General features: G+C 43.9%; 1 protein-coding gene across 1 annotated transcript; it reads left to right on the top strand.

The window, feature by feature from the left end:
- The first annotated feature begins 33,216 nt into the window (after window positions 1-33,216).
- LOC121270872 (stromal cell-derived factor 1-like) lies at window positions 33,217-59,006 on the top strand. Its single transcript, XM_041176428.1, has 4 exons — window positions 33,217-33,377; window positions 40,085-40,202; window positions 51,903-51,980; window positions 56,611-59,006. The coding sequence occupies exons 1-4, from the start codon at window positions 33,311-33,313 to the stop codon at window positions 56,624-56,626; spliced, it is 279 nt and encodes a 92-aa protein (XP_041032362.1). The 5' UTR covers window positions 33,217-33,310; the 3' UTR covers window positions 56,627-59,006.
- The last annotated feature ends 13,083 nt before the right edge of the window (window positions 59,007-72,089 follow it).

Genomic DNA, 72,089 nt, shown 5'->3' with positions numbered 1-72,089 from the left:
CGGTGGGTTTGTAATGGATATTGGTGGACAGTCTGTCGCCAGAGATTGAGACAGTCAGGTCAAGGAAGGGAAGGGAAGTGTCAGAGATGGACCACGTGAAAATGATGGAGGGGTGGAGATTGGAAGCAAAATTAATAAATTTTTCCAAGTCCCGACGAGAGCATGAAGTGGCACCGAAGTAATGATCGATGTAGCGGAGAAAGAGTTGTGGAAGGGGGCCGGAGTAGGACTGCAACAAGGAATGTTCCACATACCCCATAAAGAGACAGGCATAGCTGGGGCCCATGCGGGTACCCATAGCCACACCTTTTATTTGGAGGAAGTGAGAGGAGTTGAAGGAGAAATTGTTCAGCGTGAGAACAAGTTCAGCCAGACGGAGGAGAGTAGTGGTGGATGGGGATTGTTCGGACCTCTGTTCGAGGAAGAAGCTAAAGGCCCTCAGACCATCCTGGTGGGGGATGGAGGTGTAGAGGGATTGGACGTCCATGGTGAAGAGGAAGCGGTTGGGGCCAGGGAACTGGCAATTGTTGATGTGACGTAAGGTGTCAGAGGAATCACGGATGTAGGTGGGTAGGGACTGGACAAGGGGAGAGAGAAGGGAGTCAAGATAACGAGAAATGAGTTCTGTGGGGCAGGAGCAAGCTGAGACGATCGGTCTACCGGGGCAGTTCTGTTTGTGGATTTTGGATAGGAGATAGAAGCGGGCCGTCCGAGGTTGGGTGACTATCAGGTTGGAAGCTGTGGGAGGAAGATCCCCAGAGGAGATGAGGTCAGTGACAGTCCTAGAAACAATGGCTTGATATTCAGTGGTGGGGTCATGATCCAAAGAGAGGTAGGAGGAAGTGTCTGCGAGTTGACGCTCAGCCTCCGTGAGGTAGAGGTCAGTGCACCAGACAACAACAGCACCACCCTTGTCAGCGGGTTTGATGACAATGTCGATGCTGCCAGACCTGCTGAGTTTTTCCAGGTAATTCTGTTTTTGTTTTGGATTTCCAGCATCCGCAGTTTTTTTGTTTTTATTAGTACACACAGTCCTATTTACTTTCACTCAGCACTTGAAATTAACCTGTGCCAGTATTATTGTACATTTGAATAATGTGGCATGAATTTTTAAAATGCTTTTCTTGCCAGGTGGCATGCTGCCACATTAGATGGTGTGGTGCCCCATTCATACCCTGGAGAGCTGAGGAATAGATTTAGAGCTCTGTTCCACCACAGACACACACCCTCCAAAACCACTGTGTTCCAATCTCAGTGCTACAATTGTGAAAGTGACAACCCAGAGCCATTTGAATCATAGAAAGTTTATGCACCGAAAGAGGCCACTCGGCCCATCGTATCTGCACCAGCCAAAAAACGAGACACCCCCCAGCCTCATCCCGCTTTCCAGCATTTGGTCTGTAGCCCTGCAGGTTCCGGCAATTCAGGTGCATATCCAGACACCTTTTAAATGAACTGAGGTTTTCTGTCTCTACTACCCTTTCAGGCAGTGAGTTCCAGGCCCTCACAACCCTCTGGGTGGAAAACATTTTCCTCATCTCCCCTCTAATCTTTCTACCAATCACTTTAAATCTATGCTGCCTAGTCACTGACCTCTCTACTAGAGTGAACAGGCCCTTCCCATCCACTCTATCCAGGCCCCCACAATTTTGTACATTTCAATCACATCTCCCCTCAGCCTCCTCTGTTCCAAGGAGAACAACCCCAGCCCATTCAATCTTTCCTCATAGCTACAACTTTCCGGTCCTGGCAACATCCTCATCAATCTCCTCTCTACCCTCTCGGTTGCAATTACATCCTTTCTGTAATGAGGTGACCAGAATTGCACACATCTCCCCACAGAGAGTGAGAGTTAATGTAGACACGAATCACCAATCAATTGCTCGTGCACAAACCTCACAGGCACTGGCCAAAGAATATTTCCTAGGCAGTTTTCCATGGTATTGCACAGAGTAGGAAAGGGTGCAGCACTTCTAGCTTCACTGCCTTGGTAATAACCTGGCAGACCTGATCACCCCTCTGTCGTTCAACCCCCCTAAATTTCATCCCATTGATTTCAGTAGGTAAGGGATCGATGTCCCAGGTGACTGTATAAATGGTGCCATTGAAAATTAACCCCCTCCGATATCCACCTTGTGGGATCTTCACGTTAATGGGGTGGGGTAGCTGGTAAGGGATAATTGGACCAGATTTGTCGACATAATTCAGCACCCATTTCAAAGTCACGTATTCATAGAAACCTGCAGCACTGAAGGAGGCCATTTAACCCATCGTGCCTGTGCTGACTCTTTGAAAGAGCTATCCAATTAATCTCACTCCCCTGCCCTTTCCTCATTAACCTGCAGGGATTTACCTTTCATATATGTCCCCAATTCCAAATTGAGATCTACTCTTGAGTCTGCTTCCAGTGTCCGTTTAATCAGCGAATTCCAGGTCATTACAACTCTATAGGTTTAACCATTCCAATACTCCCCTGGCCAATCCCCTCCCTCATCTTCTGCTCATTCTGCTGACACAGAACCTTGCTGCCTATATGTCCTGTCATCACCCGTTGTGCTCACTGACTTACATTGGCACCCAGTCCAGCAAAACCTCGATTTCAAAATTCTCATCCTTGTTTTCAAATGCCTCCATGGCCTTGCTGTTCCCTATCTCTGTAACCCCCTCCAGCCCCACAGCTCCGGCCTTTTGCACACCCTTGATTTTAGTCACTCCATCGCTGTGCCTAACCTGTGGAATTCCCTCCCTAAGCCCCTCTGGTCCTCGAGCTCTGTCTCTACCCTTTAAGGTGTTCCTTAAAAGCCAACACTTTGACCAATCTGCTTTCGTATCTGCTTCTGTGGCTCAGTGTCAAATTTCCTTTCATAACGCTCACTGTGATGTACCTTGGGATGTTCAAGGCGCTATGCGAATGCAAGTTAAGAAGAAACTGTCATCCCCCCTCTGGTTATTTTTCCAATGACATTAAATCTGGGCCCTTGGTTACCAACTCGGTTTGTTTCAGTAACTTCGGTGGTTTAAGTTTATCAACCAGCTTGACTTCCCTGCAGTGCAATTAGCTAAAAACATTCACTGACAGAAGGGCAGCTGAAATCTCCTACATCTTCATCCATCACATCTGAATGTATGGTAAACCGAAGGCAGCACAGCCGAGGGTCCTGTTCCACTCCTCATGCACTGCTCAAGCCTCAGGAAGGTTGTTATTTATCAAATGCCCTTTAATTCGAGCTCAGTTAATTAAGACTGAATGTAAAAGGAAAACTGCTAGGAACCAAGTTAAAGTTTCCCGTGTCAACGGCATCCAGCCGCTTCATGCTGACTGAATTTGAATTAAAACATTGAAGTTGTCGACAGCTCTGGCACTCCTTTAACAATGGGAAATCTTTAAATTCTGTTTGTGAAGTGACTGATTTTTCTCTGCAACTTGCAGTTCAGAATCCACATTAATTTAAACAATGTTTCTTAGCAAAACAATTACTCCACCACTGTGAAAATCAACTTTAAAAACATTCAAATTAACAAGCAATTGTCTTTGGCTTAGTGGTCAATTAACTATCCCCCTCTGGACTTAACTAACGTGACTATTGTTGAATACAAGTGGAATTCCATCCCAACTTGGTCATACATCGTCATGCTTCATTGATGAGACTCTCTACCGAACTGAACAGCATCTTCACCACATGGACTGCAGCGGTTCAAGGAGGCAGCTCACCACTACCTTCTTGGGGCAATTAGAGATGAGCAATAAATGCCGTCTCTGGGCCCACTTCCTGTGAATGCATTAATAAACACGGGGCATCAAGACCATGTGTAGCCTTCAGGTGCCCTGGGGGTAATGAGTAAGTTGTTATGGAGTTGGGGGTGGACTAGCCCTGCCCACTACCCCACATGGGTGGAACAACTCCAGCGCATGGGACACGTGGGCAGCACTGCTGGGTCAGAAAGGTCATGAGTTCAAGACCCCTCCACAGACCTTGAGCACAAAATCTAGGCTGGCGCTCCCAAAGCAACACTGAGAGAGTGCTGCACTTCCGGAAGTGCCATCTTTCAGGTGAGACGTTAAACTGAGACCTAACGGTCAACCATGTAGGCCAAACCAAGGGTAGCAGATTTCCTTCCCTAAAGGGCATTCATGAACCAGAAGGCTTTTTACAACAATGGATAATAGGTTCGTAGTCACCATTACTGAGACTAGCTTCATATTCCAGATTTTTAATTAAATTGAAATTCTACCAGCTACTATGGGTCCTGGATCTATTATTCTGCAGGCTGAAGCAAATGCGCCATCTGGTGAGCAGTTGCTGTTAATGCCAGTTGCTAATGGCCAAACTCCACTCCCCATTGCAGGATCCCATAATCCATTGTAAAATAGGGATTTAAGGAGGACTGCTGCAGTGGATTTAAAACAATTCATGAAAATTTTCAGCGCATCCTCTTTCTCTTTCAATTCAGTAAAGAGGTGACAGTTAAAATAAAAAATGTCAGTGTTCCAAAGGAAATTGACATGGATATGCTGTAAATTTGGAGCACTATGTACACAAGAGTACAGTTAATACATGTGTCACAGATGCTAGTGAATAAACAGCCAGGTTTCCAAGTGTGGATGTGGTGCATTTTGGCAGCTGATGTTTTTCTTGGCATCTTGGTGGAAGGTTGTTCAGCTCCCCTTGGCTCTGAAGGTGTCGAATTATTTGGGAATGGGTTATTTTCTCTGTGTGTGTGTTCTTCTCTCCTGCAGCCCCTGTGACAGGTTGCTTTGGAAACGTGTCCAGGTCGGGACAAAAAAGCCAATGCTGGGAATGGTGTGACCGAGCTGCTGGGCAGTGAACCCATGGATGATGAGTTAAGGTTTAGTGTCCAGTGCAGGCTGGAGGTCAAACCTGTGACCACCCCCCCCTAGTTTGTGTGGCTTTACACAATGGTGCTAGGACATCCAAGCAAGACAGCAGCCCTGCAAACAGAAGCAAGCTTTCACCTACAACACAAGGTACCACACCTGACACTTGCCGCAACCACAGAAGGGTGACAAGGTCTAGATTAGGGAGCTCAAGAGAGCAGGTACCGAAGGTTCATTAGAAAGGACGAGGACCAACCTCGGTCCCACCTGGTTGGCACCGCAGAGGGCACAGTCAGGAGAAACAGGAGGAGTCTCCTCCTTATCCCTAGATTGCCCATTCCCACTGTGCAGTGGAGGGATGTTGAAGAAGATACCCGGATGCCTGAACAACCTCCAAACCAACAGAAAGAACCAGCAGAGACTACCGCTCCGCCAAGTCATGCAAATGAGATATAGAAGGGTGATAGAGCCTTTGGACTGACTGAAGCTTTGAATTCAAGGATTTGAGGGGGGGAGATGGGATAGTGATAATGTAGCAATGACAATGTATACTCACTTACCCATCTGAACGAGTCTGAGGTGGTGCCAACTACTATATGGGGCCCAAACCTTTCTGGAGTAGGGAATCCCATGGTAAGTCAGATTTTTACCTCACGCTTTAGCTCGAAATAGTCTTTAACTTGTTAATAGTGAGAACTGATACTATGGATGATTAATAGCAAGGGCTACAGGGAACCTGGGAACTCAGGGAACAGTAAGACCAACAGCCTGACTCCTTAACCTACCAGGTTTAAAGACCAAGAAAGAAACAGAAGTGATGGCAGAGAGAGAGAAATAGGGTGAATTAGAGTCATATCAGATATTGAGAGAGAAATAAAGAGAGGGAAAGGAAGAATGGATGAAAAGAGAAAAAATGAGACTGAAAGAAAAGGTAGGAAAAAATGCTAAAACAGGTGAGGATTTAACTGGGTGTGACTTTGTCAGCAAATTCTGGCCTGTGGGAGAGGATGGACTAATTCCAAGCTGTGAGCTGCTGTCATGGTCACAGTTGCTGCTCACACTCGCACTGCTGTCACACTTTGATCTGTGCATCCACCTCCAAGCACAAGAGGACCTTGTGGAATTTGCATGGAGATGATTGCAAATTTGAGGCTGCAAAGGTCTGAGGGGTCTGAGTACCCCCCTCTCTCTCCCCACCCCACCCCCCCCCCCCCCCCCCCCACCCACCCACCCCCCACCCCTTCTCTTCCTGGCTGGGGTCCCTGGAGCATAGGGTCAGACAAATTATCACTGTCAGCTCCCATGCTGAGGCTGGAGAGGGGAAAGTTTGCTGAGGAAGTTCACCAGGGTGTCGGGGCGAGGGGGGTGGGGGGATCGGGATAATCTCTCTGTGCCGACATTGCAGAGTGGAATGAGTCTGAAAGCCATGTGGTGGGTCAGGGTGACCGGTTTTCAGTGGGCCATGAAGGGAGGTGTGATTGACGCCTTCTGCAATAAATTTATTACCCGTGCAGTTCTGAGGACTGGACATGCTCAGGATGTTCAGGAACACGGGGCCCCCTTTTCATTTAGATCTTTCTACTCAGTTTGAGGCAACTGTGTACTCAGGTGGGTTGAATCTATTTCATTCTCTTCGGCATATTCATGCACTAAGCAGAGAGAATGAACTGATACGCATGCTTTCTCACTAATTTCTGTTTTGCTTGTGCTAATGAAAATGAAGTGTGTGATTGCTGAGCCCAGAGGTAGCACGTGGCCTATCCTTCAGACTTACATTTATATAGCCCCTGTCACAACCACAAGGTGTTCCAAAGCGTTTCACGGCCAATGAAGCAGTCACTGTTGTATTGTAGGAAACACAGCAGCCAATTTGTGCACAGCAATCTCCCATAAATGACAATATGATTGGCTTTGGTGATATTGCCCAGAACACCATAGAGGGGTCCCCCCTCTGCTCTTCTTTGAAATAGTCCTGTTCTGTTAGGGTTTTGAAATGCAACAGTACTAGACATCCTATCTGGCTTGCTGTAGTCATGTGACCTCGGCCATGCAGAAAGCTCTGTGAACTGCCACTTACAGATGGGAGTTTCCAAAGTCACCAAAGGTGTTAATAAAAACAGAAAATGCTGGAAAAATTCAACAGATTTGGCAGCAACTGTGGAAAGAGAAACAGAATTAACGTTTTGAGTCCGTATGACTCTTCTCTCAAGATGGGTCGTATGGACTCGAAATGTTAATTCTGTTTCTCTCTCTAAAGACACTGCCAGACCTGCTGAGCTTTTCCAGCATTTTCTGCTTTTATTTTAGATTTCCAGCATCTGCAGTATTTTGCTTTTATCACAACAGGTGATTTTTTTTCTATATATAGTGTGACCCGGTTACTTAATTCTTTATTGTGACTTCAGGATTTGAGAACATTCTTTCATGTGACCAATGCTGATGAGGTTTGGTATTTTGGAAAATTGGTATTATCCAATTATGTCTAAGTTAAGAACTGGTCTGTCCCCCGTGCTGCTTGGGCCCAGGACCAGGCAAATCAACGGGTGGAATCGTCCCAGGTTTGCACTAAGTGCGGTAGCGGGCGGGTAAAATGACATTTCACCCTTTCAGCTGCAATGGCAGCTTTTCACGCCATAACATCCCAAACCTGCCATATTATTATGCACTCCTGGGAAACACGTCGTTTCCATGACTGGTGGGCTCTCATTCGCCCTCTGCGCCATCACCTCACTGTTACATCAAGCTGGGCACCGTATTTAAAGTTCAGACGCGTGCACACATCTCAGCGCTTCCAGCCCATGACTGTCCACAAAAGGCAAAAAGACTGTAGTCCCCAGGTTTAGTGATGCGCCACTAGAACACCTTTTGGATGCTGTGGAGGCCCACCATGATGTTCTCTACCCCCACTCTGGCTCCAGCACGGGCAGCAACATTACCATTCCGGCTTGGTAGGCAATGGCAGTGGTGATCAGCGCCAATGCTGCACAGAAGAGGTTGGCCATCCAATGCAGATAGAGGATGAATGATCTCATCTGCGCAGCCAGGATCTGGCAACCATCTCATCACTCTAAACTCACCCACTCAAACCCATCACACATTCACTGGCATCTCACTCACTGCCAGCTCAAGGGACATCACCACTCACTCTCTCACACACAAACCCTCACATACATCCCCACCTGGCCTCATCTCCTCTGGAGGCTGCCTCCTCATCTCTCACCACCTTGAGGCTACTTGCACAGAACAACACACACCCTGGGATACCCTCCTTCCCAGTACAGCTCTCATCCTGCAGCCTCTTCCCTTGCCTGAGGCCACTTCTCCCCATTCCCCAAGCAAGCCCTTGCTCTGCAGCCATTCAAAAGCCACCCACATATGGCTGGTCTGGTAGGTAGAGATCTGCCCGTGAGCATCCTCTACAAGTGATGGTGGTGCTGTCTGTGAAGCCTGGCGCTGATGACTGTGAGTACTGCCTGAAGCAAGTTAGGCAAACAAACCTCAAAGTCCCAAGCGAAGTGCAGCTCACTAGAGGGGGAGGATAATTCTGGTGGGCTGGCCTAATAATGATATACAGATGTATTCCAGTAAGGTTCCTGATGTCTGATGGCAGGAAATGCGACCTGCCTTTGGTGGGCTAAGCAGGCAATTGCAAACTGGTTTCACACCGTTGTGAAACCGATCATGTCATATTGTCCGCTCATGCCACCGAACACGCCCGGCACTGGCGGGCACCAGAAAATCCCAGCCAACATCTGTGGGCTTCCTTCAGCTGAAACACAAAGGGCCAGAAAAGCACAGCGACCCAGCAGCATTTGTGTGTGTGACAGAGAGAGACAGAAAGAGGAGAAATCGTAACGCATTGGACCCAAACCCTGTGTCGTATCTGAAAAAGATGATTGAACATTGAACTAGGATCTGTACAAAAGGAGAGAGGGTGGGAGAGTGGAATTCATAACAGGAATAGCAGCGATGGAAGTGTTATGTATCCTTGTTGTCTTTTGGGTCCCTGGTGTTGTTAATAATCAAACTTTAACCTTGGAAAGATCAGAACTTTTTATCTTTAATTTGTCATGCTGCCTTCAATAGAAGGACCAGTTTGAACTGGTTCTGTTATACATCACATCAGTCTCTAGTGCAGCTGTGCAATGTGACCCCCTGGAACACTTATACATAACAATTTGTTCCCAACTATTTACAAATATTTACAGATAATACAACAATATATAACAGGAATGATCCGTGAAGAGCAATGGATCACATTACTGAGCTATCAGGCACTCAGAAAAAGTGGAAAGGACATTAAAGAGTGTAAGAGAACCCTCAGGAGAGTGACAGAGTGAAATTGAGACAGTTGGTGGCAAAGCAGGTTTGAGGCCGACAGCCTGAAGAGAGCAATATCAGGAACATAGACTCCTCCACTATGAAGAAGATCCACTCCAAACACTGATCCAATTTGCCTGCTACCCCTCCCCAACAGTACAGGTCCATCCCACATCACCAGCTTCTCCTGTAGTAAAGACAGCTGGGTCTGTTTCAGGCTGTGTGCATGGCTTGCTCTGTCACCATGGTTGGGCTTGTAACCCTTTGCTTGTGTTGGCTTCTGGCTCAATGAGATTTCATTTAATCTATGAGTGACTTGAAGATACCCTGTATTTAGGTTTTCTTGAAACTATATATTTAGAACTATTTATGTCCAAGGACTCATGGCAAGTACATTGTTCTCTGGGCACAGACTGTTCAGTATCTTGTTCCCTTGGTACCTCTTGGTCAACTGACCCTGACATTGTGCTTACTTCATCATTAACATCATTGTCTAATCAGCATAACCATTAACCCTTTACTCTACATATTGAAGTCTGCTGTGATTAAAGGTAGCGTTAATGCCAGAGGGAGTGCTGTTCTTTGCACTTGTGTTAAGTTTCATGGGAACTGTGTGGAAGGCCAAAGATGGAGACGGAATGAAATGAGGAATTAAAGTGGCAGGTAACAGGTTGCGCTTGTGGGTAGAAAGGAAATGTTAAACAAAGCGCCTAATTTATTTCGAGTGGAAAGAATGTTACACCACAGATACTGAACCACACTTTAGTTGTACGATTCAGGACAACAGAGGCACCAGGACAGAACCTTTGTACTGTGCCAAACCTTTCCTGTGAGAAATGGTGCTGCAATGAACCGAATCATCGATAACATTTCACACTTTTATTTTGTTCATTTTGTTTTAATGGCTCATTAATGGCGTGCAGTAAATGTCAGGCCTGGTGTAAGTTCAACAGTGCTGATTCTTTGACAATATGTGAATACTTTTGGCTGGGATTCTTTGTTGTCAACTGGATGTAACACATTTCATTCATCTTACTTCAAAAGAAATGTTAGCAGCATGTTCCAAAGTGTTTGCCACAGAAGGAGTGTGAAGGACAAAGCCTGTACCCTCTGACAAAGGGTGGATAACTATATTTTCTTCTGTACTACGACATCGCAGTTTATTTGGATGATTTAGAGCTTTCTCTCTGTATCCTCATGGCTGAGATAGGGGTCACAATCGAGCAAACACAGCCCCCTCTCCAATAGATTTTCTCCTGGGCAATAGCCAACTGCATGGAACCAAAGTTCAGCTGCAGTCAGCACTTCAAAGGAAGACAGAAGATGTAAGATGATTCAATTACCTCTCCTTTCTCCAAAGCTCCGGTCCTTTGGCTCTCCCAGATTGGGACGTTTGCAACTTTCCCTTGCCTGGCCCCCTGGTGATTAACAGCCAGTTTCCACTTCTCCCCCATCGCACTTGGTGCCCTAACATGCCTGAAGACTTGGCTTATCCCTCCTCATGCAAATACCAGGCATGGAATGGAGTTTGGTTACTCAGCCACCCAGTTATATAAAGGTGCGAGCTGTGGCTCAGTTGGCAACACCCTCACTGGTGACTTAGAAGGCTCTTGGTTTGAATACCACTTTGGAGACTTGAGCATAAAATCCAGGCTGGTGCTCCAGTGCAGTACTTAGGGAGCGCTGGCGATGTCTTTCAAGTGAGACCTTAAGCCACTGCCCTCTATGGTGGATGTAGAGGACCTCGTGGCACTATTTGAAGCAGAGAAAGGAAACTATTTTCCCTGTTAGTTTTCAATACACAACCAAGATGACTAAAACAGGTTAACTGGTCATTATCTCACTGCTGTTTGTGGGAGCTTGCTGTGTGCAACTTTGGAATATCCTGGGGTTGGGAAAGGCGCTATATAAATGCAAGATCTTTCATTCTGTAATAATGTTACATGAAGACTTGAGGATAATGGTCTGGACAAGGCTAATCCCTCAAGTCATCTGATTGAAAAATAAAGGTCAATGTTCAAGTTAAGCAGAATTCCCAGCTCACCAGAGAAGTGCGGATCGAACGGCTGGCAAAATCAGTCCTCTCCAGTAATTACAGACAACACCACAAGCTTTCTACCAAAAAAAAAATAACTGACAAATAATAGGCCTTTTGAACAAAACAGAATAAAGAATATTTTTGGGCATTAATCAACAAGGTTGTGACATCAAATGAACTTAAAATCAAATGGGGAATGAACTCAACTGGGATTGGTTTGAACGTGCTCTTTAAGAATTTGACGTGCTCCTTTAAGGGGCATTTATTGCCAGGGGATTGTTTTTTTAAAATCTTTCCCTCCTATTCCCATATACCCAGCACAAGCTCTATTTTAACAAATGTTCTTCCACATTATGACTTTCTAGCCTGGTTCCCACAGTTCACAATTGGCCCAACCATTCCATTGCCAACTGGATAAAAGATTACTGAGGCTATTTTTGTGTGGCTGTTTGAATTATATATTTATTATTTGCGAGGTTATAGGATCCACTTGACTGTTCCTGAAAAGTAAGAATTCAAAATGTTCACAGAAAATGAAAATGATGTACAATCTTTGTCGATGTCTCTCTAATCTTTGTTGTGGGTTGATCGCAGCAATGGCCTGGGGACTAATGTTTAATTCCTTAATACTTCAGGCCATTCATGGAAGGTTGAGAACCTTAAGATGCCTCAATCTTGTTGGACAGAAATGTTCCCTTTTCCTTCAACCAATTTCTGACCAGGAGTTGACTGGAATGATACCCTCTCTAGGGAAGAACACCTGCCTCATCGGTATTACCAATGAGACAGTTTTTGTGAATGAAATTTATAATTTGTGTCTGAAACCTGGCGTTGGGAAAGTTAAGATTTAACGATAGCGCTTAGACAAGCTAGTAATGAGAGGGAGGGCAGGGTGAAGCGATGAGCCCAGTAATTAGAAGGGAAGTGTAATGGGCCAGGTAACAAGAGGGAAGAGGATACTAGGACTCAATAATGAGGGAGGGATAAGTATTGAGACCTTTAGCAAAGGGATGGATAGAGGGGTCAAGTAGACTAGGGAAGGGATAATGGGCTCCAGAAACTAGGAGAAGAAATCAACTGAGGGATAATCTTGATAACAGGACCCAGTTACTGTGTGGAGTCAGTACCAGGGCCCAGAAATTAGCAGAGTGTGAGAAATGGGTCATCCAGAAATAGGGGACGCTGGGATCCAGTAAACACAACACAGAGGGGTAACTGGCTTAGCAACTGCAAATGGAGGGGAAATATGGTCTGGGAACCAGGGAAGGGCAACTTAACATCGAATCGGTATAACTTCAGTCCAATGCTAAGGGTTAAAAATGCCCTGAAAGGGCTGTTGGAATTTATGCAATATCGGGACTATTCTGAAATAGGTTTTGATGCTCCCTAAACAACCGCCTTTTTGGGTAAATTGGTTTAGGTGGACTCAGCCGTAGACCTAATACTCATAGGGCCATTCCTGGGCCAATGACCCAACGACCTGCCCCTCTTTAGTGGTCAGCTGTCCCTGCAGAGACAGGCTTCTGTGACTGGTCCGCAGCCAGCAGGGTGGGGACAGTGAAATGGAGTGTTGGACTGGACTGGAATGTTATTTTAATTTGATTAAAGTTATCTTACTGATTAACTCTTTTAATTGATAAACACCCGCAATTGGTTGAATATAAAAGCGGTAGAACTGACGCACTAAAGCTCTGTGGTGCTCGTAGAGCTGCCTGTGCATCAGTCTTTGACTCCGTGGAGGAAATGCCCTCTGGTGGCCAGCATCTCAATTTAAAGCTCACACCTGACAAGGGTGGTGCTGTTGTTGTCTGGCGCACTGACCTCTACCTCGTGGAGACTGAGCGTCAACTCGCAGATATTTCTTCCTACCTCTTCCTGGACCATGACCCCACCACTGAACATCAAGCCATTGTTTCCAGGACTGTCACTGACCTCATCTCCTCTGGGGATCTTCCTCCCACAGCTTCCAACCTGATGGTTGACCAACCTCGGACGGCCCGATTCCACCTCCTACCCAAAATCCACAAACAGGACTGTCCCGGTAGAGCGATCATGTCAGCCTGTTCCAGCCCCACGGAACGCATTTCTTGCTATCTTGACTCCCTTCTCTCTCCCCTTGTCCAGTCCCTTCCCACCTACACCCGTGATTCCTCTGACACCTTACGTCACATCAAAAATTTCCAGTTCCCTGGCCCCAACTACCTCCTCTTCACCATGGACGTCCAATCCCTCTACACCTCCATCCCCCACCGGGATGGTCTGAGGGCTCTCTGCTTCTTACTCGAACAGAGGTCCGAACAATCCCCATCCACCACTACTCTCCTCTGTCTGGCTGAACTTGTTCTCACACTGAACAATTTCTCCTTTAACTCCTCTCACTTCCTCCAAGTAAAAGGTGTGGCTATGGGTACCCGCATGGGCCCCAGCTATGCCTGTCTCTTTATGGGGTATGTGGAACATTCCTTGTTGCAGTCCTACTCCGGCCCCCTCCCACAACTCTTTCTCCGGTACATCGATGATTACTTCGCTGCTGCTTCATGCTCGCGTTGGGACCTGGAAAAATTTACTAATTTTGCTTCCAATCTCCACCCGTCCATCATTTTCACATGGTCCATCTCTGACACTCCCCTTCCCTTCCTTGACCTCTCTGTCTCAATCTCTGGTGACAGACTGTCCACCAATATCCATTACAAACCTACCGACTCCCACAGCTACCTTGACTACAGCTCTTCACACCCTGCTTCCTGTAAGGACTCCATCCCATTCTCTCAGTTCCTTTGCCTCCGTCGCATCTGTTCTGATGATGCTACCTTCAAAAACAGTTCCTCTGACATGTCCTCCTTCTTCCTTAACCGAGGTTTTCCGCACACGCTCGTTGACAGGGCCCTCAACCGTGTCCGGCCCATCTCCCGCGCATCCACCCTCACGCCTTCTCCTCCCTCCCAGAAACATGATAGGGTCCCCCTTGTCTCACTTATCACCCCACCAGCCTCCGCATTCAAAGGATCATCCTCCGCCATTTCCGCCAACTCCAGCATGATGCCACCACCAAACACATCTTCCCTTCACCCCCGCCGGTGGCATTCCGTAGGGATCATTCCCTCCGGGACACCCTGGTCCACTCCTCCATCATGCCCTATACCTCAACCCCCTCCCACGGCACCTCTCCATGCAAATGCAGAAGATGCAACACCTGCCCCTTTACTTCCTCTCCCCTCACCGTCCAAGGGCCCAAACACACCTTTCAAGTGAAGTAGCATTTCACCTGCACTTTCCTCAACCTAGTCTACTGCATTCGTTGCTCCCAATGCGGTTTCCTCTACATTGGAGAGACCAAACGCAGACTGGGTGACTGCTTTGCAGAACACTTTCGGTCTGTCTGCAAGCATTAACCAGACTCCCTGTTGCTTGCCATTTCAACACTCTAGCCTGCTCTCTTGCCCACATGTCTGTCCTTGGCCTGCTGCAATGTTCCAGTGAAGCTTAACGCAAACTGGAGGAACAGCACCTCATCTTCTGACTTTACAGCCTTCCGGACTGAATATTGAGTTCAACAATTTTAGATCTTGAACTCCCTCCTCCATCCCCACTCCCTTCCCATTTCTTCCCCCTCCTTTTTGTTTTCTCCAATAATTTATATAGATTTTTCTTTCCCCGCCTATTTCCATTATTTTTAAATGTATTTCCATCTATTGTTTATTTATACCCTTTAGTATTCCCCCACCCCCACTAGAGCTATCTGTACCTTCTCTGTCCTGTCTTCTACAGTTAATTAGCACATTCCTTTAGATAATATCACCATCTTCAACACCTCTTTGTTCTTTCGTCTGTGACAGATTTTGGTTATCTCCCCCTATTACTGGCTGCTTGTCCCAACAACACCACCACCACCGCCCCCCCCAACCACCCCCCTGCAGCGCCCCCCCCCCCCCCCCCCCCCCCCCCCCCCTCCCCCACTTAAACCAGCTTATATTTCACCCCTTTCCTATTTTGACTTAGTTCTGTTGGGGCATGAGGACTCAAAACATCAACTGTACTCTTCTCCGCTGATGCTGCCAGACCTGCTGAGTTTTTCCAGGTATTTCTGCTTCTGTTTTGTTTTGGATTTCCAGCATCCACAGTTTTTTGTTTTTATATTATTAAAGCTCACACCAGTTGGGTTTGAAAAGCCCCATTTGAAACATTTGATCATGAATTATTTCAAATGGTTCCTATTCTGGCAAACACAAATATTTACAGAGCAAGAGTAAATTGTTGATTTTAATACTGAAGCTCATGGTTGAGTAAGCAGAATAACTGAGTCAAAAGTAAATTACTGAGAACACTGGAAATCTGAAACATAAACAAAAATAGCTGGAAAAACTCAGCAGGTCTGACAACATCTGTGGAGAGAAATACAGTGGGTGGGGAGGGAGGACAGAGTTCATGATCTAAAGTTGTTGAACTCAATATTAAGTCCGGAAGGCTGTAAAGTGCCTCGTCGGAAGATGAGGTGCTGTTCATCCAGTTTGCGTTGAGCTTCACTGGAACAATGCAGCAGGCCAAGGATGGACATGTGGGCATGAGGACAGGGTGGTGTGTTGAAATGACAAGCGACAGGGAGGTCTGGGTCATGCTTGTGGCCAGACCGAAGGTGTTCTGCAAAGCGGTCACCCAGTCTGCGTTTGGTCTCTCCAATGTAGAGGAGACTGCAACTGAGTCACCTGATTGTGCTACTTTTTAGCCTTTGGCATATTTCACTCGCCAATTGGTTTATTTGTGATTATCTTATTTCTTGAATGACCTGTTTTCAGGTTTATCTGATTTAATCTGATACCTTGGATAGCCCTGAGGTGCATTTGGTGATCGGTTTACCTGAGTCTTTGGAATTTTTCCAGCTATCCCAATTGAGAGGTTGGGAAAGGGGAGCCATTGCGTCGTGTCCAAGTGGAGAATCGTGCAATTGGAAAGATTGGAAAACTATATGGTCCTGTGCTTAGAATGGACGATAGATGTCAAACATTGATCTGGCAATTCCAGGAAAGGATAGACCACAAATTATGTCATGTAGACATGTCATGGAGACAAAAACTATCATAATCTCAAGGCTGGTGAAGAAAGGTCCAGGACTGATGCAGATGGTGTCACTTCATTATATACCCTGTGGACCATCTGAAGACCAGAGAAGATTAAGGTAATTCAATTTTGAATAACGTGTAAATGATGGTATTGGAAATTAGAAGACTGGCAATGGTGTCTCTACCAGTGCTGTAATAATGTTAATAACCATGTGAGCGAAGGAAACATCTTGTTCAAATTGGAGGGTCAGGTTGACCTGTCGATTCATAAACTACTTACAAGCACACTTGGAACCATCTCATTAGGAAGTCTGCTCCATGTAGGTGTCCTACAATGCTAGATCATAATCAGGCCCTCTGTTTTATATGTCTCTATGTGAATTTCTCCCTGTAGCCCAGTAGTTGTAGTGTGGGTGTTCTCAGTAATGTTAGGTAAGGAAATTTGTGCTTGAATTATGTCTACTTTCCATCAATGGCCAATGCTGTCATGTGGTGGGATTCTCCATTCACAATGGTGGGCCAGCAGCAGTGAGCATTTTTTATTGCAAATTTGTTAAAGTTGCCGAGCGGGTACTTCAGGATGGAGGCACCGTCTCTCTCCCTAACCATTGACTGCAGGCTGGAGCTCCTTCCATTGCTGGAAGTCCTCCTATTGGCCCTGTAGCTTCAAAAGCCTGTCTGCCACCCTTAATTGGACAGCGAGTCACTAATTGGCCAATTCAAGCAAAATCCCTGTTGGATGACTGCTCCTGGCACAGTGTGGGATCAGGACCCCTGTTGGATCCTGAGTACTCCAAGTTTTCCTAACACCTAGCACTAAACTCCTGATGATTGGAGAGTAACATTGACAGGGGCCTGGTCTCTTGTCTGCCATCTTGGCTGAGAAATGTACAAATAAGAGGAAAACATTAACTTGAAAATTACTCGGAGAACTGAACATGCTTGAGACAGCAAAGGATGGATATAAATTGGAATTTAAATGCTCCTGTAGGTAAATTAATAGCCTGGATAGAGTTCCTATATAAAGACAGGCATTGTCAAAGCACTGTTAGACATTCTCCTATGTCTTTCTTCTCACTCCTGCTATTGTAATGAAATTATTGACTCAATTCAGCTTGGGTAATGTACAGAAAGGCAAGTAAATCTATTGGGATAGCTCAATAGTTCCCAGTTACAATGCAACACCATGTAAATGCCCTGAGGTTTGGGGATGTTTAACATTGGGGTACATAGAGAGAGGCTGTAAGGATAGGTGGTAACAGGGTATTAAAGACTTGGGAAAGCACATCCTTGAATTGGGGTTGTATTTTTATCAGAATAATGCAGGAAAGCACTGAATCCAACCTCTCTTCCTCAGTTCCATCACCATCCCACAAATTAACAAACTGAAAAATAAATAAAACATGCTTCAATCACATTCCTTCAGTTAAAAAAAGGACCCTTACTACAGTAAGAGTGAGGAGAGAGAGATGAAGAGAAATATCTTCTCAGAGAGATGTTGGAATATTTTATGAAGAGGAATAGTTGAGGCAAAGTGTATTGTAACCTTTTACAGGAAGTGTATGCAAACATTTCAAACAGGGAAACACAAGCCTGTGGGGAGTGACCAGATTTCGTTTTGGACCACTTCACTAATGGGCTGAATGGCCTTCTGTTTGTTGTAAATAAAACTGTTTTATTTTTACTGGGGATTTCCAGAACTATATCGAACAGAATGGAAAGTACATCTTTTCAGGTGTTATTTTGGAAAGTCATAGGCCTGGATTTTCACAATCTCCGTCGTTGTGAATATAGTGGGAGAGTGTAGCTGAAACCCCTCATTCTTGGAACCTGCATCCTTTCAGGGACCCTCATGTCCTTCTTAAATTGTGGTGACCATAACAAGATGCAAAACTCTAGTTGTGGCCTAACCAGGGCTTTATAAAGGTTCAATATACTTTTGTACTCAATACGGTTATTTCCTATATGCCTTGGTAACTACTTTCTCAGTATGTCGTGCCATGTTCAAAAGTCTATGCACATGAGCCCCTAGGTCCCTCTCCCCCTGCAGACTCTAGAAATGTCTAGTTAAGTCTAAATTGCCTGTCCCCATCCATTCTGCCAAAATGCATCACCTCACACTTCTCTGTATTAAATTCCATCTGCCACTTGCCTGCCCATTCTGCATGGCTGTCCATGTCCTCTTGCAGTTGATTGGTATCGTCCTCACTGTTGGCCAAAACTCCAAGCTTGGTTTCATTGGCAAATTTTGAAATTTTACTCTGTATTCCAATATCCAAGTCACTTATATATATGTCAAAAAAGCACTGCCCCTGATGGGACATCACTGTCTACCATCCTTCAGTCTGAAAAACAACCATTTACCATGGCTCGCTGTTTTCTGACATTAAGCCAAATTTTTTTATCCAAGCTGACCATCCTATTCCACGAGCCTCAATTTTGTTAACCAATCCTTTCATGGTACTCGGTCAAGTGCTTTCCTGAAAACTACATAGAAAACATCCACCACATTCCCTGCATCGACTTTCTCTGTTACTTCATCAAATATTCAATTAGATTATTCAAGCACGATCAGCTTTTTACAAATCTGTGCTGGCTCTCCTTAATTAACTCAAAACTCTCCGAGTGCTTTTTCATTTTCTCCCCTGATTATTGTTTCTAAAGCCTTGGCTACGACTGATGTGTGACAGACTGGCCTGTAGTTACAAGGAATGTCTTTAATGTTTACTTCACAATCCTTTCGCTATATTTCATGATCCATTTAACCAGCTGAGCACCAACAACAATCTCAAATAGACAGTGAGATCCTGTTACTTGACTCTCAATTTATGGGCCTGACAAACATAGCAATAATAAATGGAGATGTTATCTGCTCAAGTATTACTTGGATGGATGAGTAAAGAACATAATTTATATGGAGAGATTTTTACTTTGTTTCTGTAGGATAAAATAATCACACTGAATGTGCTTGAGTCCTGCGTATTTACAGAGTGTAATACTGAGGACACAGCCTTGGCCTGTGTTCACAGTTAAATGCCTATTTGTTTTCAAGCTGATTTACAACAAAAGCATCACAAGGGACATCGATCACATGTTCCTTGCCTCTCATTTTCATTTGAAGTTCAAAAGCAATGAAAACAAATAGGCCGTGATTTTCTGGCCCCACCAGCAGAGGGCATCATCACAGGTGGGACGGGAAAATTTGGAGAGCGGCTAAAAGGAATCGGCCGCTCTCCATTTTGTCCCATTCCACCCGTGACGATGCCCATTGCTGGCCGGCCCAGAAAATCCCACCCTACAATATTGTGGGAAAACCATTCAGACTTACAAGCTGCTTCTTCCATGTGTCATGTACCCTCTCACAGACTCCCATCCATTTGATCTCCTCAGGGAACATTCTGCACATACTCCCTGACCCCCGGAAGCCGTTGAGGGGAACTTCAGAATATCGTGTGTTTCCATTAAGTGGTGGCCCATTGCCCCCCAAAAGTCAATCATCTTTTAGCTGAAGTGCAATAGCGGACAAACACTGGCTATTCGAGTCCCAGCGTTGGTTATGTATGCCTCTGATTTCCAACGTCAGTTCTCAGCAGACCAGCGTGAATTGTGAGGTGGCCTGTAGTCACAGCTCAAAAAAAGGTGTATCCAAGATTTTCTCACCTTTGTTTCGCTCTGGCTGGAAGGTTGAGGTGAGTGTGGGGGAGGTGGGAGGGGGGGCCACAGGGATGGGCACAGTTGAAGGTGGGACCCTTTCCCAACATGGTGCAAGCTTCATTACCCCGCATCCTCCCACCCCCTCTCAACCCCTCGCCCCTATCGTTTACTCATTCTTCCCCTGTGTTTTATGGCATCAGGTGGTACAAGGAAGCTATGTTAAACTTGTATAAAAGACTGGTTCAGCCTCAATTGAAGTATTGCACCCAGTTCTGGGCACCACACTTTAGGAAGGATGTGACGGGATTAGACGAGTGCAGAAAAGATTCAAGATAATAGTTCCAGGGATGGTGCATGTCAATTATGTTGATAGATTGGAGAAGTCGGGACTGTTTTCCTTGGAGAAGAGAAGGTTGAAAGGAGATTTGATGGAAGTGTTTAAAATCATGAGGGGCCTGGACAGAGTAGACAAGGAAAAATTGTTCTCATTGGTGGAAGGATCGGGAACTAGAGGGCACAGATTTAAGGTAACTGGCAAAAGAAATAATGGCAACATGAGGGAAAAGCTTTTACACAATGTGTGGTTAGGGTCTGGAATGCACTGCCTGAGAGTGTGCTGGAGGCAGGGTCAATCGAGGCATTCGAGAGGGAATAGAAAAGGGAGAAAGTGCAGGGTTACAGGGAGAAGTCAGGGAGTGGCACTAGATGAACTTCTCCTTCAGAGAGATAGTACAGACAGGATAGGCTGAATGTCCATCTGTGCTGTAACCATTCTGTGATTCCGCAATATGACTGTGTTATAATATAACTTGTGTTCCCCTTCAGTTAATTCCCAGCCAGTAAAGGACAGGAATCAGCCTCTTCTCATCCTCTTTGGCCCTTGTCTAGACTCTCACTTTTGGTGCCGTTCCTTTATCTGTTTGCACGTCTTTTTAACATGACAGTTATTTGGCTGAATCTTCTTGTAGGTAACTGATTGCTCCAAATTTGTACATATGTTTGTTATTGAAACATTATTCCATATGTTATGTGATGTTGCCCTCTTTTTCTCTTATTATTGTTTGCATTAATGCTTAGGTGCCTTTCCTGTAAGTGTGCAGCATGCTCAGCCCCCTTGCAGTGCTGAAGCAGGCCATTTAGCCCATTATGCCTGTGCCAGCTCTTTGAAAGCAACTATTCAGTTTAGTCCCACTCCCCTGCTCTTTCTGCATGGGCAAAATTTTCCCCCTGTCGGTGGGGTGGGGGGGAGTTCAGGAGCGGGCGCATATGGGCGGGTCATCCATTGGTGCCCCCCATTGGGAGCGCGCTGCCATTTTACATGGGCGGGCCAATTAAGGCCCACCCAGCGTGACGCCCTCCAGCAAGTGCTATGTGCTCCCTGTGCCCGATGGGGGGTGGGGGAGGGGATTCCCTAAGCTGAGAGTGCGCTCTTTCATGCGAAAGAGCACACTCATCTCCCTGAGGCTAAGTGCTGCCTCAGGGAGATCGGCGCCAAATTCAAAAATGTTAAATATAGAAAAATAAAATTTCCCTGACATGTGCCCTCACGTGACACTGTCACATGAGTTGGGACATGTCCATCACTTTTAATTAAACTTTTATTAAATTTTTTAAAGCCTACATGAAACCTCACCCTGCCCTTGGTCGAGGTTTCATGCTTTTTCTGAAGCCCACCAGGGTTCCCAGCCTGCCCGCCAACCTTAAGGTTGGACTGGGCAGGTCAAAGAACAAGAACAAAGAACAAAGAAAAGTACAGCACAGGAACAGGCCCTTCGGCCCTCCAAGCCTGCACCGATCATATTGCCAGTCAACTAAATCATTTTGCACTTCCAGGGTCCGTATCCCTCTATTCCCACCCTATTCATGTACTTGTCAATCTGCCTTTTAAACACCACTATTGTATCTGCTTCCACCACCTCCTCTGGCAGCAAATTCCAGACACTCGCTACCCTCTGTGTAAAAAACTTGCCCCGCACATCTCCTCTATAGTTCCCTCCTCTCACCTTAAATCTATGTCCCCTAGTAATTGACTCTTCCACCCTGGGTTTCTCCAACCTCTCCTCATAGCTAATAACCTCCAGACCAGGCAGCATCCTGGTACAGCATCCTCTGTACCCTCTCCAACGCCTCCAGATCCTTCTGGTGACCAGAATTGCACTCAATATTCCAAGTGTGGCCTAACCAAGGTTCTATACAGCTGCAGCATGACTTCCCAGCTTTTATACTCAATACCCTGCCGATGAAGGCAAGCATGCCATATGCCTTCCTGACTACCTTATCCACTTGCGTTGCCATTTTCAGTGACCTGTGGACCTGTACATCCAGATCCCTCTGCCCGTCGATGCACTTAAGGGTTCTTGCCATTTACTATATAATTCCTGCCTATATTAGACCTTCCAAAATGCATTACCTCGCATTTGTCCAGATTAAACTCCATCTGCCATTTCTTCACCCAAGTTTCCAACCGATCTATATCCCGTTGTTTCCTTTGACAATCCTCTTCACTATCTGCAACTCCTCCAACCTTAGTGTTGTCTCCAAACTTACTAATAAGCCCAGTTGCATTTTCCTCCAAATCATTTATGTATTCTACAAACAGCAAAAGTCCCAGCACTGATCCCTGTGGAACTCCACTAGTCACAGCTCTCCATTCAGAAAAGCACCCTTCCACTGCTATCCTCTGTCTTCTATGACCAAGCCAATTCTGTATCCATCTTGCCATCTCACCTCTGATCCCGTGCGACTTTACCTTCTGTACCAGTCTGCCATGAGGGACCTTGTCAAAGGCCTTACTGAAATCCATGTATATAACATCCACTGCCCTTCCATCGATGATCATCTTTGTCACTTTCTCGAAAAACTCGATCAAGTTAGTGAGACACAACCTCCCCTTCACAAAACCATGCTGCCTCTCACTAATACGCCCATTTGCTTCTAAATGGTAGTAAATCCTGTCACGAAGAATCTTCTCCAATAATTTCCCTACCACTGATGTAAGGCTCACCGGCCTGTAATTTCCAGGATTATCCCTGTTACCCTTCTTAAACAATGGGACAACATTGGCCATTCTCCAGTCCTCTGGGACCTCACCCATAGCCAGTGAGGATTCAAAGATTTCTGTCAAGGCCTCAGAAATCTCCTCCCTTGCCTCCCTCAGTACTCTGGGGTAGATCCCATCTGGCCATGGGGACTTATCCACCTTAATATTCTTCAAGACGCCTAACACCTCCTCTTTTTTGATCTCAACATGACCAAGGCTATCTCCATACTCTTCCCTAGACAAATCGACCGCTAAGTCTTTCTCTTTGGTGAATACCGATGAGAAGTATTTATTTAGTATCTCTCCCATTTATTCTGGCTCCACACACAGATTCCCACCTCTGTCCCTGAGTGGGCCTACCCGTTCCCTGACTACCCTCTTGCTTTTTAACTATGTATAAAAGGCCTTGGGATGTTCCTTAATCCTGGTTGCCAGTGACTTTTCATGACCCCTTTTAGCCCTCCTGACTCTTTGCTTAATTTTCTTCCTACTTTCTTTGTATTCTCCGCAGGCTTCATCTGTTCCCAGCCTTCTAGCCCTTACGAATGCTTCCCTTTTCTTTAATGAGTTCAATTACTTTTCAAATGGCCTCAATTGGCCGTTGACAGATCGGCGGGCACACAGCTGGTTCGGCTGCGCCCCCGCTGACCTGAAAATTGAAATGACGCTGGGTGATGTCGGGAGTCCCACCCAATGTCACCCCGCGCCATTTTATGCGTCGGCGAGAGGGCTCTGCCCCTGCTCGCCGACCTCCATATCCTGCCCCAAGCCCCATTTTGCTTTTAATATACCCAATTCCCTATTGAATCACATAGCAACAATGTTATGTATTTCAAAATGCCAAATGTTAGAAGCTTAAAACAGGGAGACAACACAATAACTTCTTTCAAAAGCTTTAGGCAAATACATGATAAGTGTATCCAGATTCAAGAGTGGTTAGTTTATAAACAAGTAATAAGTCCCAGTCTAACAAAGGGAGTCTTATTCACGTCTGTACGGTTATCTGATATTGCCTGTGATATATATATATATATATATGGAGCTTTTCCCTTTGTGGCATTTATTAAGACTATTATGGTTACCTTTGGAGGAAATGTATTCTAATGGTGATGGGGACATTGCTATATAATAATGGACCTAATGTATCATATCCTAACAATGTCAGATACAAATCACCACAGGAAAACAATCTATCCTTTGTATTATAGGGACATTTGAATTAAGAAAATGTAACAGAATATAATCTCTGGTTTACATATTATAATTATCTTACCACAAGCCACTGGCATTTATCTGTATATAACTTATGGATGGTTCCCCTTGCAGGACAATTACCCAGCAGAAGTTTCAACTTCCCATCCTTACCCAGGAACTTCCAGGGAATTTCCCAACTCATCTTTGGGGTACTCCCCATCACCACCACCCCTCCACCCCCAACCCTACCCCCATCCCCACCACCACCCACCTCCACCCCCACCCAGGGGTACGATGCCCTGGAGCTTAGAAGTTACGAGCCCTTGTTCGAAAAGTGCTTCCTGATATTGCTCCTCGCTCTAACTTTACTTTACCCTGGATCCAGGGGAATAGTTTTTCTCTATCTACCAACGGTGACTGCACTTCAAATGAAAGTATTTCATTGGCTGTGAAGGACTTTTGGATGTTCTGAGTGCTAATTGTATATTATGTGTTAATGATGTGCAAGCCTAAAAGCAATTAAAATTGATCCTTTCACTCACATATGGCTTACTTGAATTAAAACAAATTCTCCTTAAGGAAGAGAGCTGATTCAACGAATTAAATAGCCATCTGTAGGTAATTAGACTAATTATAAATTGTCCGTCAGCTGGATCATTCTCTTCACAATTATCTGTACTTAAGAGAGGCCCTTCAATTTTGCTGTGCCGTTAACTACAGACATTTTGGTGTTCTACAGCTGTGAACATAAACCCCCCCCAACCTCACTCTATCATTGTAACTCAGTTAAGACCTTCACTGAGCTTTTGAAAAACGTCACTTTAATCAACTCTGGAAAAATGTTTCCATGACTATTTTTGCATGTCACGTTGAATTCATTCAGCTGATTATTTTATATTGATGTTAGGCATTTAACATCGGAAGTGTAGAGTCTCCCATTTCTGCTCTGGGTGCTATTGGCTTTTCAGCAAAACAAGTCCAGGGAAATCAAAGGGAAAGGAACATACTCTCTTAGAGGAGCCCATCCGGTATTGTGTTCATGAATCACAGACCACCCTCGGTTGCTCTTCCTGCACGGGCTGTGCTCAGAAGATCCTAAAACACCAATATGGGTTGGGGAAAGGTTGCCTTAAGATTTCTGCTCAGTTTGTATATGTTCAGCTTTGTTACCATAATGTCATATATCACAAGAAAAAATCTGCAACCTTTCTTTATAGCCGCTCAGTGTAATGGAATGTTGGCCTTTATCTCAAGGGAGTTGGTGGTTATGCTTCAGTTGTGCAAAGACGCTTACAAATTAGGAGTAGGAGGAGGACATTCGGCCCCTCAAGCATGCTCCTCCATTCAATAAGATCATAGCTGATCTGATTGTAACCTCAACTCCACATTCCCACCTACCCCCATTATCTTCCACCCCCTTGCTTATCAAAAATCTATTCACCTCTGCTTTAAAATTATTGAAAGACTCTACTTCCATTGCCTTTTGAGGAGGAGAGTTCCAAAGACTCATGACCCTCTGAGAGAAAAAAATTCGCCTCATCGCTGTCTGAAATGGCTGACGTATTATTATTACACAGTGACCCCTAGCTATAGATTCTCCCCCAACAGGAAGCATCCTGTCCACATCCACCGTGTCAAGTCCCCTCAGGATTGTAGACCCTTGGTCACCAGAGTGTTATTAGAAGGTTAAATTATGAGAATAGACTGTATAGGTTTGACTTGTATTCCATGGTGTTAAAAATGCTGAGGGGTGATCTAATTAATGTGTTTGAAATAATAAAAGGATTCAATGAGGTAGCAGAAAGAAACACTTGCATTTATCTAGTGCCTTTCATAACCTCAGTTATCTATTCCAGATAGCCAGATACTGAAGGACTGAACTGGAGCCTATTCTTTGTGCATTTCTTCAGTTTTTATTTACAGAGATGAAGATACACCTCTAAACCCAACAGCTACATTTTCAGTCTGCTCCTATTTATAGGGACACAAGTGAAACCATAATTAATACCCACTGCCCGAGTACAGTGAAACACAAAATTAATATACAATTAACACTCAGGACATCCTAAAGCTATTGACAGCCAATGAAAAACTTTCTTTTGAAGTGTAGTCACTGTTGGTAGGCAGCAAAAAGCTTTTTCCCCTGGATCCAGAATAAAATAAGATTAGAGCGAGGCCATTCAAGAGCAAAATTAGGAAGCACTTTTCAAGCAAAGGTTGGTGGAAACCTTAACCCCCCTTCTCCCAGTGGATAGAGATGCTGGGCAAAATAGATAAATAAGTTTTTGTTAGGCAGAGTTATCAACAGCCTCACCCTTCCCTATCTCTGCAATCTCCTCTAGCCCTACAATCCTCTGAGATATTTGCACTCCTCCAATTTTTGGCCTCTTGAACATCACATCCATGATTTTAATTGCTCTGCAGTTGGTGGCCATGCCTTCAACTGTCAAGTCCTTAAAACCCTTTAAGACACTCCTTAAAACCTACATCTTTAACTAAGTTTTTGGGCATCTGTCCTAATACCTTACATGGTTCAGTGTCAAATTTTGTTTGATAGTACTTCTGTGAAGTGGCATGGGACCATTTACTACAGTAAAGGCTCCATATATATATGCTAAAAAAAATTGTTGCTGATATAAAATCAAAGTCAGGTAAAGGGAGCTAATGTACAAATCAGCCATGATCTTATCGAATGCTGGCATAGTCTCTGGGTGTTGAATGACCTACTCCTGTTCCAAGTTCCCTTAATACAATATAACCATAGCTTAGGCTCAGTTTTTAGATATTTGTCTTCTGTGTGAAAGCTGCAAAGCAACTACTTTGTATAGTGGTCACAATATATCTCGGCCTAGCAGGGATTATTGATACTCTTTTCCCCACCGTCATCAGTAATCTTTGTGAATGCCCCTCACTGAGTGGCACACATTGTGAGCTGCCTGTCATTATTTGCAAAACCACTAATCAAAATGAAAAACAGGGTTCACGAAGAAAGCTGTCTATTTTTTTTACTGGGAAAGCAAGGTAAAGGGTCAAGGCGAAAATGTAGGCTGCAAAGAGCAGGATAGAAGATGAGGTAATGCAATCAGGTAGCATCAAACTTGGTTTTAAAAACCTACAGACTGAAAGAGACAGAAGATAGAAGTAAATAAATAAGTTAAAAAGAGAGACTTAATCTAATCAAAAGTGTGAGGTCAGATTTGGTATAAGATTCAGTTTTGCTACTTATATTGCTATCCAATCTTCCCTTTAAATCAGTTTACTGTGTCATATTCTGGTCTGTTTGTTTGAATTAGTTTTAACACTTTCAGGGTTAAAGGACCTTTGATAACGGTCTCTTTGGTGAAAGATATATTAATGAAAAAATTATTTGTATTAAAATTGCAGGTTAAGAGTTCCAGAAAGAAAATGTGCAACTTACACAACAAGTTTGTACAGGACTTCCTGAAGAATTGGAAGAGAAATTGTATATTTGGAAAGGTCATTATGTTCTCAAAGTGCAAAGCTTTCTACTAAGGGAGAACCATTATCAATGTTTGATCTTTATAAATCACCTTTGTCCAGATTTTAAAATGGTAGAGGCGCTATAGAGTCCCACATATTGGATTCTGCAATAGGACCCCCAAATTCTTGCCATGATCATGAAGCAATGAATTATGACCTTGCAGCATCATTCGCTGAAAAGAGTTCGCCGGCTAGCAGGCAAAATGCAAGATACACACAAATTGAGTACAAAAGGAATAGGTACCATGACATAAATCCCACACTAATATTTGTCCTAAATCTCTCTTCGGGGACCAGGTTATCCAGTGCGAAAAGCAAGATTAACCCTTTTCACAGCTAGAAATGCAAGGAATTCCCATTATTTTCAATGGGTACGAGTCCCATGGGACACACTTTATGAATGGCCTTCTTGGGTCACTTTGATTAAAACCATTGTCGTTACCTCACTGATAATTTGGGTCATTGCAATGTTTGTTCAGCTGCTTAAAAAAAAACCCATTAGAAAATCATTGGAAGAAACAGGTTTCCTGTCCCACTGTGTTTAAATATAATTTTTTTATCAGAATATTTAGGCGATGGTGATTCCCTTTGCTTTCAACGGCAGCTTTCTTTGCTGGTTTGACACCATGACAAAAGTATAAAAGCCAAATCATCATTAGGTTCTTGTAGCATTATCATGATGAACTCCGATAAGGAGCCAAAAACAGCCCCCTTCTTTATTTTGCAGCTGCCATGCAGGATCCTGTGAAGAATGTGACTGTGTAAATGGGGGTGGGTGTTAAATAAAGCAGGCGCTGTGTGTTAAGAGAGCTGTTTCACAATTGAAACAACTGCAGTAACTCACAGCTACTGCTATGATACTCTGTTTACTCTAAACCAGGGAAAGTTTTAAATAACAAGACTGCAATGGTCAATGGTTTAAACGTGTTAGATGAGACTGTTTACTGAGGTGGTGCATGATGTATAGGGCTTTGCATGAGAGAGCAATGATCATTTCTCGCCTGTGTTCTGGAATCTCACCAAATACAAGCTACCATTGTTGGTAAAGCATTGGGCTTGTAGGTGAAAGGTTGTGGGTTCAAGTCTTGCCAGGGCTCACTCAGAATTCAATCCTTTGGAGAGCATTGAAGTGAACAGTGCTAATGTGGGTGGAGAGCTGGGGTCCAATTCAAACATTGTTCACAGTACAATAGAGTGTCACATAGCATTCCAGGGGTAAAAGGGGTGTGGAAATGGAGATGATCACTCCTTTCAAACAGGTCAACCTCCTGAGCATCTTTTTTTACCTTTATCTTTTATAATCAATAATGATATCCTAATTTGACATTTATCTACCTCTTTGACAAAGCTATTGGTCCACTGTCCTAATATCTCCTTGTTTTTTATCTGTTCACAGATGTGGGCCTTGTTGGCTAGGTCAGCATTTGTTGCCGATCCCTAATTGCTCTTGAAAGTGGTGATGGACCTCCTTCTTAAACTGCTGAAGTCCATGTGGTGCAGGAACACCCGCAGTGCTGTTATGGAAGGAGTTCCAGGATTTTGATTCAGCAACAGTGGATGTAGCTTGGTGTCAAATTTTATTTGATAATGTTACAACTGGGATGGGAGGAGTGCACAATTTCTCTAGCCCCACTACTCCACATGTCACAAGATAAGTGTAAATATTTAAATCACTAGCCAAAATTGCTAATTGTTTACTTTTACTATTGATAGAACCAGAATAAAAGAGAATTTCACCAGGCTTCTTTCAATAAATTCTGAATAATTGATTTATGATGAAATAAAACTTCTTTCTGAATGCACATTGAAAAAACTGGTTAACTACAAATTGCAATCCAGAAGAGTAACTCTATACCCCTTTAAATCCCAACACAAACATGCATATACACACACACACACACACACACACAAAGGACAAAACAAATAGGGTCTCAGCAGGAATTTACTAACGGGAGAAAAGATCCTTTAGGTCAATGGGAAAACTTTATGAAAAAGGATAAAGTTCAAAGGGTTTTGGCACTGTCGACCTGGTGTTCCTGCATGCGAAGACAGGTTGCTGGTCACAGTAGTTGTTTGGAAGTTCTTTTCAAAGGAGCTTCGGTGTGACAGTGAACAGAACTGAATCATTGTCCTCGGGATCTCTCTCTCACCTCAGCTTCTCCGGTTTCAAAATATTGATGAGTTACACTGAGTTGAGGATTCCTAACTGAATACTGATAACTACACTGAATTTCAGTCGAAATAGCTGTTATGACGTGACAGATGATGTGTGCCTCATAGACCAAATCCACAAGGGAAACTTGGTCCACTTTCACAACAGTTTTGCGATTTGTTTTTTTTTTAAGAGCACATGAGTGCACTGAATTCAGAAGTAATGAGTCCAATAAGATCTTTGGAGATTTTAAAAGTTAAATCAAAATATTTATTAAGAAAATAAAACATTTCAAGCACATGTGCAAGACTACAATTACTTACTATTATAACATCTCCTAAAATTCTTAATTAACCTGACTCCCAGTTACACACCCACTTTAAGGTAACAGTCCAAAATAAATTTAAGATTTACAACAAAACCAGCAAGTTAACACAGTGCCCACTTGACCGTGGAATTCCAAATGGCTTTCCCCAATTTCGGATACTTTACAAAGCAGACTTATGCACAAATGGCTTGAGGCTTCTTGAAGGCTGTTTCACATACTCCTGTTAGATTTACATGGCCCTCTCCTCACATTGCCTTTCATTCTTCTTTATATATGTTTCTCTCTCTTTAATATGTAAATTCTATTATTCCATATATCTTTGAAACTGTATCTTTCTCATAATATAAAAACTTTCATGCTGCCAATATTGTCATTTACCTTTGGGAAAAATAAACACATCCCTTAGCCTTGCTTATCTGGCTAGTTGTAAATAGGCTAACATCCCTTTGACATCCAAATAACTCCTTCACTTATCTAAAAATGAAAATTCCCTTCATACCTTACATGCTAAGCCAGCATCCATGTTTAGTCATTGGCATTTCAAGCACATTTCTACACCTAGCTTCTTTTGATAATTCCAAGCTTGCAGTTTACCTAACTCCAAGTGTAATTAAATCACACAGACAGACCCAACTATACTCTCACCCATAGATCTCCTTTACAATAAACCAGAAAAATATTCTGAAAATTATTATACTTTAGTAACGCAGGGAGACAACGAATTGGGCAACCTTCCCCATTTCAGTTTATTCCCAAACTGAGTCCAAAAATCAAGTTCAAAACAGAAACATTTCTCAGTCAGGTGGTTTCCAGAAAATCACCTGGGCCTCACAGCCTGAAAACACTAGTTTTGTTTTCTCCAACAATTAAAGGTCAAGTAAGCAAATAGTTCTTATCTCCTCAGGTGCCTTGCTGGTCATTTAGCTGAAATCATGTGGCTTCTTGGAATAGGCAGTTGGCTCACAGTCCAAAGTGAACTTACAACCTTTTTAAAAAAACCCAGGTCAGTTTCTAAGCAAGTGTTCATATAATTCATTGTCCTTCCAATTTCTTTTTAAAAGCATGTAGTTCTTGGAGAAACATGTTCATAACAATAATCATTCCTCCGGAGCACTTTGGGACATTTTACTATGTTAAAGGTGCTATATAAATGCAAATTGTCATTCTTGTAAATGTAAACAGAAGCAGTTTGTTGTTACTGGAATGAAATAGAACTTAACCCAACAGGGACTGAAGTACAGGTGGGTTGTCTGTTAAGAAATATGCTTTCAGATAATGTTAAAAGTAATAAATCAAGATGGGTACTTGCTTTGCTAATATGCCTGACACTATCTAGTTTACCTGTATATGCAATTGGATTGTTTGCTATTAGTTATTTTGCAAGGTTGCATATCAAGGCCACAGGCATGTGGTACTAGAAAGAAAAAAAATCCCTGCAATTTTATGCCACCTTTTAGCTCCTCGGAATGTTTCAGATAGATTCATCACTAATTAATGACTTTTGAATTGTCACTATGATTATGTGGGCTAAAGGGACAGTCAATTTGCACAAAGGAAAATCACCATATGATTTCAATTATTTGAGGGGTAATTATTGGCCACTCACTCACTGACACTCACTGCTCTACTTTAAATAGTGTTCTCCATCTGAACAGACAGATGGGGGTCTCAGTTTAACATTGCATCAGTAGAATGGCACCTGTGACAATGCAGCACCCTCTCTGTACTGTACTAAACTCACGGTTTAGGTTACATATTCAAGTCCTGGAAGCTGTGGCTTGAATCCTATCGTACTCTTTTAACATTTTACACACCTCAATCTATACTCAAAGAAACATAGGTCAAGTGAATGCAACTGTTCTCGTAATTTAACCCCCAAACAACTTGCATTCATATAGCACCTCTAACATAGGAAAACATTCCAAGGTGCATCAAACGAACATAATCAGGCCAAAATAGACAAGATTTGCATAAACCACACTTCAAACCAATGTCTCCACCCACTGTCTCGGATGAACATTTCCATTTCACAATCCTTCTGATTCCTGTGGAATGTAATTTAAGTTTTGTGGAGTTACTTAATTAGGTCAATTTTGGTAAATCTCCTATGCCCAGCCAGAAGGAAGATGTTTTATTCTAAGTGTATGAGCTGGGTTTGTTAACCTATATGATTGCCTGGACCCCTGAACTGGGAAGAGAGCCAGCTTAATTAGTTGGGCTAACCTCCTCTGTCAATGGAAGGACAACATTTAAAAAGAAAGAACTGTTTTGAAAATAATGACACAAATAAAGTTTTGATTAATAACTGGAATAAGGAGTTGATACTGATAAAATGGAAGCAATCAGTTAATCTTCATTAGAGCAGACAGTTGTTGCTTGTGATACATACACTGTTATCAGTGTGTGTCGGTGCTATACAAAGGTTCTTGGTTATTTATGCCTTGGTTGAATTGATTGAAAGGGATTCAAAGAACTTAACTTTTTTTAAATGTTTGTAAAACTGAACAAAATCTATGACCACTAGAGAAAAAAGTCTATTCCATTTGACTGGGCTGCTTTTTTCTACTGCAGAATCTTGTTTCTTCATTTTCTGGTGATGCATACACTGAAGGCGGAGAGATAATACCTCAAATAATAGCAGAGCTGTGGGATCTGTCCTTTGTGCTAATTCTGCTATCTGGTACACAGTCCACACCAGCACTGGGTCAGGACCGGACCTGATAGAGCACAATACCTGAATTCCTCATCATCTGGGGACATAATAAATTGATTTTTGCAGAGCTTTTCCAGACCTTAAAGAAGCAGATTACAAGTGAACTAATGCTCTTCTTCACAGGAAGACTGATGCCTGAACGCATAAGCTGACATGGCTCTGGATGTGGACTAGCACGGTTAAAAAAGGGAACAAAGTGGCAGGCTTTCACAGGACACTGCCCAGTATTATATTTCTTTAGTCTTATTTCATTGGAGCTGAGTCTATTCCAGTTATTGAAAGAGAAGTGCAAATGTAATCGCCTTGCCAGTTTTTGATAAACTACCATCCTGAGTATTCCCTCTTCATCCAATAAAAAGTTGGGCTGGGGGTGGATTCTTTCCAACTGCAGAGCTACATTTAGCTGGAAATAATTTGAATTTGGGACCTCTCATCTGTGGTGGCTGTGCAGTACAAAGCTCTCCAAACCACACAACATGAATGTGAAAAGTTATATGTTAATAGCCCTTCTGGTTGGGGTAACCTGCATCAACTTATCTTGGGGTAAGTGACCATCCCTGAGTTAATTGCTGATATGTATATTACAGTAAGGAACTGATTTTCAGCATTCGTAATACATTACTGTTCAGTATTATTCAGAGTGTGAATTTACAAATGTGCTTCATGTAAAAAGAAATGGATTAAAGAAACAAATGGGTAACATAGAGATAACACCAAAACAAAAAAAAACTGAGAAAGAAATTCACTTACTATAAAATTGTTTTCGGTTAAAGCATGTGCTTGTATGTATCCAGATTTAGTTCTGATTGCAACTGGCATGAACGAAGGCATTTTCTGAAAAAACTGAAACTCCTACAACGGGTCTTGTTTCTCTTTTAAGGCGACCTACTGAAGATGGGGTACAGATGCATTTTGTACCCACGTTTAGATAATGCTTGACATTTGTTCAAACTTTAGTGTTCTAGGATCAACTTTCAGTGCAGTCTTTGAATAACATATTAAACTACTTTGGCACAACGATACTTAAACTCTTGCTGCATTTCTAAGCTTTAAAACAACTTGTTCAACTAGTGTTTTAAACTATGTTTTAATAATGATCTGTCTTTGTAGCTTCATTATCTTTGACTGAGTTTATTTGTGTTGCTATTCTCTCTTATAATGAAAGGATTTGTGCTTTCTGAAATGAAGATCTACTTGCAGCCGAATGACTTTCAGAACAGTTTGTTACTCAAGTATATTTACTTACACTTTGATATTCTGATGATGATGCCAGGGACACAGGGACTGTCTAACCTGTGCCTGGATTGTCACGAGTATGAGAAATCCACTTTGACTGGCAATGGTCTATGCCACCTGAATGAGGGGATCACTCCACTCCCTGGGGCTCACTACCTCTTTTTAGACTATCTGTTTATTGAATCACTGTCCTTAAACCTGCCACAGAAGTTTGACTTATTTAGCTCCTTTTTTAAAAAAGAGACTGTTCTGCTTTAGTGAATATCTAACATGAAGGTTTCTATAAAGTGAACAACAATTGAAAATTCAGCACTTTTTAAATTCTCTAGACATGATTTGCTAGTCGTTTTTTAGAAAAGTCATCCAGTTTTAAAATGTGCAACGAGGGCAAATTTGGGGCAATAATGGCGTGGAACCATTTACCCTGATACAAGGAAATTTTAAATGGGTAGGAATTTTGTCAACAGAGGAAACCTGGGGATGCCTGGGTTTGTGCAGTTTTTGGCAAATGAGTTATTTAATGGTGCTTCTGGTAATGCTTTAAAGAGAACATCTAACAGGGGTGATAGCATCTCATTAACATTAGGTAGGTCATTTCATGGGTGCACACTGCTTGTCCAGCCCACATTTTAAATACGCATTGACAGCAAGCAGGGCTACTTGTCACACACACTCATGAAATTACCCTTCAGGTGAGCACAAAGCTGTTGTTCCAGTAAATATCTACATCTGCTTAAAGATTGTACAAGTAGCAAAAAAATAGAGGCAAAAGAGGTCGACCCTGTTTCACATCAAGCTCCCTTTTAGTGCACAAATTCATTACGTGCAAGGTAACGGTGCCATAAATTATAGAAGCAACTTTTAACATTGATTCTGGCAAGCTGCAGGTAGCTATTGGGGGATATCCCTCCTTGTGTGAAATGTGTCATTGTCACTCGATGCATTAGTCATTCTTGTAGGCTTCAGTTTTGAGAAAGCTTAGTCTCTGAATAAACGAAGCGGTACAATGTAACTGGCCACTTGGATTTTCAAACTTGTGCCAAAATTACACTGTGCCTGCTGCGCACTCTGAGTGTTTGCTGTGTACTCTGCAAATTGATTCTGTTTGCTCTCCTGTTCATCTGCCTTCTCATGGGAAAATATGACTTCACCTGCTCTTTCCTCCACCCTGGAATGCCCAAGTATTAAAATAGACTAACTCCTCCTTAGAATATCCAAGTATTGAGCCAGCGAGCTCTCTGTGTATCCATCTGTACTTGATGCATGCTATGAGCAGATGGAGTTTATTGAGGAGGCTTTCTGCCTCCTGCTCGGGGTGCAGTCGATCACCAGGGCTCAATAAATATTAGAAAATCGCCTGGTTTGGCGTGGCATCGGTAAAGAGACCTGCTGAATTTTCCTCCATGGCAGCTGTGGAATGAAAATTGGGTGGGTTCTATTTTCAGGCACGGGTTCCAATCTGCTAGATTTCCCCGTATCCACAGACCTCTGGTGTTTGAGAGTGCCTGGGCACAGAACCAAGGAAATATTCTCTTTTATTTTTACAGTGGGATTCCTAGTGATCACAACTCTTGTGGAATTTGCAGTACTGTCATGGCTGTGGATAATGCTGTTAATTTTTTTTTAGGCACCACACATGTTGTAGTGTCTCTTTCACAGTGTTTTAATGGTGTAATAATATCTAGTAAACTATGTAAACTGACTAGGATGGGAGCTTAATAAAACTAGCTGTCCTCGCCAATTACCATACCTTTATGGTATTTCTTTGGCACAGTCTCATGTTTACAATGCCACTTGCAAAGGATAACTTGCTTTTGCAAAGCATAATTTTTCAAAGAATTGTTAAAACTCAAAATCTACATAGGGGCTAAGTAAAATCCCGTGGATTCCATGCGATAAAGAACAAAACTTGATTTCCTCTGTCATTGCAAATGTACTTTAAGTTGAGAAGTGTTTCTGGCACACTGTTGATTTCTCCTTTTGCAACGTTCAAGAATGTTTTTCTCTCCTTCCTTTTGATTTTCCTCCTTTATCCTTTCAGTCCTGAAGATGGTGATTTAACCTGTTGGTCAGCACTCCTGTATCTTATTAAACTGGCCACTTTGTACGTAGGAAGCCTGAATAGTAAGGATCAGCAGGCTATCATACTATGGGAGGACATCAGAGCTGAGAGAAGCTTGCTTCCACCCAGTGTCCTTTTAGACACATTTCCAGCAAGGATCAATGGATCACAATCATGGGCAGCCTATTTTTCTCCTCCACCATCAACAGGGTGGGGCTCTAAATTGGCATTTTTCCTATTGGCTCAGTATCAGAATACATGGTTAACATATCATCTGAACCATCAATAGAACATTCAGGCATTTACTTAAAGGTAAGATGAACAATGAGGCATTTTAACACTACAGATGTAGAAACACACTCTGGGAGGCTTCTTAATCAAACAAAACAAACTTTATTTACATGAGAGTTTCTGTGGCTGCTTGTATCCAGCCAGCTCATCATGCAGCCATTTCTTCCTAGGGAACCCCTCCCTAGAATTTATTTCCTCGCGCTAGCCACACATTGGTTGAACAAATAATAAGACCCCTACTCAGTTGAACTGATCTTAAAGTGACAGTCATCACAACAGTGTTGTTATCACAACATGGGAAAGGCTATGGGATACAGTGCACATCATTTGCCCTACCCTTCTTCACATAAAGCTGATTTGATGACATATTTGTCGGCTAACATCGCCTTCTTCAGGAGATGAGAGCTAGGGAGGAAGGTGAAGGAAGGTGGGGGTGTAAAATGTCCTTGCAATTGCGATAATGTGATAGAAATTCTCCTCAACTTCAGGCATATTGATGCCAAGAGGAAATTGAGAAATACAATGAGCAACTGATCCTACTTTCACCTTGTACAGCAGTCAGTTAGTTTCACATGATGGGGATTTGAGAAGATCAGGAGCCAATCTGTGCAATAATGAAACTGATAAACATTTAACTAGATTATTTTGATGTGCAGTAATTTGAATGCATTTTGCATGCTCCAAGCACCACCTACTGACTCAAGCCTATGATTAACTCCAAAGCCTTTCTCAAGAGCTTGCTTTGAGTTGCAGTCAAGCATCCTTTCCAAGGTGAGGCGACGAACGTACAGACATTCTGTACACCTGCTTTCAGAGCGCTAATGCTTCCCGTGCATCAGACCTCTGACATTTCTGTGACAGTTTTACTTCATCCCAGCTGGGCACAGTCCAATCTCACCAGAAACAATCATGTTTGCATGAAGAAGGATTGTGTTGAAAAATAGATCAACAGCCACTTAGTTACTGTAATTAAGCCCTCAGGATCTCGGATTCAGTCTGTGCTGAGCAATTTGACCTTCACCAGGTGGTGGGTTGGGCTGCAAACAGGCGAAGCAGTCTTAGTATCTGCTCTTGATCAACATCCAGAAAAAAAAAACATGTGTGAGAAATATCAGATGATGACAAGATTGGATTGAACTGTGATTCTCTGAGACCATGAAGGATGCTGACACATCTTCCTGAATTTAAACACCAAAAATAGGGCTACAGGGAGGGGAGTGGCACTAAGTTAATTGTTCCTTCAGAGAGGCTGCACAGACACAATTCTGGGCTGATACTGTTAGTATCAATCTTGCCAGGTACATAATGGTTGAATCTCCTGAAGCATTTTATTATAAGCTTATACTCTTATCGTGAGAGATGCACTAAAATCTTACTCAAAGAACACCGGGGTTTCAAAAATCTTCGCTGGGCCCAGAATATTTAGCTAATTCCGTCTTTATCATATACAAGCTTAAAAAAGTGTGAGAAATCATTCTTTGGAACATCACAAATCTCGTTTGCAACCCAGATGTCTTACAAACTTGCCAAGGCTGTGTGTGTGGCTTGAGGAGAACAAGTGGAAATTTATAATTTTACAACTTTTTCTGCTAGTTGTCATAGAAGCTACGCAAATGCTTAACATTAATTCTTTGTAGTCTGGCTTGAGACAAATGTTCATATGAAGACCATTAAAGATCAGTGGGGTACACAGGAGCATTATGCTAGACTCAGGAATATCTAAACATCGGTCGCTTTGTGTTACTGATCTTGGATTAATGATCTGGTAAAGAAGATCATACAATGAGGGAGCTGATGCATAAAGGGTTAACCGTTACTACATTGCATTTACATTTTAATGTATTTTTTCATGTCCCATTAAAATGAAATGTTTACTGCTTTAAGTTGGACATTTGAAAAGGGACACTGATAAATTAGGGTTTGATTTTACTCTCTGGGCTCCTTTCCAGGGGAGTGTACAACGACTGCCAGAAAATATACAAACCAAACTCTTCACACAATCACAAAGGACTGACCTGCAATGTACCCCCAGGGTAATTTAAGCTTGGGTCATGACTGATAATGAGCACTGGTTCAGAGCATTATGACATATAATGTGAAATTCAGCTACATAACCTTTTAACAACATGTTTGAATTCCTGTACTTGGGTGAACTTTCTTCCACTAATTGTACCATGTCTTCCCCATGCATGTATACCTTGTGTTTGAAAGCATCAAAGTAACATCTAGCTTTCATCTTACATGAGCCATTCTCAACATACTCCAAACGTTCAGCTTCTGTTGGAGATGTTGATGGAGTGCTAAAGTTCGTTCAAACCTGGTTTAACTGATTTGCCAAATCTCAGTCAAAATAGCAAATTACAAATGTGACATTTTTAGATTTGAAGTCAAACAGATAAAATATCAAATGTAGCACACTGATTAGCACTGTGCAAACCAGTCTCCAAACTGCTATGTCACCCCTTTTCTGGGACAAGATGAGGACTTGAAATATAACTTGAAGTACTGACTGGCCAGTACAGAATGAGAATGCCACTGCAGAGCAACTGTGAGCAAGGACAGTCAGCATTGCTCTTTTCTTTCAGATCAGCCATCTGGCATCTGAGCTGGTCACTGACAGCATCTTCCAAACCTCTGACCTCTACCATCTAGAGGGCAAGGGCAATAGACGCATGGCAACAAAGTTCCCCTCCAAGCCATTCACCATACTGATTTGGAACTATATCACCAATTCTTTGCTGTCATTTTGTTCCAAAATCTTGGAACTCCCTTCCTAATAGCATTTTGGGTGTAGCTACAGCTCATGGACGGCAGCAGTGCAAGAAGGTGGTTCACCACCACCTCTCAAGGGCAATTAGGGATGGGCAATAAATGCTGGCCTTGCCAATGACACCTACATCCCATGAAAAACTAAAAAAGAATGGACAGTAGTGCTTTGATATCTTCTGATCAAATCCTGTAAACCTTCATCACTCAACTACCATTATTAAAATTTTAACTGGCCATCCATCTGAGTTGTTGTTGTGGGGCCTTGCAGTGCATGAATTGACAGCCATTTTTGCCTGCATACTTACAGTTGCTGCAGTTACCAGTAACTGATAGGCTGAAAAGCACTTTGAGACTTCTTGAAGACACGAACGGTGCTATACAAAAGCAAGTTCTGCTTTCTCAACTGACAGAAAAAATGCTTGGTCTCTTTGTGGTTGGAGCGGAGAACTGGGGGAAAGCAAAACTCCCTGTAATTAGTAGATACTTCTTCTTAAAAAAATACATTATATGATAGAGTTAATAAATAAATACTTTGCAAGTTCTTCAACTCTGCCCCATGCAAAGAGAAAGCTCTTTCTGATTTTAAAAATGATATATAAGTTCCTTTAAAGTTATCATAACAATTACTAAAGCGATTTGTTCATTTTATTTTTATCCTTATTGTAAACAATGTGAGAACACACAATATTATGATATATTTCTTTCTTAAAAATGCCTGTCTAAGAAACGAATGCTTTGGACCTGAGTTCTGTAAGACAGAAGTGCTGTTTATGTTAGATGAAAGGGAGAGGTGTCCACTCTGCACAATTTGTAGCAGAATTGCACATGCAGTTTTTCTTTAACAGTATTTATTTTTCTTTCTTTCTCTGTCTCTCATTTCCTGCCTCCCCAGAAAAGCCATCATCCATAATGAACAGATGCAAGTGCAGAGGTGGCACAACCCGACTGAGCCCCAGCAGCATTCAAAAACTGATGGTCCTTCCAATTCCAAACTGCCCCCTCCAAATCATGTAAGTTCTATTGATCTATTGATTGAATAATTTCACATTTATCTTTATTGCAGCTATCTTTAAAGAGAAATTGTTCTCATTGTTCAATTTTCTCATTCCGTCCTGAAGACATTATTAACTCCTAGCTGGATATATGGAGTCTCTTGATGGTGAGCCAACCGTAGACAGCATAGCCATTAATCCAAACCTCACCTAGACGTTCACACACAAACTATCTGTCGGGTTTTATGGATCATTGTCAGCTCCAGGCAATCTGGCTGTCTAACTCACAAATGCTGAGGTCAACTGCAATGCTCCCATTGCAAATTGGCTTGAGTTGAGTCATTGGAAAGGTCTCAATGCTTAGAGATATTTAGGCAAATGAATCACTGGTCTGCACTGAACTAGCGCCTTTCACCTGGAGCTCAGTGCCCCTGGGCTAAAGATAGAAGAGAAATCAGCCAGGTGCTCCAACTTCTGGGGCTTAGCCAGTGATTCCCACTTTTGAAAATGTGCTTGTGTTGGTGTCAGGTAATTGTGATGTCCACCTTCCATTAATTTAGCTGGTTGACAATCACTGTCCTCATAGATAAATAAGAGTCACAGCCAAACACATCTGACCAAATCCAGCATCCAATAAAAGGGATGAGAGCTGGAGGGTGAGGGGGGTGGGGACCAGATTAATCTGGCAGTGATGTGACCATTCAACATAACAGAATTGTTCAGAAGTCAGCAACATTTAATATGTACACTGCAACCTTTTATTCTTGATGCTCATTTTTGAATCAGTTGACAAAGTTTTAAGTCTGCTTGAACCCTCAAAGCTCTAAAGGAAAGGTTAATGCAGGCTTTCTTATTGATGGTGGCAGCACTCTGACCTTGCCCCTTTCTGCTGTGCTATCACTTTGCTCTTTATTTGATGCAACTGTGAGACTGCTGGGCATTGGCCAAACATCTGAAGCACACAGGAATGTAGCACAGGGGACCACAAATGGGATGGAATTCTTCCAGCCATCATCACAGGTTCAATACAAAATAAGAGAGTGTAGATCACTAAAGAAAAATTTTAACAGTCAGGAAGCTTTTAGTAAAAGTGCTTCATAACATCGTGACAAGACCTCCTAGGCTCCTCTCATTGGCAGGTGATCAGAGTCATGCCATTTCTGCCATGAAGTACAATGGAAAAGATGCCCACAAATTTAAAACTCTGTTGCCCGCATCCTAACTCACATCAAGTCCTGCTCACCCCTACACTCACTGACCCATTTTGGCCTCCAGTCAGGCAATGTCTTTGATTTCAAAATCCTCATCTTCAAATCCCTCCAACTCACCTCACCCCATCTCTGCTACCTCCTCCAGCCCTTCAACACTCTGAGATCTTTGCATTCCTCCAATTCTGTTCTCTGGTACATTTCCAATTTTAACTGCACCACCATTGGCATTCATGTCTTCAGCTGGAGTGCCTTCCCAAAGCTTCTCCACATCTCAACCCTTCTCTTTTCCTGTAAATTGCTCCTTAAAACTCAATTCTTTGAACATGTTTTTGGTTACCTCCCCTATTATCCCTTATGTGGCTCAGTGTCAAATTATGATTGATAACGCTGCAGTGAGATGCCTTGGGCTATTTTACTACACTCAAAGCTCTAAATGAATGCAAATTGTTGTTGAGTGACACCAAAAGGATAGCTAAATGGAAGTGGCTGTAGTAGGAAGATGGGAACAATAAGAGGCCCAAGTCCTCGTGTGTTACGATAAGCCCAAATGCAGAGCCGGCCTTTGAGAAGCCAATCAAGGGGAATGATGCTGTTGTTGATGTGGACTATGTAAAGCAGAGTGTTCTGCAGGGGAATATCAGATGGATATGTATCACTCCAGGAGGTGCTCCATCAAAGTATGATCGGCCTGTGAGGGATGAAGTCCACAGTTACTAATGGATCATATGAAAGAGAAAATAACAACCCATGTTTTATAGTTTTAGGTTATGACGTTCTCTGTATTTCTCAACTCCAGGGGCTTGGATAAGGTACAAAACAACTTGAATGTAGGGGACCATCCTCGAAAGGCAGCTTAGCTATTTCAGATACGTAAAGAAAATAAACGATGACAAAATAACAGATTGCTGGTATTTTTTGGGTACAGGTGGAGATCTGGTGCCATGCTTAAGTCTCACACTGAGCTGCTCAAAAATCCACATAGATAGAGGCCGTAATTTTCCTGACGTTCAAAAAAATATGCAGACGCTGGGGCAATTTGCAGGACCCAACCTTGTTTGTGTCACTGGTGCGCCCTGCGCTACAATCCTACAGGAGGCAGCCTATTAGCAGGCTGTGTCTACCTTTGTATCTGATAAGGGACAATGGACGGCAGGCAAGTGTAGGGCGGAAGGGTTCTTCTCAGGGCCAAGATAGCGATGACTGAAGCATGTGCACGAGCTGCAGTGGTACCAGTGCAAATGGGCAGCAAGTGACTTGATACCATTTTCAGGCTTCTCTAGCCCTGTTTATGACTGGCAGAGACAGTCAAAATTGCCCCCCCCAACCCCCCACCCCCCTGCCATGGAGTGAGCTCTGGGCTACATGCTGTAATTAGGGAATTCCCTGAGCAACATTGTATCCGTTCTAAAGCCAATACAACAGTGTCAGATATTAGCTCCACCTAGGGCTGGCAGTGAGAAGATCATCAAATATAGGGAATGCTTAGTGAACTTGAGAGCAGAGGTTTTCATGGAGGATAGCTAGAGAGCACCTGTGCACTGGCGGATTTTGTTTTGTTCTTCAGTTCGCAGGATGTGGGCATCCCCGACTAGACTGGCATTTGTTGCCCACTTCCCTTGACAAGACGCGTGGCGGGTCTTCTCGAACTGCTGTGTCCATGTGGTGAAGGTGGAGCTAGCTAGGGAATTCCAGCATCAGTAGAGGAACAGTGATAACTGTCCAAGTCCACATAGCCTGTGACTTGAACTGGAGAGGAACATGGAGGTGTCCCAATGCAGCTATTCACATTGTCCCCCTAACCGATGGAGGTTGATTACAGAAGGGTGGAGTAGGTTAGTGAATTTGGTGGTGGGGGGGTGGGTGCAGCAGTTAGAGTGGAAAGACTGGCTCTCTGACAAAGGGTGCAGTTAAATGGCAAGCAAGTGCGTGGGACCTCGTAGGGTGGGGTATGAAATGGATAATCTCTCCATGTAGAGAGGCTGCCTGTTGAAATAAGTAGGAGAGCTTTTCTAAAAGGGACAAGCGAGCATTCTAGTGGATTTTGAGAAAGAATTTTGTTGAAAGTTGACAAAATCACCAGGACAACAACTTATATCTATATAGCACCGTTAACATAAGGTGCTTCACAGGAGCGTTATAAAATAAAATATGACACGAGCCATATTAAGAGATGTTAGGTCAGATAACCAAAAACTTGGTCAAAGAGAACTTTTAAGGAGTGTTTTAAAGGAAGAAAGAGAGGGAGAGAGGCCGAAGGGTGTAGGACAGGAATTCTAGGGTTTAGGGCTTAGGCAGCTAAAGCTAAATGATGAAGTGATTAAAATCATTTCATTGTAACATTGAAAGCAAATGGAGTTTGATGCACTTGTGCACACTGCAGCAAAGTCCTGGTGACATAAAACAGCCTGGAGTAACAGGCAATTCACATCAGAATGGAAGGGCTACATATATTACTCTAACATGCCAATGATGCAAGCACCTTTGACACTAAAGCTGATGAATGTCACCTACCAGGACACTAGAGAACCCAACACCAGAGTGCAATTCTACCATATTCTACCAGCAGGGCACCTCCACTCTTCTGCGCTGTCCAAGTCATAGGTCAGTAGCAGCCGTGAAAAAAGTTGTTTTACCCACCGGCCACAATGGTGGATTTTCACGCCATATCATCCCCTTCTCACCTTATAAATTATGTACCCACAGGAAACACGCTGTCTCACTGGCAGGCAGCTTCCGAGTTGCCCACCATGCCCTTACCTTGCCGCTTCCTCACTCCAGCCCCATATTTAAACTGCAGCCAGGCGCATACTTCACAATGCTTGCAGCCCAGGGCGGCTCTGGTGGAGACATGGCCCCGAAAGCCAAGGAGAATGCAGCCCTCTGATACAGTGATGCATCCCTGGACCACCTGCTGAAGCTGTGGAGGCCCACCGCGATGTCCTCTATGCCCGCTCTGGCCACACGGGACCCATCAGTCTCACCACTCCAGCTTGGGGAGGTGGTGGCAAAGGTGATCAGTGCCAATGCTACACACAAGAGGACGGCCATCCAATGCAGAAAGAGGATGAACAACCTCATCCATGCTGCCAGGGTATGGCAACCATCTATCACTCTAATCTCACACACTCACAAGGACATCACACATTCACTGGCCTCTCACTCATTGCCAGCTCAAGGGACATCACCACCCATTCTCACACACACACCCTCATATCTCCATCTGGCCTCTTCTCCTCTGGAGACTGCCTCCTCAGCCCTCACCATCTTGAGGCTACTTACACAGATCCACATTTGCCCCCCCACACACCCCTAGGATCCCTCCATGCCCCAATACAGCCCTCACCCTGCAGCCTCTTCCCTTACCTGAGGCCACATCTCCCCATTCCTCAAGCAAGCCCTAGTCCTGAAGCCATTGAAAAGCCACCCCCACCGTAAGGCTGGTCTGGTAGGTAAAGACCTGCCTGTGAGGCCCCTTAAAAGTGCTGTGTTGCTGCCTGCGAAGCCTGGCACTGATGATCGTGAGTGCTGCCCGAAGCGAGGTAGGCAAACAAGCCTTAAAGTCCCAAGCGAAGTGCAGTTCGCCAGGTTCATGTCACTTAGTTGTGAAAGTTGTTGGCGTGCAATCACACCGATGTGCCCAGATGATGCAGTGTGGGGGAATGATTCCAGTGAGCAGGGCTTATAATGAGATGCTGAAGTATTGAAGCTAGATTCCTGACGTGCAGCAGTGGGAAAGCCATTGACGGGTGGAGCAAACGATAACTTGTTTCACGATGGCGTGAAACCGATTTTTGGCCATCTTGCCGTACTCCCCACCCCCCACTCACCTACCCCCTCTTTACTCTCCCCACCGCCCCCCAACCGACCCCCCACCCACCCCACCCCCCAGCCATGACGCCCGATAGCAATGGGGCCAGAAAAGTCTGGCCATAGCTGATCATGACTTGTCATAAGGATTAATGCTGGGGCATAAACGTAGGCTGAGGTTTTCTGGCCCTGCCATGGTGGGTTACCCTGCAGTGGATGCGTCATGTCAGCCGAAGGTCCATTGACTTTGGCGGGACTGGAAGATCCCACCGACGGCATGGACCGGAAAATTCTGGCCATAGTCTAGTCTAGTCTTAGGTGTTCATCCGCTAATATCCTCAACATACTATCAAGACCACAGTCATTAACACCCAGTAGGCTGCTCCTACCATCCAATTCTGTCATCATGGTGGTTTCTTCAGACTGGCAGAACTGTCAGCTGAGGTGAGGAGAATGGCATGATCCCACTAAACCATCAATGTCCATGGGTAAGCAAGCAATAGGAAATGGCAAACGATGCTTGGAGGAGTCTCCTCCACTTCATCTTCTCCATACAATACAATTTAAAGCCATTCTCTGGCTTTTGAACAACGGGCATTACTCCACCCTGCCTGGTTGAGATGCTGCTGCCTGTTCCAGGTAGGATTGCCAACCCTCTCAGAATGGCCAGGAGTCTCCTAGAATTGGCATCAACCTCCCAGTGACCAAAGAAAGCCTTCCAGGAGATTTTCAAACAATACTTTATGTTGACGCCATTAAGTGAGTTGGGCTAGTTTGCTCCACAAATATCACAAACCCCACCTCACACGCTAACCGCCCCCCCCCCCCGCCCACATATAATATGAATTATCCCCAATCAGATTCAGCTAGTAAGAAAACATACTTTAAATATCAAACATTCAACTGTTATTTAAGAATAAGAACTGGTGATTATATTTCTTTTCTCTATCAATTTGTAGATTTGGCAAGAGAGTTATGAACTGGAGACTCAGTTCATTGCCTTGGTAACCCTAAGTCATAGATATGGAAATTAGGCATATTATAACACAGACATGCAATGAGCCAGTTAATTGCTAAATGGCCAATCCTTCACTGTCAATTTTTTCTGCATAGTTGGGACCTGAATGAATGAATAATAGGCCTCTCCTAGAAAATGGTCCCATATTGCTAACAAAACATGTCATATGTTTATTTTGGAGTGTAGATTTATCTATGCATTGATTTTGATGAAGAAGTGAAAAGTTGAGCAAGGCTGGTAGAAAGCAGTAATGGGTTTTCTGTCGGTTTTGTTAGAACAGAAGAACTTATCACATCACAGCATGTGGAATTTGGAGTGGGGCATGCCTTGTTAGTTCAATGTGTTTCTGCATCCCTCAGCTCAAAAATGCTTTTCCTACAAAGTTGTTAGAAGGCCAAACAGCTGATGGTATGATGGAAGCAGTGAGGCATCCGAGACATTGGTGAACGATGGGACCAAAAGACTCTCCTCTTAACCAATGATACTTAAAGATTGAGAAATAAAAAGAGAAAGAACTAAGAAGGAGGGGATTTCAAATCAGGTAGAGAAAGAGAAATAAGGAGAGAGAAAAATAATCGATTAAGTGAGAAAGAAAAGAGAGACGGAGAGAAAAACTAAGAAAATTTTAACGTACAAAAAACTGGGCTTTTAAAAAATCTCCAACACCAATTTACTACCCGAAGGCACAAGAATCCACATTTTTAATTGTTCATTTTCTGGGCAAGGGATGTTGATTGGCAGTCATTAACATTTATTAGACTTAATTTTTTTTGCAAATTTTATGGGCAATTAACGTGTAAGTGCAGCAATGTCATGTAAATGTTAGGGTGGTTAATTACAAAATGGCATTTTTTTGTCACGCTAATGGCAGAGCTCTGCCAAATAGGCCAGCAATGTAAATCGTGATTTACAATCCACTGGGAAATTACTGGTTGACTTGTCCCTTAATAATGGTGCACTTTCAGATACTGTTATTTTTTTCAAGCAAATTCTGGGTCAAAATGTTTCACTTCAAATAAATTACTTTTTGAAGTATAAAGACTGTTCTTTACCCTGGCTCACAACTGCAATAATTATTGCTGAAAAGAGAGATTGCCAATCAGAGTTGATGTGCCAACCAATCAGCACACTTTTTCCCTGCAGTATGAATTGCTGTGATTGTTTGAAATTTGGTATTCTTGTGTTTGTCCTGATGAGTGCAAGGTGAAAAGCTTCGGCAACATGTCTCTCTTTATCAATATTTGTGTTCTGTGCTACCAGGCGACTGCACTAATCCTGTACCATCCCTCAATGGACTTATTTTAAATATAGTGGAGAATTTTGTCAGAATCAAATCAACAAAGTGAAACTGCTCCTGTTACTTCATACGCAAAACTGAAAACAAAATCTTGCACTACGTTAGCTTATGAATCAGTAAAGAAAGGCCTCTTGAATGATCAGCTGTTCCAGAGCCCGCTGAGATCATGGGCAGATTGACAGCCAACGTCTTGTGACAATAACTGGAGGGCAAACATTGAGAAAACTGAGTAGCTGCAGTGGGGATGGTCAGTCAGCCTTCAGCCAATTTACTGTATGTTGCCACTTGGATATTGCAGACAACAGCCATGGGATTGTGTTCAACATTCACTTTTGCTCTATCAGGATTTTCTGCTTCTATTCCATCGAGGGCAGGATCAGCAATGAAGCTGACATCTGGAAATACTTATCCTATCCTACCTCCCAACTGGCTGGCACTGGGAAACACCTTTGTTTAGCTAGATGTCTGAGTGGATTGTTTATTTGGATTGATGACGAGGGTGTTGATCCTCCTGCTTATTTATTTTTCTGGATGAATGCCAAATTGGAAACCCTCCTCACTTCTGTTCATAGTCTATTAGGGAATGTTAGGTATTTGTTTACAATTCACTTAATTCCATTGTGCTGCCATAAGACCCTGTACAGTCAGGAATAGTGTTTAAAATCAGTGAAAAGCATGTTTCTCAACACTAATTTACTGAATCAGTTCTTATTTATATTCATGTCCATTAAATTCCATTACTGTAACCATTAAGGCTCAAAACTGTTAGTATAGATTTAGATTATGCTTAACTATACTTCTGTGTTATAATAAATATATTAATAAAATTTCAAAAATTTTGATAGAGAAGCAATGTATCAAAAGCCGAATATATTCTATTCTGTCGGCTCATGGATAAAACAGTATCTAAAACGATGAGTCTCACTTTGTTGGACCATTTGTGCTGCAGAATTCAAAGTATTGCATAACTCAAAACCTGGTATAGGGAGTGATCCCTGTGATTAAACCAATGGGCCTTGGGGCTGATTGTTGCAAATTGCTTCCATTTTCCCTACATTACAGCAGTGTCAAGAAAAATATCTAAAATATCTCATGGCTGTGAAGCACTTTGGCATTGCCTTGAGGCCGTGAAAGATGACCCAAAGTAAATACAGCTAATTTCCTTCATGAACAAAACTTACTTCATTGGTTGTTTCCATGTTGCTTTTAAAGTGGACTATCCAAGTTTGTTCATCAAAGTGAAAGTTATTAGTAAGAACACAAAATTCAGGAAACATTCAGTGGCATTTGCAGGATTTTTCTCTTTGGACAATGGCTTCCCATTTCACTCACCCAGCTTTAGAACTAAGCAAGCCCAGGTCAGACATAAGACAGTCAGCTTCTGCTACTCTGGCCCAAGATTGTGTGAACGCTTCCTAGGCAGAATTGCCAATGAGTAGCAGATTAGAAATCAGCTTGTTCTGTGTGGCCATTTCTACTAAGAACTGAATTGGTTTTGCCCAAATTCATTTCACAATAGTTAAAATGGGTTTGAACTCAGACCCAAAAGCTGAAGGTCACAGCTAACCAATTGCAACATCTGAACTCCTCTTAAAGCATTTCTAAATCTTGACTTTTGAACACTGTTATGAAGTTCATCATCCTTGTTGTTATTCATTATCAGATGATGTGGAGGAGGAAAAGCATTCTTAGAAACTAAAGTAAAGATTATTTTTTTAACTAAGGGTTACGAAAAAGATGACTGAAATAGATTTGTGTATTAATTTTTGGGATATGGGCATTGCTGGCTAAGTCAACATTTATTGTCCATCCCTAATTGCCCTTCAGAAGGTGGTGGTGAGCTGTCTTCTTGAACCGCTGCAGGCCATGTGGTGTAGGTACACCCACAGTGCTGTTAGGGAGGGAGTTCCAGGATTTTGACCCAGCAACAGTGAAGGAATGGCCGATATATTTCCAAGTCAGGATGGTGAGTGGCTTGGAGGGGCATTTCCAGGTGGTGGTGTTCCCAGCTATCTGCTGCCCTTGTCCTTCTAATTGGTAGAGGACATGGGTTCGGAAGGTGCTGTTGAAGGAGTTTTGGCAATTGGCCTAATTAATTATAATAGCAAATGGTTATAAGCCCAGAAATCAAAGCAGGAACCTAACCTGAAATGCTGCTGAAAAGCTTTTATTATTTGAATCTACCCACATTATGGTTCAAGAAAGCAGCTGACCACCCCACCCCGACAAGACTCACCCCCTCCGGACGATGTTCACCTTCCCCCTCCAGACAGTGCTCACCCACACCCCCCACCCTCCCCCTCCAGACAGTGCTCACCCACACCTCCCTACCCTCCCACCTCCAGACAGTGCTCACCAACACCTCCCTCACCTCCCCCCTCCAGACAGTGCTCACCCACACCCCGCTACCCTCCCCCTCCAGACAGTGCTCACCCACACCCCCCTACACTACCCCTCCAGACAGTGCTCACCCACACCCCCCTACCCGCCCCCTCCAGACAGTGCTCACCCACACCCCGCTACCCTCCCCCTTCAGACAGTGCTCACCCACACCCCCTACCCTCCCCCTCCAGACAGTGCTCACCCATACCCCGCTACCCTCCCCCCTCCAGACAGTGCTCACCTACACCTCCCTACCCTCCCCCTCCAGACAGTGCTCACCCACACCTCCCTACCCTCCTCTCCAGACAGTGCTCACCCACACCCCCCTACCCTCCTCTCCAGACAGTGCTCACCCACACCCCCCACCCTCCCCCTCCAGACAGTGCTCACCCACACCCCCCTTCCCTCCCCCTCCAGACAGTGCTCACCCACACCCCCCTACCCACCCCCTCCAGACAGTGCTCACCCACACCCCGCTACCCTCCCCCTCCAGACAGTGCTCACCCACACCCCCTACCCTCCCCCTCCAGACAGTGCTCACCCAAACCCCCCACCCTCCTCTCCAGACAGTGCTCACCCACACCCCCCTACCCTCCCCCTCCAGACAGTGCTCACCCATACCTCCCTTCCCTCCCCCTCCAGACAGTGCTCACCCAGACCCCCCTACCCACCCCCTCCAGACAGTGCTCACCCACACCCCCCTACCCACCCCCTCCAGACAGTGCTCACCCACACCCCGCTACCCTTCCCCTCCAGACAGTGCTCACCCACACCCCCCTACCCTCCTCTCCAGACAGTGCTCACCCATACCTCCCTACCCTCCCCCCTCCAGACAGTGCTCACCCATACCTCCCTACCCTCCCCCCTCCAGACAGTGCTCACCCATAACCACCCCCCCTGTCCTCCCCACTCAAGACAGTGCTCCCCCACCACCTCCCACCCCCACCCTCTAGACAGCGCTCACTCTGCTCCCGCATCCCCTCTCCCGACTCACCCTCCGGAATCCCTGGCTCCTGTCCAGCCTATGTCAGAAGACCCTACATTGTCGGGGGTGAGGGACAATGAATATTGTTGAGGGTGGGTGAGCTGGGAGGGGTGTTTGGGGGGGTGCTGACCACTTTCGGGGCATGAGGGAGGGGTTGAAGGGGGTGACCATTTTTGGGGTGGGGGCGTGGAAGCTGTGCAATGCTCTGGGTGACAGGGGCATTTAACAACTCTGCGAGTTGATGAACTGATGACAGATAATAAGGGTCATGTCTTCAGTTCATGATGAAAAGAGGGGCTGTGGTTCCAGTGTGAGTGATGCTTTGACACTAGGCCACCTAGACACTGCTTGTTGCTGGACTCAAACTGCAACTGGGACCTGGAGGCCCTGAGGCTCCAGAGTACAAAGGTAAGTGGGCAGCTTAAATCACAGGCAACAGTGGGCGCTCCCATTCCGCTGCTGACTGAAAGATCTGGGACAATGTGTGCAAAAGTAAATTACAATACAGGACAGTCTTGATGGCCTTTACCTGTCTCAATTCTCCCATATTTACATGTATGTTCCCATAGGGAGGGTAAGGCACAGGTTGATTATAGTGGGAACAAGATGTTAGTGAAATTATAATCAGCTGAAATCCTTTCCTCAATATTTTCCATGCAGCAAACGTTACAAAATGAAGCCAAAACACTGCTGTTCGGAAGTTAATTCTGTTGATTTCCGTATCATGATATTAAACTGGGAAGCCTCTGAAAACTGAAACAAAGCAAAGCTGATGGGAGTTTCCCTCAGCTCCACCGGCTCTGCTTTGAGATTCCCTCTTTGGTGATATTGGGATTCCCTCCTGTGTTGTTGATGAAGCTGATAAGAATAAGAGACAGACCCTCCCTGTGTGTTCTGAGGGTGTTCAGGGTACCCATCCTCCTGGCCCCTGAGGCTCAGTAATACGCAATGATGGTGATCATTGATCTGCCTTCTTCTGTGTTAAATTTACAATGCGCTTTGTTCTTTCATTTGACAGAGCCACTTTGAAAAACAATGGTAACCAGATCTGCATTCACCCTAAAACAAGATGGCTCCGTTTCAGAAGTCGACATCTGTAAGGACACAAAACCAGGCAGTTTTCTTCAAATTATTTACAACTGCAGTGCCCCTCACTTTAACAGTGTTGTTGCTTGCGCTTATATTAAGATATACTTTGATTAAATGGATTAATGATTTATGTTTTATTTAAAGTTGTGCGTATCTCATGCATTTCCTGTAAGTGAAACAGTTGCTTCCTGTCACACTGAGTTCCATGTGATAGTCGGACATCACGAGCCTGAGAAAGCAAACATTTTACGGTTTGCTGCTTTGTGCTGCCTAAAATGATAAGAAATAGGAGCAGGTGTAGGCCATTTGGCTCTGGGCCTACTCTATCATTCAAATTGATCATGGCTGATCTAATTATAGCCTTAACCCCACTGTCCTGCTTGTCCCTGATAACCTTTGCCCCCCCCACAGTGGATCAAAAATCTGTTAACTCGGCCTTGAATATCTCCAATGGCCCAGCCTCCTCTGCTCTCTGGGTTAGAGACTTCCATAGATCAGTGACTCTCTGACAGAAGAAATTCCCCCTTATCTCCATCTTAAATGGGAAACCCCTTATTTTGAAACTGTGCCCCTGAGTCCCAGGCTGGAATTCTCTGGCCCTGACACCAATGGGTGTCATTGCAGGTGGGACGGGAAAATTTGGAGAGCCATTGACTTGTAACTGCTCTCCAAATTTTCCTATCCTGACCGCGATGATGCTTGCCAGTGTCGGCACCGTAAAATCCTGCCCATCCCACCACCTCCCCCCCCCCCCCACCCCCACCCCCAGATTCATGAGGGAAACATATTCTCAGCATCACCCTTCAGAGACTTTTATTAACAGGAGTAGGCCATTCAACCCTTCATGCCTGCTCTGCCATTTGACAAGATCATGGTTGATCTGGTTGTGGTCTCAAGTCCACTCTCCCTTTTGCCCTCCATGCCCCCACAACCCTTGACTCCCTTGGGCTGCATCGTACCTACGTTGGGTGGGCTGGGTGGAAACGGGTGAGCGTGGAGCCTATTGCCATCTGCAATCAGCTGCCCGACCCGTTTTACGTGGGCAGACCAATTAAGGCCGCCCAGCTTGACGCTCAGCCAGTAGTGCTCAGCACTCCCTGTGTGGGCAAGGGGAGGAGCGAGAGTCAGGGCCTGCGCTCTTTCACACAGCAATCTCCCTGAGGCATGGAGCTACCTCAGGGAGATTAAGTTGATGATGAAAGTTTTGAATAAATGAACGGAAAAAGTATTTAAACATGTGCCCCCAGGTGACAGTGTCACATGAAGCTGGGACACGTTTGTACGTTGAGGAAATTCTATTTAATTGTTTTATTAACCCTTCAGGAAACCTCACCCGGCCTGTGGATGAGGTTTCCTGAAAAACGCGAAGGCCACTTGGGCGCTTCACCTAACCACCCACCAACCTTAAGCCTGGATGGGCAGTGTTGTTAATAGGGTCAGTTACTTTTTTAATGAGCCCTTGACAGCACACGGCTGCCAAGTGAACGGTCGAAATGACGCCTGACGATGTCGGGACACACGCCCTACGTCATCTCGTATCATTTTGCCTGTCGGCGTTTCAGGCCCACCCCGCACACTGACAGCAATATTCTGGCCCTTGTCTCTCAGAAATCTACTAATTTGAGCTATTGACTTGCGGTGTATTTATTTTCAACATGCTGCAAATTTGCAAACTTCAAATTCCCTTAGTATTCAAAGGTATAATGTTGTTGCCCATTGCTTTAGAGTCTTCCTGCTTGAAGATATCGGCCTCAATTGTCCTTTATTACAAGGGGAGTGGAGTACAAAAGTAGGGAACTCTTGAATTTTACAGAGCATTGCTGAGACCACTGCTTCAATAAGATCACCCCTCAATCTTCTAAACTCCAGTGAGTATAGGCCCAACCTGCTCAACCTTTCTTCATAAAACAACCCCTTCATCCCAGGAATCAGCCGAGTGAACCTTCCCTGAACTGCCTCCAATGCAAGTAAATCCTTCCTTAAATAAGGAGATCAGAATTCTACACGGCACTCGAGATATGTCCCGGGTTATATGTCTCTAGGGACACCGCAAGTCCAATGCAAACACAGGGCTGGATTTTATGGGCCCCACAGCAGGCCTTGTTTTCGGCGGGGGGGTCACAGTGGGATAGGGGGGTGGGAGTGCGGTGGTGTATGTAAAATATGATGGGTGGCTAGCCCACTGCCTTCCTCCCCGCCTCGACCCATCCCCCATAAAATTCTCTGAAATCAACAACCCGCCTGCCATTTTAAAAGGATAATTAACAGGCAGTTGAGCTGGTTAACAAGCCAATTGGCCTGAATATTCGCTGACCACGCCATAATACGGGTTGTGTGGCAGGCAGGTGGGAGTGGGCGAGCCATTTTTTTAACCAGGCTGGCTAAAAGGCAAGAAAGAAGGTTGGGGTGGGGGGGGGGCTACGTCCTTCAGGAAGTGCCCTGTGCGCACCATGGGCACCTCCCCACAAGATGTTACTGCCCCTTTGTGACTTCCTGCTTGGCCAACAAAACTGGACACCCCCCCCCATCCACCCCCCCACCCCCAACCACCACCGCACCCCCCCCTGCCCCAGGCTCCCGATCCCTCTCTGTCCAAAATCTAGAACTTAAGCTGGATCCAGCCACCATGGCTGTCTTCATCCTGGGACCTATTTGTATTCCAAACAGCGCCTGCTACTGAGTTCTAGTGCTGCTGAGACTGTTGGAGACTATGGGAGAGAGCTGCAAACCTGGAGTCAATGGGAACCAAGGGGAAAACTCTCTGCTGGTTGGAGACATACCTAGCACAAAGGAAGATGGCTGTGGTTTTTGAACATCAATCATCTCAGTTCCAGGGCATCACTGCAGGAGTTCCTCAGGGTAGTGTCCTAGGCCCAACCTCTTCAGCTGCTTCATCAATGACCTTCCTTCCATTATAAGGTCAGAAGTGGGGATGATCACTGATGATTGCACAATGTTCAGCACCATTTGCAACTCCTCAGATATTGATGCAGTCCATGTTGAAATGCAGCAAGACTTGGACAACATCCAGGCTTGGGCTGACAAGTGGCAAGTAACATTCGTGCCACACAAGTGCCAGGCAATGACCATCGCCAACAAGAGAGACTCTAACCATCACACCTTGACATTTAATGGCATTACCATCATCAAATCCCCACTATCAACCTCCTGGGTTTTGGTCAACCTGCCATTGACCAGAAACTGAACTGGACCAGCCATATAAATACTGTATCTACAAGAGCAGGTCAGAGGCTAAGAATCCTGCAACGAGTAACTTCACCTCCTGACTCCCCAAAGACTGTTCACGATCTACAAGGCAGAAGTCAGGAGTATGATAGAATACTCTCCACTTGCCTGGATGAGTGCAGCTCCAACAACACTCAAGAAGCTCGACAATGCCCAGAACAAAGCAGCCCACTTGATTGGCATCCCATTCACAAACATTCACTCCCTCCAACACTGATGCACAGTAGCAGCAGTGTGTGCCATCCAAAAGATGTACCACAGGAGCTCCCCAAGGCTCCTTAGACAGCACCTTCCAAACTCACTGCTACCATCTGGAAGGACAAGGGCAGCAGACACATGGGAACATCACCATCTGGAAGCTCCCCTCCAAGTCACTCACAATCCTGACTTGGAAATATATCACCATTCCTTCACTGTTACTGGATCAAAATCCTGGAACTCCCTCCCTAACACCACATGGGCTACAGCGGTTCAAGAAGACAGCTCACCACCACCTTCTCAAGGGCAATGGGAGCTGGGTAATAAATGACTATTAACTTATTACTATAATTATTACTATCACTATAATCACTAGCCAGTGATGCCCACATCCCCTGAGTGAATTTTAAAAAACCCCACCCTCACCTACTTAAAGCAGCATGTCACTGCTGTTTAACATGGGTGCTGGCAAATGACGTTTCTTTATTTTTTTACCCAATGGCTGATAATAATTGAGCCACACATTAGGTTCCTTCTAGCTTTGTAGTGCTTCTTATGTTCCGCATGACTCTACCTTATTTTGCAGAGACATTTTAGACATTGGTGTATGGGAAGCTATTTGCCTGTATTTTCTCTCTCCGCCCCCTGCTGATATCTGGGTGGGACTTCTTGCTGCAATGAACCGGTGCCTGCCCACACATGGATGGACAAATTGAGTGACATCCAAATGATAAGCAAAATATGTCATCAGACATATTTTCTGCCATTCTCCTTAAATACTTGTTTGGTGCCCAATGTCATGTGGCAACAGAGAGGGGGATTTAAACTTAATAACACAGACCTCAGCACCTGATTTAGTTTCACCAGTGGCCTGGAGTCCTCCGAGGTTTGACACAGCGGCCCCTTGACAAGAGGTCAGGAGTTCACCGTTACAGCATCGGTAAGTGCTTGAATTTGGAGCCCAATTCTGCCAAAGCGGAGGATCCAGGGTGTTGACTCAGGATATGTGTCACCTTTCCACATAAGTATGTCCAGGGTTCCGCTGCTTAAATTCAATAACTGAGGAGAGCAGAATTATCATTCGAAATGAGAGAGCTGAAGTTAATACTGCTTAAGGTGTACTTAGTTCCAATGAACAGAAACAAATTTGATCCAGAAGGCACTTGTTAATGACAGCCTCCATTACTTTGCAGGAAATCCATGATGTAAAGGCGGCAAAGGTGTGCTGAACCTGCGTGCTGATGCGACAAAAGAAAAATGTGACACCCTTATGTATTCCATGCAGACTGCCTTCACGCACTGTATATTACCCAGTAACCAGCAGTCGAAAGTAAACTGTAGTGATATAATTTACAAGCTGAATGCCTATAGCAGTACATGGTGACTTATGTCTTAAGGTTCACTGTGACGATCGTCTTTATTAGTCTTTCATCTACGTCATGTTAGCCTTATGTTTGAGCCTTTAAAAAGAAACATATGAAGCCAAGCATGTGCATCACAATTAGGCAGTGGTTCAATCCTGTAGTTTTGATGGGATTCAAAAGTTGCCAATGTGACACTGAAACTTGCTGTCTTTGCCTATTAATATACTTGGATCTAGCTGCCCGACAGCCTCAATCAAACAATTCAATTTTATGTCCAGAATAAACATGGTCAACTTCGTGTAATCTCAAAGCTGGAATTATTGCATAACAGGGTGGGGTTATTTTGGAGGTTCCCCCCAGTCCCAACTGTGACTCCGGTGGGAGACTGATGGAAGTGGCTGCTTGCCCTGGGGATGCATTGCTCTCCCACCAGGGTCTCAGCTGGGGACTGGTGGGATTTAAGTTTAATTCACAAGGGGCATAGGTTACAAGCACACTGGTTGATATTTGCAGAGTCCTGCATTTGTATTAATATCAAAGAGCTTGCAGGAGTTTATAAAGTTGTAGAGCGGTGTGGTAAAACAGAGTATGTAACCTAAATGCCACAACAGCGAAGAATTCACCTTAACTGGGAAGCCAAATGCATCATTCCACGGTGAGGCTTTGGCGCCAAAGGGGAAATGATGCATCCATCCCAGTAGACAGGGCAAGGAAACCTTGCAGGAAAAATAAACATAACAGCAGTCAATGGCAGGTCCACAAATCATTAATAACAGTCAGAAATGTTTGGGTGAGAAGGTAATCTCTTGGCGTTTTGGTCTGCTTCTCGCAAAATATAAACATATGTTGATAATGCCAAAAATAATGAAAAATATTTTTCCCCATGTGTTTTAACACATGCAAAAAAAAAATTCAAGCTATTTCTTTCAATTTGGGCATTTTGCATTGAAAGTTGCCTGTGTGCCGCAGAATGTCTTTCAGAGTGTTCATTTGGATCAGTTGTCAGTGGTCTCACCCTTGAGTCAGAAAATGATGGGTTCAAGTCTCGCTCCAGGGAGTGAGGAAAGAAGCTAAGATTAACATACTGAGTCTTGTACTGAGATCAGCTGTTAATACTGGATCCGCTCTCCCTTCTTACGCAGACGTTAAAGATCACACAACAATAACTGAAAAAGGTCGGATGTTCTTCTGAATACTCTGACCCACAATACTTTCATCAATCATGCACCTCATAGCAGTTTGAAGGATCTGGCTGTGGGCAAAATCGGTTTGCAATAATGTTGACTTCATTTCAATTTATTGTATGCAAGGTGTTCTTTGTAGCACTCAGAGAGCTGTGCTGAGGTACTTATAAATGCAAGTCCTGCAGAAAACCCTTGCGGAAGATTTTTGAGTGGAGAATACCAAATGCAAAGCGTTTTTTTGGCAAAAATATGCAAGAGAAAGCATTTAAGCAAGTTGGGATACATTTAAAACGTATATACATTAAAATCGTATAATCGAAAGTTATTGACAATAAGATGAATGCTATAACTATTATTGACATAGATTCAATTATATTAAACCGTATCAAATTCTGGGGGATTGGGTGGGCGAGGAAGGTCGATTTATTTAGAGGAACTTAAAGCATGGTGGTCTGAATAAAAAGTGAATTACTTTCAGAAATTGATCTATATATAGGACCCCAAGGAACAAGTGTATTCTATATTCTATAAGTCAGTCATTATAAGCACAAATCTGCACAATGGTAACTGATTTCTCTCCCTTACCTAATGATCTGTATCAGCTATTGATTTTGTCCTTGAATATTCTACATTGTTTTCTAAATATTTCACAAGTATGGTAACAACCAGTAATTGCAAATTCTGATGCCTTTCTGTCTGACAGCATTTCTTGAGTCAGGATTGCTCATTGTAACACAATACAATGCCATTTTTATACGGTTCCTTCTAATTCTTTCTAAATTTACAAAGCCTTTGTGCATACTCCCAGGAGTTCAGATTGCTTTGTTTGTGGCCTCTGTCTGATTTCCTGCCCCGAACCTATGACTGTTGCAAAGGAAAGTTAAAAGAATTTGTGAAATTAAGGTTGCTTATGGAGTTCCTTATGTGGAGAGAGATGGAACTGCCACACAAAAGCTTTCTGTTCGAACAATGGGAAATGCCTGTACAATGTTTGAGCACTAATTTGCATTATTATACAAAATAAAAGCATTTTGAATTTAATGTTTGCCTATTCATTGAGTATGTTAATGGCTGTAGGGCAGAAATTGCTGTTGGAAACGTTGGGCAGAAATTTACGCTCGGCGGGCAGGCATCCGAGCTGCTCGAGTGTGAAATGACGCGCGTTGACCTCGGCCGAGTGTGCCGACATGAAAGCGCAGTTGCACGATAGCCCGGTCGGCGGGTGCGTGCCAGAGCGGACAGTGCGCCCGCCGATAATTAAATGGCCTGTTAAGGTCATTAAGTTATCAATTAACACAAATGTTTTGCTGCCCGTCAAACCTAATGGTTGGCGGGCAGGCGAAAAGGCCTTTGTGTTTCTTTGGAAACCTCATCCACAGACAGGGTGAGCTTTCAAAAAGCAAATATAAGTAAAATAAAAACTTTAATTTTTCATTAATAACACGTCCCCCCTTATGTGCCAGATCACATGGGGGGGGGACATGTTTAATTACATTTTTATTTTCTTTATATTTTTACATTACTCATCATCTGCGTGCTTCAGGGGGATTATGCAGTGCTTGCTCGCGCACAAAGTTCACACTCAGCCGACTCACACTCCTCCTTCCCCCCGCCCCCCAACCCCCCCAACCCCCCCACCACCACCTGCACGGGCAGCGCTCAAGTGCTGCCCTTTGCATTTCATGCTGGGCAGGCCTTGATCGGCCCGCCAATTTGAAATCGCAGGGCAGTGCCGATCGCGGGCGGTGGTCGGCTTCCCGACTGCCTACGCCCACCCCTGCTGAGCCCGCCCGCCAAGGGCAAAATTCTGCCCGTTATCATCAAACTTGTCTCTGTTATTTTAGCAGGGGCTTTAGTTTAATTCAAATTGACCGGTTAGATGCCTGTGTTAAAACAGTGGCAAGAGCAGCTCCTTGCGAGGTTGTTCCATATTTGATAAAATTACTAATTTCTACCCTTAAACAATGAAGAATTTTGAATGGTGGGTGGGGGGGGGGGCGGGGGGTGTTGGTGGTGGTGGGAGAAGGGAGGGATTGTGGATTTTGGTGCAGTAGGTAGTCTCCCTCTGAGCCATAAGTTCTGGTTTTAAGTCCCACTCCAGGGCTTAATGACCATGGAAGATGAGTTCATAACATGGCCAAATAGGTTGGTTATCAGTTTGTAAATTCTTCCAACATGCCTGCAGTAACAGCGGGAGAGCCTACTGGTCAGCTTGCTTGATGCAGAGTGGTGCCACTCAGTGACCTTTTCCAAAGAAATGTAAGCTATGGAAACAGACATAAGGATGTGCTTTATCTCATGCATCACAGGAGAAGCCTTTCTGAGCCTAAGTATGTAAGAAGGGAGGGCTTATATCCCCAAAGTCTGTATATTACTGGAATATGAAGCAGAAGGTTGCCAATTTTAACACAAAATCTTGGTGCACCGCGCCTTCTGAAATAGGCCTTCAACTCTGCCACCTCTACTATGAGCGTTAAATGGGAAATGCAACGGGATCCAATGTTGCAGGTTTAGCCACATGTGGAGAAATCCTGCGGTGAAGCATCGGTATGGGTTTTACCAGCCCTTTGAGAATAGGGCAGAGGGTGGGAGGGCAGGTGCCCTGTAAAACAGTGAGGGGATGCAGGGGTCGAGTGCATGTTATCTTCCAGCTGCCTTGCCATCTTGCTAGTGTTGGGGGAATGTGGTGGATGGCCCAGACGCCAATAAAGGGCCTCTTCAAACGCCGCTGGCATTTTACCAGCTGCGGGGGTGGCAGGAGGTGGGGGCAGTGAACCCTCCACCAAGTGGGAAAACTGTCAAGTGAACCTTGGTGGCCTCCCAGCAGGCTGGATTCGGGGTGAGGAGTGGGCGGGGTGTCCTAGGTGGGTACTCTTCAGCCTAAAGGTAGGCGGCTATCCTTAAGGCACGGTAGCCTCAACGGCACCAAATTAGTTGCTTTCAGCTGACAATTAATCCCATTGACACTGCTGTAGAAACAAAATTCAGCCCATTATACACACGTGAAAAATTGAAATGGCCTGAAGCTTGCTGTGCAGGGACATCCAAGTATTAAGTGGGCCAAGTTTGCACGTTCAGGAATAAATCTACCATTGGGTGGGAATTTTCCAACCCCGCCCACCGCTGGGATCATCCACTCCCGCCAAAAGTCAATGGACTTTTGGCTGGGTCTCCGAATCTCCCACGGCCGGTCCAGCCATGACGGGGCTGGATAATCCAGGCCTATTTTTCCGATTGCAGGCCGTCATCTGATTCTTTCTCTATAGAAGCTGTCTGACCTGCTGAACCTTTTCCTGCATTTTCAGTTTTGATTGCCGATTTCCAGCATTTGCAGCATTCTGCTTGGCAATTACTTAGCTTTGTTCAGCGTTAGACCAACCTTACTCAAAAACTAGTGACTTATAATACAAAGCAGCTACAATTATTAGCACCAAAAATGCTCCATATTAACTTCCAGCTTAATAATAGCATTCTTCTAATTGGGGGACTTTGTAAGCTCACATATGTTATTGCCCAGAACAGCATGATACTTGGTGAGAGTTCCATGAATGCACACTCTTTAATGTGGTTATGCTTTTGGAAACCAATTTTTTTTTTAGACTGAAGAGCTGTTAATATGACAGGATCTATATGTTTGAGTTGTTTTTAACGAGACCACAAAATAAACACAGATGGGGAAGGCTATTGGACTCATCTAAACTCAGTCATGCAGAAAGCTCTCTCATCACATCATCCAACTGCTCTTAAATAATTTCAGGACCTCTACCTGGAATCCAATGCGTCCAGCATGAAGAGCTCCCTGATATCAGTTCAAAATTTGTCTAAATTGTGTGATTGCGATTCTAAACACATTGTTCTACTCTTTATTTTGTGGTTATTTTCCAGGTCTACCTTTTGCATTGCTTGCTACTTTGGTATCTTTATAAAGCCTCCCCCACCAGCAGCCCCCACCTCCCAGTTGCCTCATTTCAAGCATGAATAAGCCCATGGGGACCAATTTAAACCTGCTAAAACTAGTGTTAACTGGGCAGTGATGGCCTCAAAGCCCAGTTGTTAGCCCTACAGCCTCATTAACCCCAATAACTGCTCCATTGCAACTTCAACAGAGGCTTAATGTTGGGCAGTCATAGCTGTAGGCCCTTTTAATATTCAAGTCAGGGTCCCATGACGTACATAGATCCGTTTTGCCATTGTGAATAGAACTGATCAATGCCTGGTTTGTGGCTTGTCAAAACAGTTCCACTAGTGATGGAGCAAGGCCCTGGAAAGGTCAGTTATAAATTATTTCTGTGAGGCCTGAAGGAACAGAAATTCTCCTTCGGTTCCCCCAGAAATACTGTGGATCACTGCCCATCCCACATCTCCTGCACCATGGCTTTGCCTCCTCCACCACCCAGCCCAGGGCCTTCCTGCAACTGCCGCTGGAGTCCCATTCCTGCTGTCTAAAACTGGCAAGCTGCCTCATTCTACAGCTCATTCCAGATTCAAATGAGGCAATGGGCTGAAAATAGTGACAAACTCCTTGCTGCCAAAATGGATGGCAGGCTGACACGGTCTACTGGTTGGGCGACTGTCCAAATAACAATCAAAAATTACTCTGACATGAAAAACCGGCCTTGTGGCCCTTCTCTGAACTGCCTTCAGGGCTTAGTGGTCAGAACAGGGAGCTGTGTGCTCTTTATACTTTGAGCATGATTTTACCCAATGTTTTGCCAATATAGTTCAGAATTCTACTTACTTTGTGACTCCTGGTTAGTAGTGAGTGAACATGTGGAGCGTCGTATCTACTAAAACACCTAGTGTCTTTGAATTTAATCATTAGCTAGTTCAACGCAATTTGTAGATCATTTGCCACCCATTTTTTTTCCTATGTGCAGTACTATGCGTTACCTCATGTTGAATTTCATCTGCCATTGATTTTCTTAAATGCAGTGAGTAGCTGTGTCCTGGAATTCACAGTGAGATAGTAACTTTCAGGAGTGGACTGGATAAGTACTTGAAAAGAAACATTTGCAGGGTTATGTGGAAATAATAGGGTAGTGGGACTAATTACATAGCTCATTCAAAGAGCCAACACATATGATAGGCTGAACAGTCTCCTTTTGTTCTGTATCATTCTTTGATTCTATTGACCTGCCCACTTATGCCTTTTTCTTGAAGATGTCTCCACTTGTTCAACTGCCCTTCCAAATTTGGGACTATTTGTGAACAAGGTAAATGTGCATTCAGATTCTGAATCCAATGCTCTTATATGAACTGTGGGGAGTTGTGTAGGTCGCAGGAGGAATGGGGCAAAGTTTAGTTTTGGTTTTAACTTCACACTGTGATTTTTTTTTTCCCAACAGGATCCCTGCCTGTATGCCACTCACCATCCTGACTTAGAAATATATTACCGTTCCTTCACTGTGGCTAGGTCAAAATCCTGGAACTCCCTCCCTTACAGCACCTACACCACACGGACTGCAGCGGCTCAAGAAGGCAGCTTACCACCACCATCTCATGGGCAATTATGAATGGGCAATAAAAATGCTGGCCTAGCCAGCGAATTAAATGTAAATTAATGTACATCATGTAAATGAATTTTAAAGAGCCATCCCGATCGTATGGCTTGGTCCCTGCTGGACAAGAAACACCATGGGGGAGCCTACAGCAGTAGGAGAAGGTAAGAAACTTGCATTAGAGGGTGCATGGGGTGGGTAGGGGGAGTCAGGTCCCAGGACGGCCTGACCCCTAATCTAGGCAGCATTCCTGATCCTCCCGGGCCACACAGATCTCTGTAAAGGTGCTAACCTTCACCCTGAAATAAACGGGTTAAATCTGAAGTTCCCAGCCTGCTGTGAGTGGGCTGGTTGCCTGCCCCTTTGACCCTGGAAATGGGTGGGTTGGGGTTGGGTTTGAGACCTTTCAAAATGTTTACCATCTGAGTCGGCCCCACCTCACTTGTTTTGGGAGGTTGGAGCCGGGGTGAGCGGTGATGGGGTTTCGCATTCACATGTGTGCTTTTATGTGTGTAAGGCTTCCTGAAATTTGTCAATTTCTTATAGATTACTCAGTTTTATCCTGAATCCCCATTCAACTTGTATGACTGCAATGGCTGAGATATGAATTCGCTGGCCAATTCAGAGAGCAGTTAAAAGTCAACCACATTGCTGTGGGTCTAGAGTCACCTATAGGACAGACTGGATAAGGACAGCAGGCTGAATTCCCTGAAGGACATCAGTGAACCAGATGGGTTTTTTCTGACGGACTGATGGTTAGACAGTCGCAGTTGATAGCCTTTTTAATCCCAGGTTAACTTAATTAATTAAATTTAGATTTCCCAGCTGCCATGCTGGAATTTTAACTCAAGTCTCCAGATCATAGTTTCTACAACATAACCATCATGATACCATACCCATAACACGAGCATTTTTTTAATAACACATACATCGAGTCCCTAGGAATGGGGACATTGAGTCTAAATGTGGCATTGTATTCTCTCGTTCCTGGCTGAGGTGCACTATCTTAGAGCTAGTGCCCTCTTTGCTCTGGCCTTGGAATGCACTCGGTGAATCTTCCAACCTCGTTTTAAATCCTCACAAATTTGGTCTTTTCAATCTGAGCATGACCTCTCACCTTGCACAGTGAACCATAGACATTTTGCCTCCAGCTGCACTCTCTCTCCCTCTCTCTCTCTCTCTCTGAGATCCTGGCTGACAGGCCCATCTGTGAAATTCAGGAGCATCTTTTATATGTTAGGAACATCTTGGTTTCCAATGCATCAACCCCTCTCAAAGCTCATCGCTATGACAATGTGAATCACATGGGTCTTGTATCCAAGTAGAAATGCTGAATAGCTTTCCTTTAGATCTCAACTTTATTCTGTCTTGGAATTAAATAGTGAATGTAAAGTATAGCTACTTACAACCTGACATTCTTCACACCTCCCTGGGACTTGGAGACTAACAATTTGTCCACTGTCATCACAGCTGCTTTTGCCATTGTCTGCGGGTATGCACAACTTACACCTGCTTCCCAGTAAAAAAAAAACAGGCCCCCTTTCATTTTTACCAGTCAAACCATTCAGGCTTGCTGTCGGCAGAATTCAGAACAGGTCACATGACCCCTTCATGCCTCCAATTTACCCTAAATTAAAAAAACAGTCTTAAAAGATATCAATCTTATAAAACCTCACATTTGTAATGGAAAATGTGTTGTAAGTAGGCGATCAGTCTCTAACTGGGATGAGATTAAGACCATTTGAAACATTCCTTCACAGACCCAATTAATGGTGAGTAACGATCTTCTACTTTGTCAGCTAGTTGACTCATCCATGAGTTTTGCCTTCTGTCTTGGGTGCATTTGAAGCCACTTGTTTACTGTATGTTCTATTGTACTGTCCACTAGCGCAGCAGCACATCTGGTTACATCATTGAGTAGAAAGTTAACAAAGATGCCCAGATTCTTCTTTATCCAGATGCTGAAGCAAGAATCCACCCACAACGTCAGCTGTAAAGCAGGTGTTCTGGTGAAGGATTGCACACCTGAAATGCCGATTACTTTTATTTTGTCTTTACAGATGTTGGCTGGCCAGCTGGGTCTCACCAGCAGTTTGTTTTCATTATAGATTTCTAATGTCTAGATTATCTTGGCGAAAGGTCTTCATAGCAACATGATTCATGGACTGTTTCTGCCTTTAACCTTTCATAGGCATTATGCTCATTTCCACCACTTATATATCAACTCTGTGAAACATTCAAGTGTTGATGCAATCTGCCCTTAATGAACCCTCTAAGAAATGCACATAAGCCCAAAAACCTGCAGAGTTTCTCTGCTGCATGGGGCATATAAAGTTTCTGATGGTTTCCAGTTGTCGTGGCTGAAGTTCAAGTCTTTATTTTCATGCATTAAAACTTTATATATTTTTCTTTTCAAACTGACATTTAACTCAAGGGAGTTTACCCTTTGACCTTATGGAGCAGTTGCAAAATACCTTTGGTTACACGGAGGTGTCACGAACAGAATGGAAATAAATGAAAGAAGCTAGAAGTATGTGTCTTATGTAATTAGGATATGTGGAAGGCCATTAGCAGCTCCCTGTAAGGTAGCAGGGCATTGATTAACCCAGATGTCATACTATGATTATAGAATTACACAATAGGATTTACACACAAAAAAGTAGTTTGGTGTAATCTTGGTCTGGTCATATGTAAATCAAATAACTTTAATGGTTAGTGTTCACCAACTAACTATCAGTAAATATATCGTATAGTCACTAATAAATCGAATAAGGAATTCAGGAGAAACTTCTTTATTTAGAGATTGGAACTTGCTACCATATGGAATGGTTTAGGTGACTAACTTGGGTGCATTTAGGGAAAAACTAGATTAACATAGGAGAGAGGAAGGAATAGAAGGATATGCTGATGGGGTTAAATGGAATAGGTTGGGAGGAGGCTTGTGTGAATCATAAACACCAACATAGACCAGCTGGGCCAATGGACTGTTTCTGTCTTCTAAATCCTATCTAGTTCTATGTAATTCTATATTACGTTAAATGTGGTTATCTTGCACAATTCTGCTCAGTTTCTTAAAGAGTAAAAATGGTCAGAGTGAGGTTGAAGGCTCACAAAATTCTTACTAAAGTATGTCTAAATTTTTATTGTACCAGATAGATTAGGGATGTAGTGAGACAGAATAAACGCTGCCTTCAAATTATTCATTCATCTATTGCACCTTCCAATGCCCTCTCCCCTTTGGATAAGAACACTGATTATAGCATTGAAGCACATTTCCAGCTGTAGATGTCTTCCCTTCTATTGCTCTATAATATGTTATTCTACTAGTTTGTGGCATTTGCCCTTTTTTTGCATCCTTATACTGTTAATGCTTCTGCTCGTTCATTATTAACATCGATAATATATTTAATGCTATATTTTAATGTGAGGCTATTATCATTAGTTCTTCTCCATAATACATCCCCAACATGCAGGTTAATGTTATTTTACAGAAGCACACTGTATCAAGTATGTTAAAGTGAATACTGCAAGACTGCTGTTGTTACAACACAGTTTCAACAACAATAATTTTGTTTATTTTGAGCCTTTAAAATAGTGTTATGAAGCTGAGACTTTATAAGACAGTCATATTTTAAAACATCACCTTTAATTCAAGATAGACTGGAATAGATTGGATAGTGGGATGTGATGTCCTGTGAAATCTGCCTGGAGACAAGCCCATGTGACCTGGTTGTCATGGGGGGCCAAGGTCAAAACCTATTGAAAGGAAGGTGCAAGTTTTATCACTATAATAAAAGCAAAATACTACAGATGCTGGAAAACTGAAACATAAACTGGAAATGCTGGAAAAACTCAGCAGGTCTAGCAGCAACTGTGGAAAGAGAAACAGAGTTAACTTTTCAAGCCTGTGTGACTCTTCTTCAGAGCTGAAGAAAAGTGGAAATGTGATGAAATTTATAATGTTTAAGGGGGGTGGAGGCAGGTGGAGCTGGATAGGAGGCCAGCGATAGGTGGGACCAAAGGAAGGATTGACAAAGATGTCATGAACTAAAGGACCAAGGGAATGTTAATTGTAGTGGTTAGTGCTAAAAAAGGTGCTGATAGTGGCATAAAGGTAAGAAAACAGAATGTGATAAAAGCAGGCCGAGGGTAGCATTGTGTGAGAGAACAACTTGGAACAAGTAACAGATGGCCCTTTGGGGTTGGGGCAGGGGGAGGGGGCGGTGGTGGGGAAAAATGAATGGAAAATAGGGTGGAAGGGTAGGATAAAAAAGGAGATAAAACCACAGATAAATCAATAAAAATAAAAATAAGTGAATAAAAATAAAAAATTAATGTAGAAAAAAGGGAGAAAGAAAGGGTGATGATGGAGGACAGACTTCATGGTCTGAAGTTGTTGAACTCTATGTTAAGTCCAGAAGGCTGTAAAGTGCCCAATTGGAAGATGAGGTGCTGTTCCTCCAGTTTGCATTGGGCTTCACTGGAACATTGCAGCAAGCCAAGGTCAGATATGTGGGCATGAGAGCAGGGTGGTGTGTTGAAATGGCAAGCGACAGGGAGGTCTGGGTCATGCTTGCGGACAGACCAGAGGTGTTTCGCAAAGCAGTCACCCAGTCTATGCTTGGTCTCCCCGATGAGACACTTGTCTTGCTTCCTCCTAATGAAAGGTGTGGCTATGGGTACCCGCAATGGTCCCAGTTATGTCTGTCTCTTTATGGGGTATGTGGAACATTTCTTGTTCCAGTCCTACTCAGGCCCCCTCCCACACCTCTTTTTTCGGTACTTCGATGACTGTTTTAGTGCCACTTCATGCTCTCTTCTGGACCTAGAAAAATTTATCAATTTTGCTTCCAATTTCCACCCCTCCATCACCTTCACATGGTCCATCTCTGACACTTCCCTCCCCTTCCTTGACCTCTCTGTCTCCATTTCTGATGATGGGCTGTCCACCAATATCCATTACAAGCCCACCGACTTCCACAGCTACCTCAACTACAGCTCCTCACACCCTGCATCCTGTAAGGACTCCATCCCATTCTTTCAGTTCCTTCGCCTCTGTCACCTCTGTTCTGATGATGCCACTTTCCAAAACTGCGCTCCTGACATGTCTTCCTTCTTCCTTTAACCGAGCTTTCCCCCACACTGTGGTTGATAGGGCCCTTAGCCGTGTCCGACCCACCTCCCGCTCCTCTGCCCTCACACCTTCCCCTCCCTCCCAGAACAATGATAGAGTCCCCCTTGTCCACACTTTTCACCCCACCAGCCTCCGCATTCAAAGGATCATCCTCCGCCATTTCCGCCAACTCCAGCATCATGCCACCACAAAACACATTTTCCCCTGACCTCTGTCCCATCAGCATGTCCCTCCGGGACAACCTGGTCCACTCCTCCATCACCCCCAACTCCTCATCCCCTTCCCACAGTACCTTCCCACGCAATCGCAGAAGTTGCAACACTTGCCCGTTTACCTCCTCACTGTCCAAGGGCCCAAACGCTCCTTTCAAGCAAAGCAGTGCTTCACTTGCACCTGCTTAAATTTGGTTTATTGCATTCGCTGCTCCCAAACACACCACCCTGCTCTCATGTCCACATGTCCATCCTTGGCCTGGCTGCAATGTTCCAGTGAAGCCCAATGCAAACTGGAGGAGCAGCATCTCATCTTCCGACTAGACACTTTACAGCCTTCTGGACTTAACATAGAGTTCAACAACTTCAGGTCATGAACTCTCTCCTTCATCCTCACCCCATTTTTCCTTTTTTATCCCCTTTTTTCTACATTCATTTTTATTTTTATTTTTATTCATTTATCTGTGGTTTTATCTCATTTTTAATCCCCCCTTCTGTCCTGTTTCCATCCTTTTTTTCATAAACATATTCCTTTTGTTTGCAGAGAACGGGTCATTCCACATGGATGTATGTCACTTCTAACAAGTGTAAATGAGCCACATTACACGTTCGACTGATTAACTTAAATTGGTTGTTACTGTAGCGATTAGTGCATTCAGGATTGTTCTCAAAAATATTTGTTCTAGTGTGAATGAGACCCTGATTTTGGAGTAAGGCTGCATTTAACTACAGTGTCATGGCAAAGCAAAAGTCTTAAGCACTAACATAATAAATACAATTACAATTTTAATCATATAGCCTGACGGGAAAAGAACGAGTTTGAATCAGAAGTCAGTTTTACGTCCTACGCAATTTTATGTTCCATTCATATCACTATATCTTAATGATAGGTTGGGGGGTGTTGGTTTGGGGGTGGGGTGCGTTAAACAGGTGTCCTGCCAAAGTTCAAACATTCCTGCTGGCTAGGTTAGGTTAATATCAAGGCTGTGGCATGAATGTACCTTGATAGTCTCAAAAAATTTCACATCTCTGATCTTCCCTCAAAGCATCAAAGTGCAATGAACTATAACTGTCTTAATCAATGTGTCTCATTTCTGTCATGTTTTCCTGGGTGGTTGAAGAAAAGGTTGCATGTTGTCTCATGAAAAGGTCTAGGGTATATATATATATATATATATATATATATGTATATAGTCCTGACTAGGTGCTATCTTCATGCTGACTTCTACCATGTTCACTCCTACACTCTACCACTCCCATGTGAATTTCAACATCATAATGTAGGTGGTACTATTCCCGAGACCCACATTAATCCATATGGTCCCGAACACCCTAATATTACACTATAGTACTACCCTAATACTGTAGGTTACCTCAAGGCTCACGACTCAGCTTTCTGGCCAAGGTACTTCTCTCCTTCCACCACCAACCTTGCCTGTTGTCACACATTCTAATTGTTAATTTCCCAAGTCCTATGCAGACTGTAGATAGAAGGCCATTCCAGGCATTGTGTTTGAAGGTACTTGTCTCAAAGCCAGGAAGCCTCAGTTAATATTTCCCCAATTATATGGCTAGATCTACCATTACTTGAGGTTTTAAATGCTTCTAAAGTTTGGTTTTAATCTTAGATATTTAATCATTCTCTCTTTGATTCTCATTATACTTACTTCGGAATCAAAGTTCAGTAACATCGTAATTTACACTATTTGCTTTATCTTTTACAAAATGACTTGACTAAGGCCTGTTCTTTATTTGGACCGTATTTAAATTATTAGCCATATGGCTGGATTCTCTGTTTCGCCTAGCTTAGAGACATACATTTTCCCGTAACCTTTTCCTCAAAAATATCTACAATGCCATCTCAGTGCTCCTCCTCTCTGACAAAGCTTCCAAGTGTTTTTTTTTTACTTGTCCGCTTCCCTTTCTCCTGTTTGTGCTCTGGCACTTGATGGATTATTTAAGAAGGATCAGCTGAGGCCTGAGCCACTTGAATGCGTTGTCCAAATTTGCCTCGGTTACCCCCTACTTTTTCTGGCTTCCAACCTATAGTTATTTGTGGCTTGGAAATCTATCCAAGCCGCCCCAGTAGCATTTGGAAAGCTGATACAGTTTTCAAGACAGCCCTGAAAAGAGGCCTGAAGTCCTAGGGCAAGGAACTAGCCTTGAAAAGGGATGTGCATAATCCATTTAAAACAAACAGTTTAATGCCTCCATTCAAATGATGGTGAAGGGGATGTAATGTGAACGTATTAGGAAATTGTCTAACTTCTACCTTGTTTTGCTCTTTTGACCCTGTCAAGAAATGTTTATTTTCTTGGACTGGGAAATAAAGCTGCAGACTTCGAAAAATAACTAAAATGCATGAAAGCCCTGTCTGCAAGAACAGGCAGGGAGCTGGGCATTTTGCTCTCAGGTGGACCTGGCTGGCTGCCCCTGTATGGTCTTTGAAATGTATTATACTTTCATTGATTATTCCTGTCACTCCCCACATCTCCCTGTGGATGCTGACCATTCTGATAAAGATGTTATGAGCCTCTGCCTCCATTACTGCAATAGCAGCCAAAGAGACTTCCATCACGAGTGTGCAGACAAACTGAAAACAGCTTTCAGTCAAAAAATATCAGGTACGACAAATCACATGTACAAGTGGATCCATGGTTCACACCATGGTAGTACGTAATATTAAAACATGGGCCTGAACTCTACCTTGCGGGCATGCCCAATCGGCGGGAAACAGACCGCCAATCGCGATCAGCCCCCGACTGCGATTTCACGCTGGCTGGCCAATTAATAGCCAGCCAGCGTGAAATCCGCGCTGAAATGCTCAGCGCTGCTGGGGTGGGGGCGGGAAGAGGGTGGGCAATGATGTTTCCGTGGGCGCGGGTGAGCACTGTGAGAGAGAGCTCACGGAAGGCAGACAGCTTCCTTAGGGAGCTGGAGACCTGAAAATGATTAAATAAAGGTTTTAAAAAGCTGAAAAGAGTGTCCACGCATCATAATCAATCGCCTGAAAATGTAACTGATAAAAACGCTGTCCACAGAAATTAGTTTTAATTTTATTTCCTCCCGCCCTTGGATGAGGTTTAATGAAAAATGCAAAGGCTCTCTGGCCGATTCACCCATCTACCAACTAAGGTTGGGTGAGCAACAAAAATATCAGAGTCAAATGCGCTATTAATGGGCTTAATTGCCCTCTTAATTGTTGGCGGGCACGCTTCTAACTTTTACATGCACCTACCAAGTGAAATGTCACATGAGTGCACGATGACGTTGGCACATT

This window comes from Carcharodon carcharias, chromosome 28, assembly GCF_017639515.1.
Source record: "Carcharodon carcharias isolate sCarCar2 chromosome 28, sCarCar2.pri, whole genome shotgun sequence".
In the NCBI taxonomy this organism is placed as follows: Eukaryota; Metazoa; Chordata; class Chondrichthyes; order Lamniformes; family Lamnidae; genus Carcharodon; species Carcharodon carcharias.
This window is presented reverse-complemented; position numbering and strand designations above follow the sequence as displayed.

Excerpts from the sequence above, each read along its gene's own strand:
- LOC121270872 (XM_041176428.1), top strand. The coding sequence starts at position 33,311 with ATGAATGTGAAAAGTTATATGTTAATAGCCCTTCTGGTTGGGGTAACC. Across the intron at positions 33,378-40,084 it reads CTGCATCAACTTATCTTGGG|AAAAGCCATCATCCATAATG; the intron begins GTAAGTGACCAT and ends CTGCCTCCCCAG. Across the intron at positions 40,203-51,902 it reads AACTGCCCCCTCCAAATCAT|AGCCACTTTGAAAAACAATG; the intron begins GTAAGTTCTATT and ends TTCATTTGACAG.